We start from the raw sequence: 60,948 nt of genomic DNA, 5'->3' as shown, positions 1-60,948 counted from the left end.
AACAGTTATCTCGGAGTACTTGCTCGTGAAAGGATCTCTATCTTAACTAATTCCTGGGATCACATGACCGAGCACGAGAGAAACATGATTTGGCAAGATATTTTGGTATGTAATTGTTTTTACTTTGTTTGATCTGAAGTTCTTTTATACTTTGTTCAATCTGAACTTTGTTTATGAACTAATTATCCCAAATAATGTAGATGCATTACTAGATCCCGAGTGTGGAAACTTTGAGAGCGAAGGTTCTTTCTAATGTGAGTGTCAAGTTTTGTCAGTTTAAATCAAAATTGACAACAAATTATATATTTGGTGAAAGGAAAGGAGAAAATCCTTGTACAAAATATGCATCTCTTGATGAAGAAACTTGGCAGCAGTTTGTGAAGATTCGAAAAACTGAGAAATGGAAGGTTAATATCACTTGTTTTATTTTGATGTAGTCCATATTAACGTTTTATTAATTTTTGACTATTGATGATAGGATGTTCGGAAGAAAGAAAAAGCCAATCAGACACATAATGAGACCCCACATTTATTGTCCCGTGGTGATTATAAGACATTAGAGCAGAAGATGCTTGAAGAAAAGATTAAAGCACGTTCTACTTCTATTGAGGAAGGGAATAATTTAGATTCTTTGAGGCCTCCATCCCCACCAACCCGACATAAGAAATTGAAGGGTGCCTGTTTAAAGCCATCAGGGACATGGACTTTTGAGGAATCACAATGAACAGCTGAAAAAATTGTAAGAAATATGTTCTCTGTGTTATTTTAAATTCAATGTGTTGAAGTTTGACAATTTATTTTCATTTGTTGTAGGATTCTCTCGTTGAGAAATCAACACAGGGGACTTTTAATCCATATGATCGCGAAAATCTTCTTAATGTTGCTATCAGACGACCTGAGCATAGCTGGATATGGGGTTGGGTTTCACATACTTTGGACCCTCATCACATAGTAAGGAACAATCGTCTAGTCAACCTAGCCACGAGTATTTGCTACAGTTACGACAACAGATAAAGGCTGAGGTAACTCAAGAGATTAGAGAAAGCTTAATGGAGGAGTTTAATAAGCAGATGGATAGGGAGTTTGAAAAGCATTGGGAGGGTGTATATGTTGAGTATAGTTATTTTACCCAATTCGTTTCCCTAGGTAAGTGTTATGAAGGGGTCACAATGTTACACAATGTGTCTCTTCCTTCTAATTTAATAAAGGTCACGGTGGAGAAGGTCCTTTGTGATGATGTTGCAGTTCCTGTGCTGACATTAGAGATGACAATTGTAGCAGAGACATTACATACTTTCATTGCCTGGCCTAGACATTTCGTTAGACCTATATCAGACTCTACGTATATCGTTGCACTAATATGATTATATATTAAATATATTGCATTCTAACTAATTTAATTATTTGTTTGTTTGTTGATGAGTGAGTAGTAGGAACCAAAGACAAAACTACATCAACAAAAGAAGAAAAAAATTCTCCATTAATGATCCTGTGGCAGCATTAGTGGAAGTTGCTACAACTTTAGATACAACTATCGTAGCAGTTCCATGGGATGCCAATGTTTTTGGAAGGCATAGTGATGTACCGTTGTACTTTCACATGTCTGATTTGTTGGACCTTGCATTCGAAAATCAAGAGATTAACATAACATTTTTGCAATTATGGATGATGTAAGTTCAATTATTAAAATCTTTATACTTTTGATTTTATATATTAGTACTAACTTATTGAAATTTAAGTATATTTGAGGATTATGCTTCAATGACGGGAAACAAGATATATATGAGTTTTTAGACCCTCAGTTCATTCAATCACTTGAAAACAAGAAGTTAGAAACACAAACATACATCATCGCTGCCTTAAAGAATGGAGAAAAACAAATTTATTTTTCTCCGTATATCCATGATAAGTTCATATTAATTTAATAAGTTATACTAAATTATTGAAATAAGATAAACTAACTGGTTTGTTATATAGACGTCATTAACAACTATTGATCATACCGTTGCATGGTTTTCCTCCTTGCATAAGAAACCCCCTAACTATTTTAAACACATGATAGATAGGTATAACAATTTCATTTAATTATTATTACTTATACATTATATAATGTTATGTATTCTAACATGAAATCTTATTATTTCAGTGCTTACTCTGGATATAACATGTTGAGTGGGAGGGAAACTACAAACACAAAAAGACTCACTTGGATGCACCTTAAGGTATTTAAAATATATTTATTCACTTACTTTAATGTGTCTCATTTGTTCATTTAATAAAATTTATTTTCACATGCAATGCAACAGACAATGTGGAAGTTATGAGTGTGATTATTATGTTATGTAGTGGATGTCAACTATTGTGCGTGCTGGAATTGATAGAGGTTGGGACCAGGTAATACCTCAATACAAAAAACACTTTAAAATTCAGAGTTTATTATTAATGCACTAATTAAAAAAAAAATTCAAATGTCACAGTTTTTCGATGACCCATAACCGCTACATTCGAAAGTATTGGAGTAAGTGATGACAACATGGTCAAAATATTTTGTAACAATGTATAACACCTTAGGATATATAAGTTATTAGAATGACAAAGAACTTTTTCATATATTAGCAAAACTTTTTGTAGAATGTTATATATACTTAATTTGTTGTATGTACTTTTCATATTTAAATTATGATATTAAATGCTTTTATTTTCTGGAAATTGGATATTTTATGCAAGTTTGAGGTATGGTATATATATATATATATATATATATATATATATATATATAAAATAAAACATTTATTTTTAAAAAAGAAAAATATAACGACGGTTCCATGGAACTGTCTTTACAAATCTTGTTTTTTTTTTTAAATTGAAACACCAACACACATTTATAACGACGGTTCCAAGAGGAACTGTCTTTAAATTTTTTTTTTAAATTTCGTTATTTACTAGTCAAAGTAACGACAGTTGGTTACACTTGTCATTATAATTCATTTATAACAAAGGTTGCAGAACCATCGTTATAAATGACTTATTTATAACGATACCAGAATAACGATGGTTCAAGAATTGTCTTTATATGTCCTTTTTAACCATCGTTAATGTACCTTTTTGTATTAGTGATTATTTACTTTAGGAGTTATGAGATTAATAGAATTATTTATTTCCAACTTTGTGTTATTTTCAGTAATTTAAGAAGAGATAAAAGAAAGGAATATATTATGAATAAAGATGTAATTTACCCCAAACCCAATTAGGTTAAATAAGGGCGTAAAGAAGAGAGAACAAAAATGAAACCCTAGGAGGCAACCATCAAGGAGAAACGCCCTGGATCTTCTTCCATTGCTTTCAATCATCTTTTGGTGCATGTAGTGGCTACTATGAGTGGTTATTTCCTTTACTTTGGAATTGAATGTTATCGTTTTAAACTCCTATATATTGAGATGATATTTATCTATAACATTATGCATTGTTATTTTGATATTATGCTTAAAGCTTCAATTCTTATTCTTGATTTAAATTTTTGAAATTTATTGGGAAGTACTTCTGATGATCTGATTTAAATGAAAATACTTGATGTGTTTTAATCCTAAGAATATATTATTATATATCAAATGCTTTATAACATCTTTTCTTAATTATAAGAACTTTTGGTAAATAGTTGGGGAATCAATGTTTAGGAGACGATCTTTATAATTTCATATGTGAGGAATCAATATGAATGAATCATTTTGTTGCATCAATATCAATTAAGTAAGAATATTGTATGTTTTTATTTACCAAAATACAAATAAGTGAGAAAGATTAATTAGTATTGTATACCTGTGTATTAGGGTTGGAACACCCCTTTTAGCTCATTTTGTTTTATATAACTTTTTTGCTAATAAAACAAATTGAACTGAATGAACATAAGAAAGGTACTTCCCTTTAGAGAGGTATATATCTTTTCATGTTACCCAAATAAGTACATACACAACCAAACTAATATAGAATATCATGTAGACAGGTGACCAATAGTTTATTTAAAAGTACACGCTTCCATGAAAATATGTTGGTCTTACAAACACATATATCAACTAACTTGAGTGTCTTAGGGCCTTTAACATTTGGTAATATCATACTATCAGATAACAAGTTAACATGAACCAAACTTATAGCCTATAACTTGAGATATTGATTTATGGATACTCTCTAATTGATAGAGTGGCCTTTCATCTCATCTGAAAAAGGTTAGCACATATAATCAATAAAAACAAATAGTGAGAAATAAATTCTCAAGAACAGAGTTATCCAACTATAATAACTATAATGTAATCATTCATATCCTTTTGAAAACATAAAGCAATTCATTCACAGAAAAACTAATCATAGGAACCTTCATCACACCAACATAATTTCATGGCACTTTGTTATAACAACTTGTTGTTAACTTATTAAATTCTTCTATTTGAATTTGAATGAAGGAATCTCATATTCATTTGTGAAACTCATTAAATCATTAAACTCATTATATGAAAAAAAAAAAATAAGCATGCTACTAGTATCCTTTTTATAGAACAAGAAGAATCAATATTCTTGCAACAAAGATAAAAGTATAAGAATATAGGGACTAACAAAGCAGAAAAATCCTTTTACTTGGTAAAAAATTTACATCGTCACCATACAAGATTTAATATTTATTAATATTTAGTCACATTATTGTTTATTTCTATTCTAAAGATGTATATACATACAAAATTCCTTTTTAGAGAGTAGTTGTATGACATACTTGATTATAAAACATTGATAAAAGACTGTACAACTCATAAAGCCAAATGGTTTTGAACATGAAAATGATGAGTAGTAGCATGTAGTTATCTAAGATGCAACACTCCCATTAAGATGCACATGAAAACAAAGTTCAATCTCCATATAAAAAAGGATAAGGAAGGAAATAAATCCACAAAGATGCAGGGACTTTAGTATAGTGTATCCAAAATTACCTACCTTCAGTTGAATCTTTTTCCAATAACCATGTGATAAACTGGAAAGGATAGAAAGAAATGTTCCGCATTATTATGTTGCTTGATTCTAAGGGGAACCAGTGAAAAGTGTACAGTAACAAAGGCAGGAGAACGAAGATCACACACAAAATCATAATAGTAGTGGCCAACCAACTGAGGTCGCTTATAACAAGGTGGACACCAGCCAAGAATGCCACTGATAAGGTTGTAAGAGTGACTCCTAAAAGGGGTACTGCCACCTTAAGGGCCAAAAGAGCCAAAGTTGTATCTCCCAATTGAGCCCAAATGAGTATAATAGTAACACTAATGCCACCATACATGGATGTTGTGATGCAGAAAATAAATGGTTTAAACAACATGTGATTCAGCATAACAGCCATGCCTTGTTGTCTTGGATTAGAACTATTATTTCCAGCAGGCAAAGTAAAACTTGCAGCAAATGCTAGCGTAGTTATAAGGGCTGAAACCACCATAAGGGTGTCAATTCTATTTTTATAAAAATCCGTCTTTTTGGCTTCTGGTTTGCGAGGACAGGGGATCTCGATAGAGTGTGACCCTCTTTTAGCATTTTGTACACCAACAGATTTTAGTTGACACCATGTTAGTCGCTGTAGATACAAGTTTTTGTTACAAATTTAATAACACGATAATACAAAAATAAGTAAAGCATAATATTTTATGTATACTTGCCTGTGGAAAGGGCGGATTATTTTCTTGTTTAAATTGCTCAAAAGCATCGAGAGCTGTTTGGTTGTTGTTGTTAAGGCAATGGAGATCCACTCTTGTGTCCCATGTCAAAGCTTGCACAATTTTTGGACGAGAGTGTGAGGCAGCCAAATGCAATGGAGTATTTCCATCGTAATCCTTATCATTTATCATATCTTTAACTTCATCATTTGCATCTTGCAAGACGTACCTTACCACATTAAACTCTCCCATTATAGCTGCAATGTGTACAATATTTCGACCTTTGTTATCAACTATTTCTCTGGGATTTGGATAATTTTCAAGCAATATTTTTAACACTTCTATATGTCCAAATGCAGAAGCTAGATGAAGAGGAAAAAATCCATCTTCGTCTCTTTCCATACTACAGGTATGACAATTTTGAAGTAAGCACTCAACACCATGTAGGTAACCTATAGATGCTGCATAGTGAAGAGCATTTCTTCCTATGTTATCCTTAAAATGAATCCATTCTTTCTTTTTCTGTACTATTTTCTCTAGAATACCTGTCACATTTTATGAATAATCAATTACCAGTAGAATATTACATGCAAATATCAAATCCATATTATTCAGAGAAAGGAAGGAATATTGAAAATAAAAACATGTCCAATAAATAAATATTTCTAATAAAACAAATTAACCAATTACGTTATATCTTATCCTGAGCTCATCGCATTTGATATCTCTTAATTGAGAAAGGAAATTTTGAAAAAATTAAATATTTAAAAGGGAAAAAAAAGTAGCATATAGCATACAAAATCTTCTCTCTTTTCTTTCATCGTATTTTTGAAACTTCTATAATTAAGATTGTCTTTATGATAAATAAATCTATCACTTGATGTAAGTACAAAATTTTGAAAATGAAAGATTTTTTTTTTCATTTTAAAATTAAAACAAATTTCAATTAAGCTACGGAATTTTTTAATCAGTTCTGTATAATATTTTTCTAATTGAATCTTTAAACTTGTTTTTTTAATTAAGTATTTCTGTCTAATTTTCGCTTCAGAAAACTAACTACAAATATCTAAATATTTTTAATTAAGTTCTATAAATATGTTATTGACATTTGTTAATGCATATATATATGTAATAAGGATTCTCACTATTTAGGGTCATCGTTTTGAACTTGTTAATAATTCTCAATCTAAAGTAGATGATTACAACCATAACAACGTTTAAACAAAATGTCCAATTAATAGACAAATATAAGTTGAGTCATCTAATTAAAAATTATTAAATAATTAAGCTTTATTAAATTTTGATTACTCGATCTACACAGAAAGAAAGTGGAGAGATAGTGTTCAGTTCTCCAATAGTTAGTATTTGTTAATAAACTGATTACTGCATGATAAGAGAAAATTTACTATTACAGAACAAAAATTACCTTTATTCTGTTTTAAAATTGTCGAAATTAGTGGTGATCGAGCTCCGTCCTTTTGTAAGAAAGTCCAGAAGCTTGAAGGTTTTTTTGCTATTCGATGGTTAACTGTAGCTGAAGCTGTAATTAACAAAAGATAAGGGGTAATGACTATATATTATTTAGTCTAAGATTCAAAGACCAAACAAAATTATCTTTGTACAATTCTCATGACACAAGTCCAAAAATATTCCACAATAAATATTTTTTGTCTCTAAATGCATATACCCTCCAAAATGTGTGAATAAGAAGGTCTTCCTCCTCCGATGTCCTCGGTTACAGACTCTGTAATACAACGATCAAGTCAATAAGATATTTTAGAAAATAATATATAAATAAGACAATAAATATAAGTTTAGATTTGGATAAAAAACTGGAAAGTGAGATTTTTCCAACATCTTTCTAAAAGAAACTAAATTAACTTTTCTACAAACTAATAAATTAACTTAGTTAAAATTAAAATAATTTTATTTTTTCCAAAAGGCATATTAAAAAGTTCCTTAAATTAGAGAAAATAAGAAAATAAGTACTAGGAGGAAGTTTAAAGGAATGTAGTAACTTTGTACCTAGAGTTGGAACTACTCTGGTCAATAAATCATCAACAATGTCCTCGTAGCCTTTCTCAAATGCTAAGTGCAAAACTGATTTGCCTTGTCTGTTTCTTATAATAAATACATTTTTCACAGCCCAGTTCCTGAAGGTTGGTGTAGAATCTAGAATCACCATTACATCTTTGTGACCATTCAACAAGGCCTCATGAAACAAAGTGTTTCCTAGGTTGTTGGTTTCAGGGATTGCCCATGTGGCTTTTTTAGTAATTGGATAACGAAGAAGTGTAGCCACCAACTGGTGAAGAGAAGGGATCTTGCCAGCTCTTGCAGCAACATGCAGTGGGGTGTCACCATTTCTATTTTTTGCTCTCAAAAGCTCTGCTCCACCAATTTCAACTATTCTTTCCACACACCTATCATTTCCATAGAGAGCTGCTACATGCAGCACCGTGTTTCCCTTAGGGCTCTCTTGCTTTAAACTCTGATCATCTATTTCTCTCCATGATTCAGCCTTATTTTGTTTTATTGCATCGTATGTTCTCTTTGGCAACAAACGCCAACCATGTGCCAGAACTTCATCACTGTCTTCTGAGCTTTCTTTTCTGTTTTCTCCTTCCTTGTAGTTATTTTCCAAATCATAATTCTTCATACTTATCTCCTCTCCACCATGAAAATCCATCATGCTTCCACCTACCTCTTTTTCTGTCTCTAAAAATACCAAAACTACACACATATCAATCTATCCATTTTAAAGAATAATTAAAACAAATAAATCAAAATATGCACAAGACATAAAATTCTCAACTTCTAAATTACCTTCTTATTCCACTACACTAGAACCTTCCCTCTCTTCAAAGCTCAAAGGTTTTTAGCAGTAACTGTAATGTAGCATACACACAGAGCTTTTATAGAATCCTATGAGAGAAGTGCAAATTTATGAAACAGGAATAATCATTAGCTGTCTCGCAATTAGCTAGATCACTGACCTGTCAGTTAAATGTTCTTCAATGGCATCTAGGGTGACCCACCGGTCAAACAAAGATACTTTGATAGTGTTTTGACAACGTGTGCCATTATACAATTCTCTAAAAGTATTAATATGTTAATAATTTGTGGACTTACGGTAATATGTTGATTTTTTTTCTAACTTTTTTAGTAGTTTTCATTTTTTTTAGCTTTTTTCTGTATTTGTAAATTTTTCTTCCTGCAGTGTAAAGTTTATTTTTTCTACTATGTTGTTTTGTATTTGATTCCGGTTTTAGTTTTTTTTATTAATTTTTCTGGTTTGTGCCAATTGGAATGAAGCATCTAATGCACTCAAGTTGTTTAAATGATTCTCTAAAGATGGTGTTGTGTGGTGCCTAGGAGCTCTTGCTAGGTAGGTTTTGTCCTTTTGAATGGGTGGAAGCTAATAAAGGGGAATCATGATGATTTAAGTTTATATCATTTGGATTTTGCTTCCTTTCCTTTCTCTTGTTTTTTTTTATCAGCAATAAATAAATAAAATTAAAGGGGATACTTCAGGGGTATCCCAACCCATATACAGTAACCACAAGTGGACTTCCTATATCATCCACAAAAGAAACTCTCCTTTATGGTTGGAGCAGAACAACCATAAAGTGAGAAAAAACATACCCAAAAATATAACCAACAAGTTACCTCAAAGCAACATTTAACTTTACCGAAACGCCCAGAACCGAGGCCACCTACATTCACCTCGCCATGCGACAAGTTACCCATGCAGGGAATAACTCGCCATGTAGCTTACTCTGGTGAGCACTAAGTGCCACGAGGAGCACAATCTCCTGCCGCCAATGCTACTCGCCATGTATGCTCTGACCTAAGGAAACCCCGCTCTCGACGAGGATCCACTCGGGAAATCCCCTCGTCGACGAGCGAGTTGTTCCCTTCATCTCATTGCTCCTGTTGAGGTTTAACAAACATCTTTATCGAACCAACACATCTGGACTTACTCACCTAAATCTCCAACAGCTTCAAATAAGCTTTCTGGAGAACCCGGCGATGTGTCTACCTCGGCGATTTCCAGTTATCTGATCTTCTGTTCTTCGGATACGGCAGTGATGCACAACTTCAGCGACCACCGACTACGCACGCATGGAGATCGCCGCTTCATCGACCGACGATCATGTTGACCTTTGCATAACTTCGGCGACCACCGGCTACACACATATGGAGAACGCCGCTTCATCGACCGGCGATCATGTTGACCTTTGCATAACTTCGACGACCACCGACTACACACGCATGGAGAACGCCACTTCTTCGACCGGCGATCATGTTGGCATTTGCATAACTTCGGCAACCATCGACTAGGCACGCATGGAGAACGCCGCTTCAATCGACCGGCGATCATGTTGGCTTTTGCAACTTCACGCATGGAGAACGCCGCTTCATCGACCGAAGATCATGTTGGCCTTTGCATAACTTCGGCGAGCACCGACTACGCACGCATGAAGAGCGCCGCTTCATCGACCGACGATCATGTTGGCCTTTGCATACCTGCTGATATGACTTTACCACTGTAATGTCACCTTCCATCCCAACAAAAGTTATCTCTTCCGTCTGCAGACCTTACTTATAACTATTAATGCATATCAAAGGGTTTAGAATCCAGTCTACAAAGGAGTAATTGAAAGAATGCACCTTATGCTTCATCCAAAGCCAAGATTTGAGTTGAGCCCTTTGTAGAATCTCTTATGCGTCAACTACACCTTGCTTGAAGACAATTAAATTTCTTTGATCCCAGATGCCTCTTATAATATTAACCCAGACTCCTTTCCAAACCAGGTTTTGCTTAGAACTAGCTTGGTTCAAAACAAAACTTTCGAAGTGCACCTTTATATCATTGTGTTGGACAGAAGATATTCCTATCCATCTGAAGCACAAGGTCCAAATGCGTTGTGCATGTTTACACTCCAGGAACAGGTGTTGGCATGTCTCATCATCTACCTGACAAAGGGGGCATAGCATTGTACTTATCAAAACCCCTCTTCTATTCAAACTTTGCCTTGTTGGGATTCTGCCCAACAATACTCTCCAGGCAGTTGTCGTTGCATTCGGGAATGCCTTTGCCTTCCAAAGATGTTTAAACACCTCCTGTTGAGAGTCTATGTCTGGCTTTACCAGACATTCATAAGCAGATTTCACAGTGTACGTCCCGGACTCCTCCTTCCCCCATACCTGAACATCCATGCTGTTCTTCTTCAAAACAGCCCTGGATAACACCAAGGTGAGCCCTGCCTCCATCAGAGATTCCCATTCAAACCTGGTTCTCCTCCACCTAAGACACCATCTCCACTCTGATTCCACCCAATCACCAACCTCTCCCACAGTATGCCCCTGGTTTAAAGACAGAGAGAACAATCTTGGGAATAGAGTTTTGAGATCTGAGTTTCCTACCCAAACATCTTCCCAAAATTTTGCTTTATCTCCACCTTCTAGTTCCCACCTTATTTCTTCTTGGAACCATCCTCCTCTTGCTTAAAAGTTAAGAGTTGTGTTTATTTTTATGTCTAGGTGGTTGTATACGTGGAATTGAGTCATATATATATAAGGGTTGGAACATCTTTGAAATTATTTTTTATTTAATTTATTCATTGTCGATAAAAAAAGTTTTTTAATAATAATAATAATGTTATTCTTATTGATATTATTATCAAAATTAATAATAAAAATAAAAATGTTTTAGAAAGTGGTGATTGCACACATACCTTATGCACCACCCTACCAATAAGCTTAAAATGTTAAAATTTGTTCAGTGTGCAGAAAGTTGATAGCAGTTCACCATTTATTTCTACATAAGTCACCACTTACAGTAACTAACTACATTGATATTGAGATTACAAAACCTTTCCTATGTGTTATCCACTGAGGTCACTTTACAAACACCTCATGCACCATCTCACCCAAGAACAACACAAAACTCAAAATTTTTAAAATTACTTTATTATGCATAAACTTGGTAGTAGGTCACCATTTATTCCTACCTAAGTCACCACTTAGTGTGTCTATCATTAAATACATTATCACTCAGATTATAGAACTTGACCTTGATGTACTTTATTGAGGTCACTTTACACACACTTCATGCATCACCCCACCCAAGAACAACAGTAAGCTCAGATTTTAAAAAAATTAATTAGTGTGCAGAAACATGATAGCAGGTTACTACATACTATGACTAACTACATTCACATCGAGATTAGAGAACTTGAGCTTGGTGTCCTCCACTGAAGTCACTTTACTCATATCCCATGCACCACCCCACCCAAGAACAAAACAAAGCTCAAAATTACATCAATGTGCACAAAAAATGGTAATAGGTCATCATTTAATCCTATACATGTCACCACTTATTATGACTACCTACATTGACATTGAGATTAATGAACTTGACCTTGGTGTCCTCCACCAAGGTCACTTTACACACATTTCAAGCACTACCCAAGAATAAAACAAAATTTAAAATTTCAAGCACTTGGTACTAGGTCACAACTTATACCTACACAGGTCACCATTTAATGTGATTATGACTAACGACATTAATAGTGACATTAGAGAACTTTACCATCATGTTCTCCACTATGGTGACTTTACACACATCTCATGCACTGCATTGCCCCACCCAAGAACAATACAAAGCTCAAAATTTCTAAAATTACTTCGTTGTGCAGAAAGTTGGTAGCCAATCACCACTTATTCGTACAAAGGTCACCACTCACTCTGATACTGGATTAGATCATTATACCTGGGTGTCTTTCATTGAGGTCATTTTACACACACCTCATGCACCACCTCACACAAAAACAACACAAAGCTTAAAATTTATAAAGTTACTTAACTGTGCAGAAACTTGGTAGTAGGTCACCACTTATTCATACAGAGGTCACCACTTAGATTAGAGAATTTGACCTTTGTGTCCTCCACTAGGGTTACTTTAAACATACCCTAGGCACTGTACCACCCTATACAAGAACAACACTGATGAAAACCCATTCAGCCTCGAAACATTCAGTTAAGATGATTGGAAGCAGGAAAAGGATCTCAGAAGACTTTAATCTCAGGGAGAATTAATTGTTGTCTGCCCTTCCATTTTTATATAGTTTTATAAACATTGTACAGAGTAGTGTAGACTTTATTTTGGGCTTGTATTTGGGCCATTTTCTTGGGCCAATTTTCATGGGCCATGTATTGGACCAATTAGAGTAGGGTGTAAACAGAAAAACAAAGAGTCTAGCTAGAGTTACAATTAGGCCTCCTTGGACCCAATGAAACTCTAGACCATCTAGGATGCACAAATAATTTACTAGAGAGCAAATAGAAAGCATGGAGTGGCAAGGAAGGCATGAAGGTTCACATGTCATCTCCTTAATGGAGAGGATTCCCACCAATGCCAAAAGAAAATTTGTCTTCATGGGAATGGAGAGAATTCTCTCCAATTAGAGGAGGACACTTGACAACCTCTAATTTGAGAGGATTTGCTCCAATTAGAGAGAGTCACTTGTCCTTCTATGAGTCGAGAGTTTTTAGGGTTAAAGCTTGCACCTTGGCTGCCCATAACACTATAAATATAAGTGCTAGCCCCCTTGTAAATTAGCTTTGAATAGATTATTGAATTGCTGCCAAAATTTCAGCCTAAACTAGTCTCTTAGCTCACTCTTTGCTAGCCTTATTTCTAAGTGTTTTAGCAAGGAACTTTTAGGAGTTGGCCTAACTTCTCTTAAGCTTCACTATCATTCTCCATACACCAATACTTCACATTTTCTTTCACTCATTTTAGCCACCCAATCCCATCAAATTCCACACCCCAAAATACAAAACAAAAGAATCATAACAATGCAAGCTAGGATTGCATCAAACACAAAGCTTAAAATTTATAAAGTTACCTAACTATGCAGAAATTTGGTAGTAGGCCACCACTTATTCCTACACAGGTCACCAATTAATATGACTATATCTAACTACATTAATAGTCAGATTAGAGAACTTGACCTTCGTGTTCTCCATTAAGGTTACTTTACACATACCTCTTGCACTGCACCACCCTACACTAGAAAAACACAAACCTCAAAATTTATAAAATTAATTAACTATGTAGAAAGTTGGTAGGAGGGGTCACCACTTATCCCTAACAAGTCACCATTTATTTTGACTAACTACATTAACATTGAGATTATATAATTGTACCTTGATTTCCTCCATTGAGGTCACTTTACACACACCTCATGCACCACCTCGCAATAGAACAACACAAAGCTCAGACATTTACATAAGTGGTACCCTTCTATAGAGTTTTACCTTGTTGATGAGATCAAGGAACACCATAAAATATGGCTGGTTAAATTTTCTTGGAGTAGAATTGACTATATATAACTTATATTTAGTCAATAGGGGTTTGTGGTGGTGCTGACAAAGAATGTAAACTCTGCAAAAGGGTTGTCAAATACAAATGAATGCACACAAAACCTCTTGAATAAATGATTGTGAAATTCGTAATCCATATCATCATTTTGTTCTTTTTTAATACTTCTTTTATTTTTTAATTAAGCCTGTGAATTTGAGAGTTTTTGGTGAAATGGTTCTTGTGAGGGCTTGAGAAGAAAGGTGAAAGTGGATAGTGTTAGTGTAATCAACATAGGAGGGAATACCATCCGTGGGTTTAGTTGTGGTTTTGGGGTCATCCAATAGCAATAAAAAATTAGATGTAGTGCATTTCGGTGCCAGAATAAATAAGTATAATCCCGGGGCCCTTCTTTCTTTCATTTGAGATGTGGATGAACGTTTGATGGGTATAGTAACTGTTGGTGGGGGAACGGGATGGGGTTTAGATGTGTTTGTTGTGAAAGGGCTATTGGAAGGATGTGTGTGGTAAGGTAAGGGAAAACAATTATGTTTAGGTTTTGAATCCCTAATTTTGTCTTCAATTAGCTTTGCTAGCCCAATGACTTGCGATATAGAATATGGGTTAAAAAAGGCTAGCTCTCTGCGTATCTCAATATGAAAACCGAAAATGAAGCAGTTAAGTATAGTTCTGGAGTGAGACCCACAATACAATTGCTAGTCGTTCAAAACGACATTGATATTCAGTAACTGAAGTTGTTTGTTGGAGTTTAGACAACTTTATTTTGGTGGTTTGTGTATGCTGATGGGGTAAAATGAAGCTCCAAGAACCGTGTGAATGATTGCCAATCTGTTAACAAGTTGTTATTGTGCAACCATTTGAACCAGGAAAGAGCTTCTTCCTGCATGTGAAACGCAACCATGGGTACACGCTGGTGTCGCAATATCTGATAGAAGGAGAAATATTGGTCTGCTTGAAAAAGCCAATCCAATGGGTTATTGCCATCAAAGAAGGGTAGGTTGACTGTCGGTGGTTTGAGTGTAGGGGGTGGAGGGTGTTGATGTTGGAAGTGGGATTGATTTGAATGAGGGTTGGTTTGGTGGTTGACGGGTGATAGCTTATTCTTGGAATGAGAAAGGGACGCTACCTGGTAAAGGAGGGATGGGAAATTAGAATGAAGATGATCATTCCTTGCCTCTAGTGTAGATTGCTGATTGTTGTTTTCGTCTAGTTGGATTTGAATCACTGCGAGGCGTTCTTGGATGTTGTGTAAGACCTCTTCCAGATCTTTGGATGGTGGTTTGGGAGGCATGGGAAAACAATGAAAGCACCAAATCTGTTAGACTTTTGCTACAACTAATATTAAGACTAGGCTTTACCCAAATTCTTCTCTGCCTTTCTCATATATGATAATACCCTTTGAAAGGGTATAAGTGGGCTCTGAGCCTTACAAAATTAAAAGATAAAGCATCACATAACAATAAACATTAATAAAAGGAAAACAAAACATGACAGAACATTAAAATGTCTTTGGGCCTATCCCACTACAAAGTCCTTCATCCATTTAGGTTGTATTTTGGGTCTTGTGCCAATGTTGGGCTTGGGTGTAATAGTACACGATACTAAATAACATCCATGGCTCGCAAATATAAAGTACATCTTTAATCCTTATTCTTATTTACTCTTCCAAAAATGGTACGATTTTGGGAAAGTTGAATTTGATATTCAAACATAAGCTATTAATGAGAATCGAGAGAAGAGAGTATTTGAAGAAGATTTTTTTGAAAATTTAAAATCTATTGAAAATGTCAGATATATGAGTATTAATTGAATGAACGAATTATTTGAATACTTCGAGTAGAATTAATATGTATTATGGGTTTTGGGGTCGTTTTATAAAGACTTAGATAACCGAAATATATATAATTTATTATTTAGTATTTGCAATTTTACTCATTTAGATATATTTGAATGTTGTTATTATAGATATATTTCAGTTGTTTGAATTTCAGATATATATTTAATTATGATTATATTTCAAAGTATCTTGAAGGTGGGATGGTACATAAGTAAGCTATCGAAATCAATAAATTAGGTGTATGTGGACCAATTTGTTGAATGAGTAAGTTTTATAGTGTTTGTCAAGCATAGATCGATCTTGAGTAGTTAATTATGAGGTTTTTACAACAATCATTTTGGAGGTTGATGTTGAATCAAGTGTGTTCAAGCTTTGAAGAATCCAAATCATTTGTGTTTGATGGAAGGCTGGAGGTGCTTGTTGTTGCTGGTGTGCTTTAGAATAGGATTTGGGATAGATTATATTTGTAATCCACTCTTTGTTGAATCTAAAGCTTAAGTGATGGAAGAGGCCCAAGCACAAGCCCACATGCAAGCCCACCAAAGGGTAGATTTGGGCCAACCATAGAGTTATGGCCAAGAGGATCCAAGAAGACGTTCTTTTACATGTTCAAATGCCATAAACTCTAGTGTAGAGTAGACTTTAATTTCTTGTCAAAATTAGCATAGGAACTTTATTTGTAAATTTTCTTAGAATTAATTTTGGCACCTAAAACACCAACCTAGGTAAACTTAGAGTTTCTAAAAAAAACCTCTAAATTTACCAAGGTCGGTCTAGAAAGCCCATGGAGGGGGTGAGCATAAAAACTAGACACACCCCTCCCCATGTGCTCATTTGTGCACCCATGTGCCATGTGCACCCATGTGCTTCACATTTACATTTCATTTGGCTAGCATTAGGGTTGCATTATGGTCCTCCTTAGCCTATAAAAGGAGGAGCCTACACCTTGTATTTTCAAGTTTATTGTGAGTAAAGTTATGCTGCCATTTTGTGCCAAGCTTTGCTTCTCCCTAGAACTCTAGGCTCTAAACTTCACATCCTTCTCCTTTCCTTGGGCTGGCCGAACCTCCCTATGTTCATATCTATCATGCACCTTCAAGATCAAAATCACTCTTAGGAGGATCTTGCACACACACCTCCATCGCTTCCGCACCATTTTCTTACATGATTCAAGAAGACCTTCATGAAAATGCAATAATTTGGTATCATGAGCTATGGTTCTTCAAGATGAGTGCTTTTGGTCTTTCATTTTTAGTTCTTCTTTACTTTCATGTTGTTCATCTTATTTTCCATAATTGTCTTGCTGTTTTTTACATTTTAATTTGTTTGGTGTGCTTTGTGGAAGATCCAACCGAAGCACTCTTGTTCAATTGATCTTGAACAAAGTTCTTGTGCAATTTGTGATAGGATTCCATACACCTTTGAGTTGCTATTCTCTTTTAGGCTTTTGAGTCTTTATTGCTTTCATTATTTGGTTCATATTATGCTTTGAGTCTTTAATTTTCTGAATCTATACATGTTTTGTCAAGTCATGTTCATCCATATTGTCAACAATTCTTAGTAGTCCTTTTATTTGGCTTGATTGTTTCTTGATTTTGGGTCTCTTTAATTGCTTGAATCTGTTGTTCTTTGCTCTTTTGGTGCCTTTTTAATTTTAGTTTGAGTTCATATTGTGTTTAGATCCTACACAATTCTATTTCACAAATTTCCATTGTGTCTAAACTTTGGTATCTTGCTGTTTTTGTTTCCAGTTTTCAGAATCCCTTGTTTCAGATTTTCTGTGCTGACTGTTTTGATCCAGAAAAATATTTCCACTCATAGGAAAATTTTGATTCTCTGGAATTTGCAAGTTTGAAGTATTATAGAAAGGACAAAAAAAGAATTAGTCCAAAAGAAGCAACAGAAAAAAAATGATAAATCTTTTAAAATCAGTGTGCAAACCTGAGGCGCTACAGCTGGCGTAACTGAACACCAAAATTGCAAAATTTATTAAAACAAATTGGTGCATGCGTTTTGAGTGATTCCAAAGCCAGGATTTAGCTAAGATCTTGAATATCTTGCATATCAAATTTCAGAATCATATCTTAAAAACACAGCTCAGCATAAATTGGGGAAAAACACGTTTCTGGCCCACAACATTTTCCAGTGGTGCTTTTTTTTTTATTTGGTCATCTAAATCTAGTGCCATTCTTAGGATTCTTTTGTGTGCCTACCTTTATTTTGGTACCTTTTATTTGCTTGCTTAATATTTCTTGAACCTCTTTCTAGTTGTCATAATCTAATTCCTTTTGGTGGTACTGTTTTATTCAATTTAATTGTTTCTTGCTTTTGTTCTTTGACCTCTAATTTGGGTGCTGGAATTTATTCTCCTTTGGTGCTTGTGTGAATGGAAACTTGACTTGGTTAAGGTTTAGCCCTTTGATAGGTGCTGGAAATTGGAGAATCAAGACCTTCATTCTAAGGAGAAGACAAAGACAAAGCCGAAGCACACTTTCTCAAAACACTATACACATTTGGAGGGCTAACAAGCAAAGACAACAAGAGGGAGTGTCACTAGCAAAAAGAGGATCAACAAAGGGGGTTTTTCTTAAATTCCTTACAACTTAATTTGTGCTAATTACCTTTTAATTACGCTTTAGACGGTGAGTGTGTCTTCAAGGGCTCAAAGTGTCCAAGAAGCCTCACCTAGGGTCGAATAGTATAGCATTCTTGTTTAGTAATTGTTACTTGTTTGTATTTGCTTTTCTATTGCTTTAGTAGTAACGCTTTGCATGCTTATCTTGTGTTAAACCGACTAGCTTTGTTAAATTAGTTAGCATACATTGTTTCTTGCATTGAAAAACAAGTTTTGTTTTCTCAACTTAATTGTGTTATAAGTAGTTTACTAAGAGAAAGCTTTGTGTGAAGACATTGGGGGATAGTTTTTGGCTAAGGCAAAGGCTTGGTATTTAAGTAGTCCTTTGTGACTCACCTCCCTTACCTGGAAAACTACCTTCTTTGACTTTCCTAAGTTTTCTCAAGGTAAAATACTTGTATACACAAAGCTTTAACCATGTCTTCTTCTTCTCATTCTACAAAGTCTATTGGAAGTGAATTAAAATCTTTAAAAACTCTTTTGAAAGAAGTTTCACAAACTGTGCAATCAATTGCATATAGACAATTGGAGAGTGAGACTAAACTTAATGTTTTGACTAAAGCAAAGGATGAGAAGTCTCACATTCTAAAAAAATTACCTTCTCATGCATATATCTCTAAAGATCATGATTCTTTTGGGGAGGGAAGCATTAGAGTAAATGATTATTATCAAGCACCCCCTAGAAGACATAGAGGAGATAGAAAAGAACAAGAAAACCCAAGAGAGGTTAGGGTAGAACAACCCCATTTCCATGGAAAAGAAAATATAGAAGCTTGCCTAGATTGGGAAATGAGGGTAGAAAAATTGTTTGCTTCCCATAAAGAAAGAAAGGAAAGAAAAATACAAAAGAAGAGAGGGGAAGTCGAAAGGGAAGCTAAAGAAAAAGAAGAAAAAGAAAAGCATGAGAAGACCCTTGAAGAACAAAAGGCGTGGGAGAAGAGTGTTCCTTCCCACAAGGTCATTCAACAAGACCAAAGATTTAAAAATACCTTTGAAAATATGTGTCTTGCTGAACAACCTCAAAGCCTTACCTTTTTTAAAGGAACACTTGCAAGCCTAAGTGAAAAAGAAGAGTCTTTAAAAGAAGCTTGCATAGATAAAAATGAAATAGATTATTTCTCATATGTGCTAGGATATCACCAAGTGAATGTCAAGTTTTTTATAAGCATCTACAAAAACAAATTTTTATGTGAAGTAGGGCCTAAAGAAACTTGTCATGTCTTATTGAGACAACCATTGCAAAGTGTACAAATCCTTATAAACAATGGTTGTCACAACGAGACTATCCTTACACATAAGAGAAAAAGTCTTCATGAAGGAGAACTCATGGGACAAATTAGATTTGATAAAACTCTAGAGCTTTTAAAAGGAAAACTTTTGTCCCCCATGAGAAAAGAAGTTCAAAGACATTACCTTAGGTACAATTCTTGTTTTCAAACTACACCCAAGGCAATGTCTCATGAACTCTATACTCCTTCACCTTTTGCAAATGATCCTTGGGAAGACATAAGCCTAAATTTCATATTAGATCTTCCTAGGACAACAAAAGGTTTTGATTCCATTTTCATGGACATGGATAAACTCTTCCTTAAAGAAGTGACAAGTCTTCATGATTTCTCTTCAAACTTAGTGTTGGATAGAGCTCCAAAATTTGAAAACCATCATTTGAGGATTCTCTTGGAAAAACTTGCAACTAAGTTGTCCTTTTCAAATTCTTATCATCCTCAAAAGAATGGTCAAAATAAAATTGAAAACATAGCTCTTGTTACTATGCCTAGAGAAATCATGAAAGCCAACCACAATTCTTGGGATGAGTATCCTTTTTCTATTGAGCATGCATACAATAGAGTAGTCCACAAGACTACTAATATTTCTACATTTGAAGTTGTATGTGAACATAGTCCTCTTTCTCTTTTTGCGTTGTTACCACTTCCTAAAGGAATTATGCCTAAGGAACAAGTAACCACTATTGAAAATTTTACAAAGCATGAGAGGATTAGAGAACACATGCAACCATCAAAAGAGAAATATTGTAAAAAGTTGCCAAAAACAAAAGAAAAACAAAAATGGCAACTTCATAAAATTGATTTGTATATAACTGCTTCAACTAACTCATTTGCTTTATTTGATAATTCCCCTAGGTGGACGTTTGATCCGGGAGGGCAAGCATAGTTGACGAAGCAAGAGGCTGCTATCCGAGATCAAGTCTGAAGATCTGAGGATAGATCTTCTCAAAGAAGGAGGAGATGATGGAGACCATCCAACCACAACCATCCCCTAGCCATGAAGAAGAAGAAGCAATGAATTTGAGGACAAATCCTTTTCAAGAGGGAGGGGATGATGGAAGAGGCCCAAGCACAAGCCCACATGCAAGCCCACCAAAGGGTAGATTTGGGCCAACCATAGAGTTATGGCCAAGAGGATCCAAGAAGACGTTCTTTTACATGTTCAAATGCCATAAACTCTAGTGTAGAGTAAACTTTAATTTCTTGTCAAAATTAGCATAGGAACTTTATTTGTAAATTTTCTTAGAATTAATTTTGGCACCTAAAACACCAACCTAGGTATACTTAGAGTTTCTAAAAAAAACCTCTAAATTTACCAAGGTCGGTCTAGAAAGCCCATGGAGGGGGTGAGCATAAAAACTAGACACACCCCTCCCCATGTGCTCATTTGTGCACCCATGTGCCATGTGCACCCGTGTGCTTCACATTTACATTTCATTTGGCTAGCATTAGGGTTGCATTATGGTCCTCCTTAGCCTATAAAAGGAGGAGCCTACACCTTGTATTTTCAAGTTTATTGTGAGTAAAGTTATGCTGCCATTTTGTGCCAAGCTCTGATTTTCCCTAGAACTCTAGGCTCTAAACTTCACATCCTTCACCTTTCCTTGGGCTGGCCGAACCTCCCTATGTTCATACCTATCATGCACCTTCAAGATCAACATCACTCTTAGGAGGATCTTGCACACACACCTCCATAGCTTCCGCACCATTTTCTTACATGATTCAAGAAGACCTTCATGAAAATGCCATCATTAAGTGTTTTCAAATCTTTTAAGTTTAAAGTGTTTTTTCAAACTAAGTGAAAAACAACCTGTTGTTTTGTCGAAACAACCGATTGTTTTATACGTAGGTGTTTTTGAAAATGTTTGAAAACTATTTTGGATGGTTGACTTGCTGTCAAACCCAAACAATCGATTGATTTGCTATTTCAACTGATTGTTTGTTTGGAATCCTAACAAAAACAATTTTGTTTGTGAAAAGAGCTTTAATTGATTTCATAACTGAATACACTCCTGTTGTAAATGCTTTGACCAAGATTTGAATACAATAAATAGTTTGTTAATGTTTTATAACAAACAACAAGAACAAGAAAAGAAAAACTGATTTGAGTTTTTCAAAGAGTTTTTGAATCATTTTGAGTTTGAACTTGAGCTTTGGTTATTCAAGAGAGAAGTGGAATAGGATTACTCTGTATTGATTTCAGTTGATTCTGTAACAATGTAATTCGTTATGTGATTTGTGTACATTCTGGTGTTGTAAAGCCAAGAAGGGTTGTGTGCTCTTGAGGTTGTCAAGATCAACATTCTTGGTGGTGTATGTGCTAAGCCAAAGGAAGTGTGTGTCTTGAGGGGATCAAGGTCACTTCTTTGGTGGTGTGTGTATGTAATATAGATTTGATTACCTAGTGGATTCCCTAGTGGTTTCTGGGAAACTGGATGTAACTCTTGGGTTAAGAGTGAACCAGCATAAACTGTTTATGCATTTCTCTCTTCCTTAAACTCTTTAATTTCAGTTGCTGTTATATTACTGGTATAAACAACCGATTGTTTCTGCAAAACAACCGATTGTTTTTCTATTGCTTTTCTGTTTTGAGCTTTGTTCTTGGCAAACTGAATTTCTAAATCTGGTTTCTTGCAAAGAATTTCATTCTATCTTAAAAAGTTTGCGAAAACCCCCTTTAAACCATTCACCCCCCTTTTGTTTAAAGGCATACATTCTAACAGTTGAGGCTTCACACTTTTATGGGGTTGAGTTAATTCGGCTTTTCAATTAGACTTTATGATAGATGTCACATATGGGTGATTTCTAATGTGCATTAATGAGGAGGGGTCTTAGTGATAAGTTATTCCTTTTTCTAGAGGTTACATTGTTCAGGCGTCTGAAGTTTCACTTTTTGTGACACATTGTCCTAGAATGTGGCTTTTGAAGATCCTCGTCGTTTCATGTGAAGTGTGAAATGTTTTAAACTTGCTTGTCTTATATTTAAGTGTCGTTCTTATTTGTTTTATTAAGACCTTCTTATGTCTTTTAAGAGTGTGAGAGTGTTTAGCTTTTTTCACGATCATTCTTTTCCATTTCCTTTTCTAGGTACATATTATGGCTTTTTCTTCTTCCTTTTTCGATTCTTCCAACAGGAATAACCCTTTGGTAAGAAGATACCTTTTAGATGGTCTAACACTGATTATATGATCTATTAATAAGAGAGTCTATGAGTTTAGATCATAACAAACATTATAAGATCTGATTAGATTTCTAATAAAGCTACTGTATGTGCAAAATGAGACAAAAAAATACATTAGACAATCTATTAAGATTAAACCTGTTAGATGATTTTGTAGTATTAAAACTGTTAGACAGTCTGTTAGAGTAAAGCTCATTAGACATTCTCTGTGTTAAGAAAGGTAAAGTGAAACTATACAACATTGACCTATTAGATATTCCAATTGTGCATAGACTCACTGGATAGTCTCATAGTACAAGGAAGTGCTAGACAGTCTCGTTAAACAACCTCTAAGGTCTCAATGTGCTAGATGTCTCCAAAGCTCAAGACTAATTAGACAAAAAAATATTAATGAACTTGTTACACGGTCACTGCATCTTCCACATACTAAACAGTCACTTTGTCTTCTACATGTTAGAGGCCTAACGTATTAAAAAGTGTCTAAGTTTGATTTATGTGTTCTTAGAATGCTTTATGACATTACTTCATTATTTTCAAACATCATTTGATAACATCTTATCATACAAATCAACGTTTTCATTTAAAATAACTAATTGATTATTTATAGACAATTTCCGCGTTTTGAAATGTAAAACAGAGCAAGACGAAAACTCTATATCTTGTTTGTTTTGATATTTCTTGATTGAAATATATTTTTTATGATGATTACAAGTTGTTTTGTTTATTGATATGCCTGAACGATTAAGATTAAGACAATGATAGAATGCTTTCAAATCTATAATGTTAAATTGAAAAGTTTTCAAAAAAACAAGATACATTCAAATTATTATTAAAATGTTTTCCAAAAATATATTTTGATGAAATAAACCATGATTAAAGTTGGATTGCTTTCATCGTTTAAAACTTGTACATACATAGAAAGATTTTGAAATATATATTTATAGTGCAATTTCTGGAATATAAGGTTTTTATAATTATGAAATTTAAAGTATTATGTTTCAATGACCCATTCATTTAAATGGTGATTATTATTGATTATCACTACAAGAAAAAATGGTTTTAACGGGGGTTTATTTTTATATTACCAAGGATTAAAACCTCCATTAAGCCATTTACCCAGGGTTGCAGTTTTCCCTGCTAAACCATTCATGGGGAACGTGTTACCTAGAGTTTTTTAAACCCTAGGAAATTTTTTTCAAAACCCCTGTTAAATATCATGAGTTTAAGAACCTCTGTAAAATTTCATGTTTCAAAACCTCCGTAAAATACGATAGTTGTTAGGACCTCCGTAAAATACCATAGGTCTCAAAACCTCCATAAAATACCATAGGTCTCAAAACCTCCATAAAATACCATAGGTCTCAAAACCTCTATAAAATACCATAGGTTTCAGAACTCCTGTAAAATGTCATAGGTCTTAAAACCTCCGTAAAATACAATGGGTTTCAAAACCTCGTAAAATATCATAGGTTTCAAAATCTCCGTAAAATACCATAGGTTTCAACCATAGGTTTCAGATCCTCCATAAAATACCATAAGTTTTAACCATAGGTTTCAGAACCTCCGTAAAATACCATAAGTTTCAGAACCTCCGTAAAATACCATAGGTTTAAGAACTATGAACATTTGTTTTGTTATTCATTTATCATTTAAGCATTCATGTGTGTTTTCAACCACAATTATTTACATCTATTGTATTTATTTATCTATGTTTTTTAAAGTATTTTTTTAATAAATAAAACAAATAAATAAATATTACATTCATCAATTGACGAAATATATCAAGATATTGATTAAAATATACCAAAATATATCAAGTAAACACATTGAAATTCAAACTCAAACACTTATGATTTAAAAAAACTATCAGGAAGTAGTATAAGATGAATAGTGCTAAGAAGTACTACAAATGAAAACATAGCACATTGTTTACAAAGCACAAAATAAGACAAAAATCATATCTACATTATACTATATTCTTCAACAATCACATATGCTCCTCTTGATGTCCAGACATCATGTTTGCAGTTTGTCTTTGGGCTAGATTTCAATCCAATCCAAAAGAATCTCACTTCAAATCTGCAAAACGATTTATACCTCAAGGGCACAACCATTGTTGGTTTATGGTATCCCTCTCACTCTCCTATTCATTTGGTTGACTATTTTGATTCTGATTTTGCAGAGTGTAAGCTAGATAGAAAAAGCACAAGTGAGACTTGTCATATTTTTGGTTCAAGTCTCATATCTTGGCATAACAAGAAGCAAGCTTGTGTGACTCTTTCTATTGAGTCTATTAGTGTCTAAGTTCAAGAAGGGGGGGGGGGGTGAATTGAGCTTATAAATTTTTTTGCAAACGTTTTTTGTTTTCCAGTAATCTTGAGAAAAAGAAGAGATTGATTTTAAAAAGAACAAATTCATTTAATGATTACTTTATCAAAACCAAAACCTTAACCGAATTAGTTTTAAATCCAGTGACTGGTTTTCCAAAATAGTGCAGGCACCTTAAAAACAACAAGACTAAGAAAGATATTTCAACAAAAAATCCAACTTTGAATCTTTAACAATCAATCTCGGAAAGAATATGAATCTTGAACAAAGTTATTTTAGATAATTTATTACTTTCTTTAATCAGACAACACACAAATATTCAGATGTCCACAAGTAACCAAGAACTTTTTCAAAATATTCAAGAACAATATGTGACAACCTAGAAATAACATATTCATTTTTTAATCAACAAATTTATTTTGTTCCAGATTATAAAATTTGCAAAAATGAGTGCAAGGATTGAGAAGAATAAGGCACACACAACTTATACTGGTTTAATCATTCAAAGCTACATCCAGTCTCACCTCACACTAAAGTGGAATTCACTAAATCAAACCCAAAACACTTACAAAAACTTTGTGGTTCTTGAACCCTTCAAGAACAAGACATACAGTGTTGAAAAACCCTATTTCAGCAACACTGGCACTTCAAGAAACCCTATCAAGAATTGTCTATACAATCACTTTTATACAAGAAAAAATAAGGAAAGAAAGCACCAGAAAAGAAGATGCAATAAAGCTAAAGCAACAACACTTTTCTGTAGCACAACAATGACAAAACCTTCAACCTTGACCAAGGCACACAATGAACAAGCACACTTGAATTTCTTTAAGAGAACCTTTCTAGAAAACATTCAAAGCTTTTATCTCTCAATGAAAACTATTTTTTCTATGTTAAAAAACGTGATCACTCAGTCATCTTTCATGTGAGATGTGTCTCTCTTCATATAGAAAACAGTTTATAACATTTTTTTAAAAGCTGTTATAAAAAGAACAGGTTGAAGTTAAAATAAACAAATTGTTTTTTTGAAAAACAAAAGATGATTTTCAAACCATTTCCAACTTATCCTAACAGTAATAAAGGGCTGCAACAAACTGTTGGTGCCCTAACAGAATTTTGAAAAACTTTAACCAGTTCAAAAATAAATCTATTGTTTCACAAATCAAAAGATTTATTTTTATGCAGTAACCTGAAAAACTTAAGGTAGTTGAGAGAAGAGTTTTGAAAAACTTTTTTTGTTTGATCTTACCAAAAATCAGATTCATCATTCAAGGACAAAGCACATTGGGATTCGTCACCACTTTATAAGAGATCATGTGAGCAATGGGGATTGTAACGTTCAGTTTATTGAAACTGGAAGACAACTTGCAGTATATTCACCATGCCACTGCCTAAGAACAATTTTTTCTTTATAAGAAATGAATTGGGTATTCTTGATTCTAAAAATATTTCTTAATTCTGCTTATAATTTGTTATTCTACTCTATTTGTGAAGACAAATAGGGGGAAAATTATTTGGTTTGAATGTGGTTTGTATGCTGATACATATGGTTTAAATCTGTTTAGTATGCTGCTACAAAAAACTCTGATTGTGCACCTCATTCACCTTGGTTTTTCACACTGATTTTGCTGGTTTTCTTTATGAAAATCATATGGTGAAAACTAGTTTAGTGGTGCAAGAGCAACCTGGATATGATTTCTCTTTGGTACATGCATTTTGTCTGTTTTGCAGGTACTTTCAAATTCAAACAGATCAACACAAGGAAACCAGAGATTTGTCTTCATCAAATAGGGGAAGATTGTTGAAGATAGGCTTTGATGTCTCCAAATCTATGAGGATTTCTTGAAGGCCTAGGTGATGCTTGTGTGTGTTCTAGGTAGTTTGAATTTATAAATCCACTCTTTATTATAATCCAAACTTGTTTTAATCAAGATAATTTTTTTTTTTAAAAAAAGTGTTTTCTAAAGAAATGGAAAAACAACCATTTGTTTTATCGTTTCAATCGGTTGTTTTACACTTAGTGATTTTTGAAAGGATTTGAAAAGGCTTGACTTTGTTTGACTTTGCTGTCAAATCAATTCAACCGGTTGAAAAGGTATTATACGCTCCTAGTTGTTATTGATGAGAACCAAAATGGACAAGGGCCAAAGCATTTAAAGTTCTTCTTAGTAGTCTTTGCAAAAGATGAGGCCCAAGCCCAAGAAGGCCCAAGCCCAAGAAGCCCAAGTCCAAACCATGAGGGGCAAGGCCAAGCATTAAATAAAAGGGCATCATTTGAATGACTCTTGTATAGTTGTAGGAGGTGTGGATATTAAATAAATAGGTGTGCATGTATTAGAGAGAGTCACATTGTCCATGTGACTTAGTAGGGGGGTGTAGGTGTAGTTTTTAGGAGGTGTCATAGTAGAAAAAAGGTCACACCTCCCATGTGACTTGTTTTTGGTGGGAATTTCAAATGAGTTTCATTTAAATTTTCCCACCTATTTTTCAGCACCTCTTAGGCTATAAATAAGGTGCTTGCCTTTGTAAAATTCAGATTTGGAAATTAGAAGTAGAGAGACTATACTAAAATTTAGAGAGAAATTGTGAGTCTTGTTGTCTTCTTCTTCCTTTGCCTTATCTTGTGTGCCAATGATGAGCTTCAAGTGGCGGCAACCTTTCACTTATCTTGGAACAAGGCTCCAAGTGGCGTGACTGCATTTTCCAAGTCTCAAATCCAGCAAGCTTCACTCCATAAGTGTTCTTTCTTTCATTTCTTTCAAATTCATTCGGTAGTTTCCATTGTTTAGTGTTCTTCATCCTTTTGCACCGTTTAAGTTTGTGTTTCCTAGCTTTGTTTCCAATTTCTGTTCGGTACAGTAGCTTTATCTTTCAATTCTGTTCGGTTCTCAATTGTTGTTCTTCATTCCTTGTTGTTTGATTCCATTTGACAATATATGGACTTCCATATGAGCTTTGGTTTGGTGCAAAGTCTTGGTGAGTTCTTGAATTAGGACATTGATCCAATTCTAAATAAAGTGTCATTTCATGACCAACTCAAGTTGCTCCTAAGAATGTCAAAGAATCATGTATTCTTGTTATTGCATTCACATCAGTTATGAAATCAGATTATACCTTTCAAATCAGTTTTCTCCAAGATTGCTTCAAGCTTTGGATTCTTTTAAAGAGTGGAATATGATTGCTTGTGTGTGTTCTGGGTAGTTTGAATTTGTAAATCCACTCTTTGTTATAATCCAAACTTGTTTTAATCAAGATATTTTTTTTAAAAAAAAAAGTGTTTTCTAAACAAATGGAAAAACAACCAGTTGTTTTATCGTTTCAATCAGTTGTTTTACACTTAGTGGTTTTTGAAAGGATTTGAAAAGGCTTGACTTTGTTTGACTTTGTTGTCAAACCAATACAACTGGTTGTTTTGAGAAATCAACCGATTAATTTTTGAAAATCCTTAATAGAATCTGTTAAGTTTGTTAAATTTTTCTTAAATGATTCAAAACTGATTTGACTCTTGCATTAAATGTTTTTAACAACTTTTTAGAGTATAAATAAATTTGTTATACGCTCCTAGTTGTTATGAAATCAGATTATACCTTTCAAATCAGTTTTCTCCAAGATTGCTTCAAGCTTTTGGATTCTTTTAAAGAGTGGAATATGATTGCTTGTGTGTGTGTTCTGGGTAGTTTGAATTTGTAAATCCACTATTTGTTATAATCCAAACTTGGTTTAATCAAGATATTTTTTTTAAAAAAAAAAGTGTTTTCTAAAGAAATGGAAAAACAACCATTTGTTTTACACTTAGTGGTTTTTGAAAGGATTTGAAAAGGCTTGACTTTGTTTGACTTTGCTGTCAAACCAATTCAACCGGTTGTTTCGAGAAATCAACCGATTGATTTTTGAAAATCCTTAATAGAATCTGTTAAGTTTGTTAAATTTTTCTTAAATGATTCAAAACTGATTTGACTCTTGCATTAAATGTTTTTAACAACTTTTTAGAGTATAAATAAATTTGTTATACGCTCCTAGTTGTTATGAAATCAAATTATACCTTTCAAATCAGTTTTCTCCAAGATTGCTTCAAGCTTTGGATTCTTTTAAAGAGTGAAATATTATTTCTTTGTAATTTTTTTCAATTCAATCTTTTGATTGTATCAGGTGTGATCATTCAATTTCTCTCTTGATCTCTGTAATTCTGTAAAGACTGGTGTGTGCAGATCTAGGAGGTGTGTGTTCTTGAAGGATTCAAGATCACCTCTTTGGTGTGTGGTTTGTAATCAAGGTTTTTGATTGCTTAATGGATTGTTTAGAGGTTTTTGGGAACTGGATGTAGCTCTTGGTTAAGAGTGAACCAATATAAATTTGTTGTGTGATATTTCTATCCCTTATCTCCTTTAAATTTGTTTTAGCTTGTTTTTTAGTCACTGCTGGTAAAAACAATCGATTGATTCGCATCAACAATCGGTTGATTTTCTAGAATCAACTTAAAACAGTTTTATTTGTTGGCTGATCTGGTCTTATTCTTTGATTATTCATTGAACTTCACTCTACTTTCAATATTTGCGAAAAATGTTTATAAATAATTCACTCACCCTCTTGTTTAAGGCCTACAATTACAACAATAAATACGTTTCAATCCATTAAAAAACTAACCTAATTCCATCAATTGCTCAGCCAAAACAAAGTGAATAGACAAGAAGATACCTTCATACCATGATTGCAAAGTTCTGCAGCTTATCATATTGAGGAGTAGACATATTCCTATTACAACTCTGGCTTTGCATCTCCACCTGACAGTATCTTTGAAGCATACTCCACTAATCTTTTAGAAAAATGATTTTTTGACACCCCATTTTTCTTTTGCTCCAAATTACACCTTTGGATTACTTATGTGATAGGGGTATTTTGGTAAAATAATAGACATAAAGGAGATGTAATTTGGAGCATTGGGTGTCAAATTATTACTACTCGATCTTTTATCACATTTTCCTCAACCACCACACGAAATCATTCCCCATCAGATATTTTGCATCAAACGCCTGTGATTTCATGAAGAACTGCACCCCGTGCAACTCATTTGTTTTCGAAATCTGGTAGTTGTAGTGTTTGTGCAAGGAATACTCAAGCCCAGAAAACGGCTAGTATGCGAACCTTTTCTCTGCTTTAGCGTTTCAATCTGTTTCTTTTTCTCGCCAAACTTTTCTCTCATCTCCTCTTCCTCGCGAACTCTCTTGCTCTGCTCCTCGTTCTTCCGCACTTCCAGAATACCGATCCTCCGCTCCAGATCGTGCATCTTCATTTCGCATTCTGCGTTTAGCTGCTTCAAAGTCTTCTTCTCCCTCTCCAGAAACATCATTGTTCTCTCTTGATCCTCGAACACGCTACAAAGCGCTGTAGCCTTTGATCCGGCCTCCTCGGTGGCATTCACCTCTGACTCCATCTCCTCCGCCTCTTGCCACAACGACTCGATCTCCATCCTCAGCTCCTAGATATCGTCCTTCTTCGACGCATTATCGCGCTCCAACACCTCCATCTTCGACATGACGCCGTTCGCGATATCCATCGCGGTGGTAGAAAGTAAATTGAGGAGATTCAGATCGGAGTCAAGAGTAATCGTGATTTCTTGGTGGGGAAAGGGGGGAGTGAGGGAACAGTGGAAAGTAGTGCGAGAGAAACGATGACGACACATTTCTTCGATTTGCACCATGACCGTTCTTTGATCAAACTCGTGCACCAATTTCACTTGTCACCGGAGTTGTTCCAGTTTCATGAACCCGCCAATGAATCATAAGATGAATATATCAAAACACATAAAGGGATGACAAGGAAATAGGAAAATGAGAACCTAGAAAAGATGAGAAAAAAATTTAAAATAAAATAAATTTTGAGCAAATTTTTGTGAGGTTTTGAAATCAACTTTAGTAACTTATCGGAGATTAAACAAAAGAGTTAATTTTTTTAATTAAGTTTATTATTGAGGTTATATTAAATTTTGTTAAAAGAATCAAATCTTTGTTAAATTTGTTATTTTTTTAAAATTACACTTTTAAATTTTTTAAATAATTTAGTTATCAAATATATTAAAACTATATTTTTAATTATTTATTTATAAAAAAATGTAATTATATTTATTTATTGAAATTTTAAAAAAATCCAAAATATTTTGTTAAAGTTTTATAATAAATTTTTGAAAATTTAACTAAGGTTAAAAAGCTCAATTTTTTTTAAGGTTTTAGGATAAACCTTTGGAAATTAACTAAGGTTAAAAAAATTCATTATTTTGCAGAGGTTTTAAAATAAACCTTTAGAAATTAACGAAGGTTAAAAGATTTGCGTTATTTTGCGGAGGTTTTAAAATAAACCTTTGAAAATTAACGAAGGTTAAAAAAACCTCCGTTAGTTTGCTGAGATTTTAGAATAAACCTTTGAAATTTAACTAAGGTTAAAAAAACCTCCGTTATTTTGTTGAGATTTTAGAAAAAACCTCCATTAATTAAATAAATTCCTAGGGTTATATTAACCTCCGCTAAATAACTTCTATTAAAAAAAAATTTCTTGTAGTTTATGATATTCAAAATTGTTTTTAGAAATTGCTTACAACAATTGGGATGCGCAAAGACTTCAAAGTCAAAGTTTCCTTTGAAAACGAAGGTGTCACAACATGTGATTTGTGTGGTTAGTGAGAAGAGCGATATTAAGCCTTAATGATTGAAGATTTACAAACATAAAAGTATGTCAAAGATTAACGAGCGATCAAGATGCATTGAAACTTTCAAATCGAAAGATTCCTTTTTGAAGCATTTAATCTGAGAAAGATGAAGAACAATTCAAAATTATAGAAAGGTAAAATATATATGTGTTAAAGCTTCAACGTTCAAATTTCTACAATTAAAGAAACATTGCAAAAGTTAAAATGTGTGATTAAGATGCACAAATTGCATCAAAGTTGAAGTTTCCTTATAAAGCATTGAACGCACAATAGAAGAACAACAATGCAAATTTGAGCAAATATTAAAGTTAAATGGATTTAAAGCATCAACATTCACATTTAAACAAAGAAAGAAACTTTTCAAATTGTTTCATGTGTTTAAGATGCACAAGAAATGGTTTAGTACAAAAGTTTCCAAATGAAACGTCTAACGACTATATTGTACAATGTAGAAAAAAATTCAAATGTACATATTCTAAGTCTTATATAATGACCTAGAGAACAAAGACAAAGGCAAAAAAAATAAAATGGAAATGATTGGAATTGATTATTATAATTGAAAAATGAAATAAAAATTTGTTAAGTGATTCATCTTTATGAAGAATATGGAAAATAAGAAAGAAGTGAATCACAAGAAAGAAAAGAAACTGGGTGAATTATTAAATTCAAAGAATTGGTGATTGAATAGAACAATAAAATTGTACTTAAATTTTAGATATGTTTTCATTCTATTGAAGTGTGCATTTTGTTATCTGAAAAAAAAAATCTATTCTTTTTTGGAACCCAACCTCATTACAGCCCTGTAGAAAGACCTTAAGATTCATGTTTATGATATGAAAGGAAACTTTGATTTGTTAAAACTTAGTGGAAATTGATAATAAACACACTTGTGAGAATATGAGAAGAAATTCCTTAATAAAATTGTCATTTCATTGTTACAGTTGTTTATCCTGAAAATTGATTGCATTTATATCTTGTTATATTTGGATTTGGAAGCATTATAGGTTTCTAATTTAATCTATTTTCAAGTGAATGGAGTTGTTTTGATAACTGAATCATGGTTTGGTTTATCTAGATTTATTTATTTTATTTGAGGATAAGCAAGATTATAGGTTTGGGGAAGTTGATAAGTGTCATTATTTAGTGAAATTCCATGCAAAAAGGCATACATTTATTGATTTAATTGTTTATTAAACTATAACTCAACCCTAATTTGAAAACTTAAAAAATAATAATATATTTAGAAGTTATGAGATTAATAAAGATTTTTATTCCCAATTTTGTGTTATTTTCAGGAATTTAAAAAGAGATAAAACAAATGGATATATTATGAATAGAGATGTCATTTAACTTAATCCCAATTAGGTTAAATAAGGGTGTAAAGCATAGAAAAGAGAAATGAAACCCTAAGAGGCAACCGTCAAGGTGAAACACCTTAGATTTTCTTCCTTTGCTTTCAATCATCTGTTGGCGCGTGTAATGACTATTATGAGTAGTTAATTCCTTTCCTTTGGAATTGAATGTAATCGTTTCGAACTCCTATTTGTTGGGGGTGATATTTATCTACAACCTTATGCTCTTATTTGATATTGTTATTTTCATTTTATGCTTAAAGCTTGAATTCTTATTCTTGATTTAGATTTTTGGAATTGACTGAGAAGTACTTATGATGATCTGACTTAAATGAAAATACTTTGTGTTTTAATCCTAGGAATATATTATTATATATCAAATTCTTTATAACATCTTTTATTAATTATAAGAACTTTTGCTAAATAGTTGAGGAATCAAAGTTTAGGAGATGATCTTAATAATCTCATATGTGAGGAATCAATATGAATGGTTCTTTGTGTTGCATCAATATCAATTAAGTAAGAATGTTGTATGTTTTTATTTACCAAAATACAAATGAGTAAGAAAGATTAACTTCAGTCCCAATTCTATCAATCAAATTTTCATAATCATTTGCTCTTATTTTTATTTAAATTACAAGCAAATTTTATTTAAACAATACTTATATACCTTGAATCAATTTACTGCACACATTTTAATATATAGTGAATGCTACACATTAAGATTTTAATAAATATTGTTCCCAATGGGTTCAATATCTGTCTTTTGAAGACACATTATTACTTTTGACTCGGTACACTTGCTGAATTATGTCAACACTTACTACCATGAATATGACTCGTAGCCAACTCCATCCTAAAAAACTAATTGAAGGCTTTTTAAATACTTTGTCACTATCTCTAAATCAGTTTATGTATTTTTAGCAATTAAAATATAATTCTAAAGTCGGTTGGCTATCTTTGAATTGTGCTCAATATGGTTCGCTTTTCACAATTCATACTTCTTTATTCAAAAAAATTATAAACAAATTTTTGAACACTTGTTGATTGACGGACATGGTACAACTGGGATGCAAACCCTATGCATACTTTAAAATACAATGCAAAATACTTTTAATGTTGTTTTTGTGGATAACAATTTTTTGATGTCCAATTTTATAATTAGACTTGGTGAAATGAATGTTAATTGTCACCAAAATGGAGCTACAAGGGTTTTTATAGGAAAATATGACCATAATATACTATAATTATTATTGTATATTTGTGTATTAGGGTTGGAACACCTTTTTAACTTATTTTGTTTTATATAACTTTTTTGTTGATAAAACAAATCAAACTAAATGAACATAAGAAATGTACATCCCTTTAGAGAGGTATATATTTTCTCATGTTAAATACATACAAACCAAAGACAAGTGACCAATAGTTTATATAAAAGTACACGTTTCCATGAAAATATGTTGGCCTTACAAACACATATAGCCATAGTTAGATGACATCAACTAACATGAGTGTCAATTAGGTCCTTTAACATTTGGTAATATCATACTATCGGATAACAAGTTAACATGCACAAAACTTATAGCCAATAGCTTGAGATATTGATCTATGGATACTTTTTAATCGATAGAGGAACCTTCCATCTCATCTGAAAAAAGTTAGAACATATAATCAATAAAAACAAATAGTGAAGAATAAATTCTCAACAACAAAGTAACTATAATGTAATCATTCATGTATTTCCTTTTGAAAACATAAACCAAATCATTCACAGAAAAATCAATCATAGGAGTAACCTTCATCGCACGAACATAATTTCATGGCACCTTGTTATAACAATTCATTGTAAAATTATTAAATTCTTCCATTTGAATTTGAATTAAGGAATCTCATATTCATTTGTGAAGCTCAATAAATCATTAAACTCATTATATGAAAAAAAATAAAATAAACATGATACTAGTATACATTTTATAGAACAACAAAAATCAACATTCTTGCTACAAGGATAAAAGTATAGAAATATAGGGACTAACAAAACAAAAAAATATTTTTAATTGGTAAAAAGATTACATCGTCACCATACAAAGACATAAAATTTATTAATATTTAGTCACATTTATTATTTTTTTTTCTATTCTAAAGATCAATATACATACAAAATTCTTTTCATAGAGTACTTTTATCACATATAAAACATTGATAAAGGATTTTACAACTCATAAAGTCAAATGGTTTTGCACATGAAAATGATGAGTAGTAGCATGTAATTATATATGATGCAACACTCTAATTAAGATGCACATGAAAACAAAGTTCAATCTCCATCTCAAAAAGGATAAAGAAGGAAATAAATCCGCAAAGATGCAGAAACTTTAGTATAGTGTATCCGAAATTACCTACCTTCAGTTGAATCTTTTTCAAATAACCATGTGAGAAACTGAAAAGGATAGAAAGAAATGTTCCGCATTATTATGTTGCTTGATTCTATAGGAAACCAGAGAAGAGTGTACAGTAACAAAAGCAGGAGAATGAAGATCACACACAAAATCAGAATAGTAGTTGCCAACCAACTGAGATCGCTTATAACAAGGTGGACACCAGCCAAGAATGCCACTGATAAGGTTGCAAGAGTGACTCCTAAAAGGGGTATTGCCACCTTAAGGGCCAAAAGAGCCAAAGTTATATCTCCCAATTGAGCCCAAATGAGTATAATAGTAACACTAATGCCACCATACATGGATGTTGTGATGCAGAAAATATATGGTTTAAACAACATGTGATTCAGCATAACAGCCATGCCTTGTTGTTTTGGATTAGAACTATTATTTCCACCAGGCAAAGTAAAACCTGCAGCAAATGCTATTGTAGTTATAAGGGTTGAAACCACCATAAGGGTGTCGATTCTGTCTTTATAAAAGTCTGTGCTTTTGGCTTCTGGTTTGTGAGGACAAGGGATCTCGATGGAGTGTGACCCTCTTCTAGCATTTTGTACGCCAGCAGATTTTAGTTGACACCATGTTAGCCGCTGCATATACATGTTTTTTATACAAATTCAACATCACGAAAATACAAAAATAAGTAAAGAACAATATTTTATATACACTTGCCTGTAGGAAGGGCGGATTATTTTCTTGTTTAAATTGCTCAAAAGCATCGAGAGCTGTTTGGTTGTTGTTGTTAAGGCAATGGAGATCCACTCTTGTGTCCCATGTCAAGGCTTGCACAATTTTTGGACGAGAGTGTGAAGCAGCCAAATGCAACGGAGTATTTCCATCGTAATCCTTACCATTTATCATATCTTTAACTTCATCATTTGCATCTTGCAAGATGTACCTTATCACATTAAACTCTCCCATTATAGCTGCAATGTGTACAATATTTCGACCTTTGTTATCAACTATTTCTCTGGGATCTGGACAGTTTTCAAGCAATTTCTTTAGCACTTCTATATGTCCAAATGCAGAAGCGAGATGAAGAGGAAAAAAGCCATCATTGTCTCTTTCCATACTGCAGGTATGACAATTTTGAAGCAAATACTCCACACCATGTAGGTAACCTATAGATGTTGCATAGTGAAGAGCATTTCTTCCTATGTTATCCTTAAAATGAATCCATTCTTTCTTTTCCTTTACTATTTTCTCTAGAATACCTGTCACATTTTATGCATAACCAATTACAAGTAGAATCTCACCGACAAATATCAAATCCATATTATTCAGAATTAAAATTAAAATAAATTTCAATTAGGCTTCAGAATTTTTAATCAGTTATGTAAAATATTTTTCAAAACTTGTATTTATTTTTCATTTAATAATTTCTGTCTAATATTCGCTATAGAAAACTATCTATAAACATCTAAATAGTCTATAAATATGTTAATGACATTTTTTTAAATTATTAAATAATTAAGCTATATTAAATTTTGATTACTCCATCTACAGAGAAAGAAAGTGTTCAGATCTCCAATAGTTAGTATCTGTTAATAAACAGATTAGTGAATGATAAGACAAACTTTATAATTATAGAACAAAAATTACCTTTATTTTGTTTTAAGATTGTCGAAATGAGTGGTGATCGAGCTCCGTCCTTTTGTAAAGTGGTCCAGAAGCTGTTAGGTTTTTTTGGCTTTCGACGGTTCAGAACCACGCTAGCTGAAGTTGTAATTAACAAAAAAATAAGGGGTCTAAGATTATTTAGTGACTATATATTATTTAGTCTAAGATTCAAAGAGAAAACAAAATTATCTTTGTATAATTCTCATGACACAATTCCAAAAATATTCCACAATAATTTTATTTGTCTGTAAAAATGCATATACACCATCCAAAAGGTGTGGCCAAATTTGAACTACCGTTTCCAAACTGTTATTATTTCCGTTGTGTTCTTACCTATCATAGGTCCTCCAAATGGGTCGTCCGTTACAAACTCTGTAATGCAACGATCAAGCCAATAAGATATTAATTGTAGAAAATAATATATAAATAGGACAATAAATATAAGTTTAGGTTTGGATAAAAAAAATGGAAAGTGAGATTTTTACAACATCTTTCTAAAAAAAAGTTATTTATAAATTAAAATAATTTTATTTTTCGAAAAGGCTTATTAAAAAGCTCCTTAAATTAGAGAAAATAAGTTGTAGGAGGAAGTTGAAAGGAATGTAGCAACTTTGTACCTAGAACTGGAACTACTCTTGTCAATACATCATCAACAATGTCCTCGTACCCTTTCTCAAATGCTAAGTGTAAAACTGATTTGCCTTGTCCGTTTTTCATAATAAACACATTTTCCTCAACCCAGTTCCTGAAGTCTGGTGAAGAATCTAGAATCTCCATTACATCTTTGTGACCATTCAACAAGGCCTCATGAAACAAAGTGTTTCTTAGGTTGTTGGTTGTAAGGATTGCCAATTCGGCTTGTTTTGGATTACGAAGAAGTGGAGCCACCAACTTGTGAAGAGTAGAGATCTTGCCAGCTCTTGCAGCAACATGCAGTGGGGTGTCACCATTTCCATTTCTTACTCTCAAAAGCTCTGCTGCTGGACAAATTTCAAGTATTCTTTCCACACACCTATCATTTCCATACAGAGCTGCTACATGCAGCACCGTGTTTTCCTTAGGGCTCTCTTGCTGTAAACTCTGATAATCTATTTCTCTCCATGACTCACCCTTATTTTGTTTTATTGCATCGTATGTTCTCTTTGGCAACAAACACCAACCATGTGCCTCAACTTCATCACTGTCTTCTGACCTTTCAATTCTTTTTTCTTCAATCGCATTCCTTGAAGCCTGTTCTCCTTCCTTGTAGTTATTCTCCAAGTCATCATTCTTCATACTTGTCTCCTCTCCACCACGAAAATCCTTCATGCTTCCACCTACTTCTTTTTCTGTGTTCAAAAATACCAAAACAACACACATATCAATCTATCCATTTTAAAGAATAACTAAAATAAATAAATCAAAATATACACAAGACACAAAATTCTCAACTTCTAAAGTACCTTCTTATTCCACTACACTAGATACTTCCCTCTCTTCAGAGCTCTAAGGTTTTAGCAGTAACTGTAATGTAACATACACAAATAGCTTTTCTAGAATCCTCATGAGAGAAGTGCATATTTATGAAACAGGAATAACCATTAGCTGTCTCGCAATTAGCTAGGTCACCGACCTGTCGGTTAAAGTCAAGTGTCCTCAATGCCATCTAGGGTGACCCACCTGTCAGATAAAGATATACTTTGATAATGTTTTAAGAAACTAGTTTCTGAGAACGAGTTTAATATTTATTAATAAAAATAAATTTTATATCATATTAAAGAAAAACTAATTTTATATATCAAATTCAAATTAAAATAATAATAAAAATATTATAAAGTAGTGTGTGATATTTCTTACACATTTATTTACCTACATATTGGAATTACAAGTAAAGTTGATAATGTAATGTCTTGCCAATTGAATTGAAGATGTTCAGACAATATTTAATAGCCTTACTTAATAAACCTTAAATGCCAAAGAATAGAACTCTTTTATGTTCAGAATGTAAATAGATAATAACTATGTGTATTGTATATTCGTAACAAAATTTTGTATAATAATGAAAACAATATATTGTACAAAATACTGTACAATAACAAAATGGGTTTGACCTTTATACAATCAATACAATTTTAAAAGTATCTTCTTATCTAAATAAAAAAAAACATAAGAATAACAGAATAAAATAGTACATATATATAATTAATATATCTTGAAAAACTTTGATCTTAACAAATTGTATACTTAATAACAACATTATGAATTTTTCCAAATGAAAGAAAGGAATTGAGTTTATCAACATAGTTAAAAAAAAAAAGTGCCATTCCATACGGAAATTAGTGGGAAAATAACATTGGTTATTCAAATTCAAAAAGCAATTAATATTTTGAAAAGTTTAAGTCAAACTTTAAAAATTACTCATTAGTTTCTATGTAACATTCAACTTTGTCTTTTTTTTTTTTAACTCTCTTTGAGTTCCAACGTCTATCAATACTCGCATAATATCTGCATAAAACAACAACTTCCTTAAATATAAAAATTATATTTAACTTCATTGCAAAGTTAACTTCAAATTTCAAGTTACCAACTAAGTAGTTTGCATCATGAGAAAAAAAATCATAGAAAGAGGTATATAGTGTGTCTTTATTTTTTTACAAGCTTACTATCAAGTAAAACTACATTTGTTTCAAAATTAATTTAATAAGGGTGGTGTGTTGAGACAACACTAGAAAATTTGATAGAATAAATCTTACTATCAACAATTTCAATTTGGAATTTGTAGATTAAGGTTATCTTCTAATTGAAGCATGAATTGTAAATCCCTGGAAGCAAACACAAAACACCATTGTTTAGTACAAAAATTACAATGAACCTCAAGATACGTATTTTAATAAAATACTATATTATCTCTTTGTCTTGTAGAACCAACTCCAATGAAAATAAGAACTTTTGTTTAGTGAAATCTGCAATGAACCAAAGTCATATAACCCTCAGGATGGCATTCCAATTTTCCTTTTCCATAATAACTTCATTTATGGAGGGGATTTTCTTTTGCATTTGTATTTGCAGTCTAGACATATTGTAGTCATAGTACTCAAGTAGTAAATAATCATGAAAATAACATAATGAGAGAAGACATTAGTGAACACTTATAAATATTGCAATTTTGAAAATCAATTCCTAGAAAAAGCAAACTTCAACACATTGAAAGGATAATATTTTTTGTTAAACCAAAAATAGATTAACTTTAACCCAAATATTTGCTTTTCCCCAATGTAATCACAGTTTAAGTCGTCCATTTCATAATGAAATAAATATTTGTAAACCTAATCTTGAACATGAAACCTGAACACATTAAAAGGAAAAAATTGTGTTCATATGTTTAAAGTTCAACACTTTACCCAAAATAGACTATTTTTAACCCATAAACCATGTATTTGAAACCTGAAATTTGTTTTCAAAGTTGAAATTTTAAATTTTGGAATCAGAATGAGTGTGTGCCTAAAATATATATAAACTTTAACTTATAAACCTTGGATCTTGAAAGCTGAAATCTGTTTTCAAAACTGAAATTTCAAATTTTGAAATCAAATTGAACATGAGGTACAAATCTTACCGATTCTCTTCCTCAATGTCCGGATCTTACCTCTTATGGTGACTATTGAAGTCAAATAACAGTCAAAATACCAAATACAATGCATGCCTTTGGCAACATATCACAATGGCTAGAACAAGTAGTATGCAAAGCAACGTTTCACACAAAGGAAAATGTTGTGTACATATCACAATGTTTGAAGAGATGGAAGAAAAATTTAAACCGCAATTTAACACGAAATGGAAAACCTTTAAACACATTAGCATACAATATAGAGGTAATATGTTTAGGTATGATAACACAATTTTGTAAAACATTGAAAAGCTTTGTGCGTGTCGAAAGCTTGGTGAATGAACAAAGGAAGAGGAGGACGAAGGTAATTCTGAAAGAGATGCATGTGGTGTACGATATGACTGAAAGATAGGAAGACGAAGATAATTAAGAGTGAGAAGAGCCAAAGAGGAAAGTATGAGTGAGAGAGAGGAATAGGAACATGAATGTTAGAGATGAGAGATAAAAATGATATTTTTCGTTTTGAAAGTAGGGACACACAACAGATGGTGGATGATAGAACAGTGGTGTGTTTTACCGTGATTAACTAATTCTAAGTCCTAAAGAGTGCTACTACTAAAACTAGGGTTTACTAACAACTTTTCTTCCCTTCTTCTATTTTCAAAATATCTCCTTATATAGGTAAGATTTAGGTTAACATAGTTGTTGATCCTATATGTTATTGGGCCTACTAAAATTACTATCTGCTCCAGAAAACACTTTGTCCTCAAAGTGTAGTCTTAAATGCAATTGAGCCGAAACTGGGTCGTGGGGGTGCAGCACGAACTGGACCGTGGGGTGCAGCAGGAAACTGGGTGGTGTGCAACAGGAAACTGGGCCACGGGGTGCATCAGGAAATTGGGTCAGAGGCGTTTTTGGTTTCCTCTTATGCATTAGGGTTTGCTGCATCGCTAGAATTTGGTGTTGTGCTGTTCTGCTTTGCTTCTTTTTTTTTCTTTTTTTTTTTTGAAAAACAAACAATCTTTGGTGCTTTAATGGATATGATGGAGGAAGGTGTTGGAGGTGGCAAGGAGCGGCGCGGCGGCGGCGATTTGGACAATGTAGTTTCAGGTGGGCGACACGGCTAGGGTGCTTGTCGTTGAACGGAGTGGAGCTCGGTGAGAGACATTTGGGGCGCGGACGTTGTTGCTGCATGTGTCTTCGTGCGCGCGGATGCTGGTGGCACTGGGCGGTGCGATGGGCGCGGAGGCTGGCGGTGGTGGGTGGCGCGGCGGTTTGGGCGCGGGCGCTGTTGCGGCGTGCGCAGAGGCTGACGGTGGTGGGCGGCAGAGTGGTTGGAGCGTAGACGCTGTTGAGGCGAGCGACCTAGTGTGCGCTGTTCATCGTGGACGTAGGATTGAGTGGAGTGGGGACTGTTTTGGTGGTTCAGGGGTGGGAGTTTATTCTCAAAATGAAAACGGGTAATTAACTGATCCAGGAGAGACGTGAAGGTAGAATGAAGGTGATCATGCTTTGCTTCTAGGATGGATTGTCTTCTTGAGTGGTCCTTTAGCTGGCTTTGGATCCTCGCGAGTTGTGTTTGAATGTTGATGATGACCTCTTCTAGGTTTTTAGAGGCTGGTGTGGGAGGCATGGAGAACGTGAATGAAAGCACCATTGATAGAACAATGGTGTTTTTTACCATGATTAACTAATTCTAAGTCCTAAAGAGTGCTACTACTAAAACTAGGGTTTACTAACAAGTTTTCTTCCCTTCTTCTATTTTCAAAATATCTCCTTATATAGGTAAGATTTAGGTTAACATAGATGTTGGGCGTATATGTTATTGGACCTACTAACAGTGGATGTGTCACAAATAGATCACCGAGAAAGTCACATTTGATGCATAAAAGGTTTCACATTTTTGTTTGTAGATTTTGGCAAAGTTTTATTTTGATATTGTTTTCAAATTTTCTTTGAATACCACATGACAAAAGTTTCTTTTTTGTACTCTCTCAATGGTTATATACATAGATTACATTTTTACATCTTTAAAATTGAAAATTTTAACCAAAAGATATTTTGTTACAATTTTTAAATTAAGAGTTTTGATTAAATTTTTTATTAATAAATAAATTAAATTGAACCAAATTAAATAAATAATAAAATAAAAAGGTAATTAAGATTTAAAAGATAAATAAGTATAACACAATTACTCTTTAAAACAATTATAAATTTAAGAAGCAATAGTACAAAGAAAACATATGATGAGCTTAAGTAAGAATTAGTTGTTTGTTCATGTTAAGAGTTATATTTATTGACATCTTGAGTTATATTTATTGACATCTTGAATAAAATTGTTTAAAGTTGTGTTCACATCTTTTGCTATTATGTCAAAACCTGGGCAAGGATTGATAGTCTTTTAGCTACCATCATACTATGTTGCATCCAACTTGCTATGTATAAGTACTTTTTATGACCAACATGACTTTCTTGTATTGAACACCAATTTTAGCATAAATTTTCAAACAATGTTTTGTTTGTTGTGTTAAAATCTTCATAAAGATTCATTATATTGACTTTTGTGCTTACTAAATGGTCTAAAAAATAAAAATAAATTTACTTCTTGTAAAGAGGGTTGTGACTAAAAATTAAAAATGAATTTTCTTATGTAGTGTTGTCATAAGATTACTTAAATTATAAACATTTTGAAGTTTGTTAGTATAATTATTATATGATGATCAAATGATTTATTTATCACACTTAAATCCAAACATTAGTTCACCAAAAGTTAATGTTATCTATGTTAACACAAAGAAAAGTTAAGTTCTTATCAGATAAAAGTATCTAGATCACTTAAGTCGTGCTTTTTGGAATCTTGATTTGATCGTAACAAATAAAATGGTTTTAGTTTTTTTTAATATGATACTTGGTGAAAAACAGGTATTGAATGAAACAAAAGATGTTGATTGATCTTAACCAAAGAAGCATGAGCAATCATGCTTTATGTGCAAGAAACACAAGAAGACTATTCAAACTCCCATTTTTATAGATAACAACCAATTTTCAGTTGGTATAAGATCTTACGACTTTAAGGTAAGTTTTTTTAAGGACCAGAGGAGTAGATTATTAAGCAATATGAAAAATAAAGAACTAGCTATGAACAAACTGTATTTGCTCAAAGGAGAAGACTACAACCAATGGAGGCGAAAATGATAACTTTCTTTGAATTCTGTCATATAAATATGATGGATACCATCGAAAATGGGAACTATGTTCTTCTAGATGACGATGTTGAATTAACTCCAAAGTACTTATAGATTAAATAACAACAGTAGAGATATATATTAAACTTAAAAGCATGTAATGATCAGATATCCTCCCTATTTAAAACAAAATATGTACCTGTATTGGCAAAGAGAGCCTAGATAGTACCTGTGACTGGTTGTACAATTGCTGACGTGTTGGTGATCCTCTGATTCCTACCTTCGAGTCTCCTTCCACAAATATTGGTACTTGATCGGGGTTGACCTGAAAAAAGGTACTTCGACGATCAAGTAAGTGTTGAACCTTGTGATGTTCAAGTTTTGAAGAATCCAAATCCGTTGAAGGATGTTGAAGCCTCTGCTTTGCTTGGTGTTGCTGTGCTGGTTTTAGCTTTGTTCTGGGGTAGTTTATATGTTGTAATCCACCCTTTGATTAAATCTCAAGCAATTAGCATTCTCAATCTTTATGAAAGTAAAATGTTTTTCAAACTAAGTTAAAACAATTGATTGTTTTGTCGAAACAACCGATTGTTTATACTTAGAGGTTTTGAGAAAAAGATTGAAAACTGTTTTTGAATGGTTGAACTGTTAAGTACCAAAACAACCGATTGATTCGAGGAAACAACCGATCGTTTGTTTTGAAACCATAACAGAAAAACTGTTTTCTATTTGACTGAGCTTTAATTGTTTTAACTGATTACGCTCCAGTCATTAAATGCTTTGACCAATCTTTTAATGCAATTTAACAGTTTGTTAAGATTTGATAACAAACTACACCTTTGAATAAGTTCAGAAAAACAGATTTGTGAATTAAGAATCTTTGACAAAGTTTTTCTAAAAGAGTTTTTAAAAGTGCTGAGATTGCTAAGAGTTTGTGGTTGATCAAAGTGTTGGAATAGGATTCTACTTGTATTGATTTCAGATTATCATCTGTAACAAGTGTAATCTTTGTACTCTGTTGAACAATTCGTTTTCTGTGTTTGCTGAGATTGGTTGTGTGTTCTTGAGGTGTTCAAGATCAGCAATCTTTGTGTTGGCCAAGGAGAGTGTGTTTCTTGAGGTGTTCAAGGTCATTCTCTTGGTTGTGGTGTAAGTGATCAAGTGGTGATTGCTAAGTGGATTTCCTCAGGGTTTCTGAGAAGACTGGATGTAGCTTTGGTTTGGAGTGAGCCAGTATAAACAACTGTGTACAATCTCTCTATCTCTAACTCTTTAAATTCACTTTATTTGTTGTTTGCTGGTATAAACAACCGATTGTTTCTACGAAACAACCGATTGTTTTTCTGGTACTACAACTTTTGCTTGCTGTTTTGGCTAACTGAAATGCTGAATCAATTGATTCCTAAGATAAATTCATTCTAGTTTTGAAAAGTTTGCGAAAACTCTTTTAAACAATTCACCCCCCACCCCCCTCTCGTTTAAAGCCATCTTTTCTAACAGTAAGTACTATGTGTTAAGTGTGTATATTGGTAATTGATAAAAGTGTACCTTACCCTTCTGCATAGGGTTTATTTGTAGTGTTTATTATGGACCCTTATTGTGATGGGCTAATCATCGATTATTCACTGATATGCATCGTGATCCTTGATTTGTAGGGAGGTATGTTGGTATATAAATGTGTTGGGATATCTAGAATATATTTATACCATATTTCAATTAATCAATATTTGGCTGATTTGTCAGAGATATTTTCCGTATATTTCGGGATATGAATGTGACTCATTAAGTCCTATTGTAACTGTCGTTACTGTCATCCATTGCGTGACTTGAGATGTTCTTTGACTCGGACGGTCGGTCACCATGACCGAGACTGGCTCTTCCAGTGCCGATCGGTACAAAATACTTAAGGGGTACATGTTCTAAAAATCATAAATGATATAAAAATTGTTTCTATATTAATTATCCTTAACAACCATAAAAAATTTCACTTTTGGAACAATTTTTTAAATTATTTTGCTCCCTTATATTCTTTTAATTCATAGTTATATTGTGTAATATTCATCATCAAACAAGTCACATAATTTCACCATCAATTAATTTCAAAAGTGAATTATAAAGTTTGGTAAAGTTCATTAACTAACTTTGTTATATTGATTTTCTTTGATTCCTAATGTTCTATAATGACAACATTTTATGCAAAAAAAAAAAAAAAACTTAAAAGGGTTAAAAATATGTTTCAAGTTTGAATTGCTATGTTGCAAGGTAAATGAGAATAACCAAGAAAATAATGAGGATATGATAAAGGATGGTTTCCTTGTGTTGAGTATCTTCAAATGACTTTGGGTGTTAAATGTTTGTTTGTAAATTCAAGTGATACTAAATTCTTTAGATGACATGCATATGAGTGGAAATACGATGGATTTTGACCAATAACTCAATCAAGGTCTTCAAATATGTCTTATCCATATAACACACTAACAATAAATCAAAGGCAATAATATGAAATAAAAATGGACAAGGTAATGAAGGAAGAGTATGCCACCTTAAATTGTTCAAGGATATGTGCAACATTAATTTTCCACTTGAAAGAGCTCTCCATAATAAGAATCTAGAGAGTGTGAAACTTTTAAGATACTTCAAATTTTATAAACCTTTATGATAGAGTAAATTCCAATAGCCTTAGTTTTTAATTTAGCTATTTTCAAAACAAAGTGTAATAATGAGCATACTTCGTTTGTAAGATGATGAGTTTTATACAAACAAAAAATTATGTAAGAAGCAAGTTTCATCTGACAAATTGATAATAGTATATTTAAGTAATATTTCATGCAAAAAGATAGACACTTATGGACTTTATTTGTTAATAAAGTTATAATTCAACCTTTAAATTAGGAATTTGGACCATTTTACATATTTTTAGATTATGAGATGAATAAAAACGATTTATTCCCAATTTTTTGTTGATTTCAGGAATTTAAGGAAAGATGCAGAGAAAGGGCTAAAGGAGAAAGGACAAATTGAAGAGAAAAAGAAAAGACAAATTGTAGCATTGAAAACTCACTCACGGTCTCGCTTAAGTGAGTTCATTCTAGTGAAGTTAAGGCCTTTTCTCATTAAACCCGCTTAAGCAATATGTCACTTAGCCCAAACCCAATTAAGTTGAGTAGAAGGCGTAAGGCAGAGAAAAGTGTGACCCAGAGGGGGAACCAAAGGAAGGAAACCCTAAAGGAGATAACCGTCAAGAAGAAACATTCTGGATTGCTTTTCATGCTTGTAATGGGCACCATGTGTGGCTAATTCTTTCCTTTGGAATTGGGAGTAATCTGTTCAAACTTTCATGTATTGAGGTGATATTTATTTATAATATTTAGTTCTTAATTGATGATTGGTATTATCATTTTATTCTTAAAGCTTGAAACTTTATTCATGATTTTGATCCGTAGACTTGACTGGAAAGTACTTTTGAGTATCTGACCTAAATGATAATGTTTAACATATTTGAATGCTAGGAATAGATTTGAATGTTAATTTCTTTATAACATCTATTTGTAATGATAAGAAGTCTTTATAAATATGCGAGGAATCGATATTTAGAAGACAATCTTAATAATTTTGTATGCAAGGAATTAATATGAATGATTTTTATGTGCATAAGTGTCAATCAAGATAGAATGTTATATGTTTTTATGCATTGATACTACATAGGAGTGAGAAGGATTAACCTCAATCCCAATTTTCTCAATTGAAATCTTTTACTCATTTATTTTGTTTTCATTTAATTTTCACGCAAAATTTTGTCAATATCTTTCAAATCAAATTATTGTAAATATTCTTATGCTCAGTGAATGCCACAATTAGGATTCTAAATAACTGTGCCTTGTGAGTTCGGTATCTATTCTTAGGGACAAATTATTACTTTTGACTCGGTACATTTGTGGTAAAATAGTCAACACAAATTATATAACATCTCATAGTCTTTGCTTCATCAGATTAGTGGAGTCTCGATTAAACAATAAGAGTTTTAATATTACATTGTACTCAACAACAAAAATTCCTTAAGCTTATTCTATGTTGTTGGGAATATTTTTGCCTTCAACCTACCAATATGATCAGCTAAAGCATATGTCAACTTTATGATCTCTTGGGATACTAGCTAAAATTTCTTTGCATGAATAACTATCTTGAGACAAACATATGTCAACTTTGGTCCACCTATCTATCGTATATGGTCTTGACTTTTAGTCGGATTTGAGTAAAAACTATCTATCCTAGGGTTGATAAGTATTGCTAGCTATTAAGATGTTTCTTGAATAGGAGATTAGCATTTAATGTATCTTTATGCTCTCGCTTTTCGGACGCATGAAGATGGTTATCTAAGTTTGAAGCTCTCAATACACTGCTAGAAAATTTACTATTATCTAGTTCAAAAATTCGTAGCTAATAGAAGAAATTTGTAGGTAAAACAAAGTTACCTACGGATTAGGTACAAAAATAAATTCGTAGGTAAATCGGGCATAGGTAATTGTTACCAAAGGATTGTAAAAATCTGTTTGTAAATTCATACACCAATATCCGTAGGTAAAATTCATATGTAATTATATATGGATAAAATTCGTAGGTAAATTACACACAGATAAAATTCATTTACACACAAATAAAATCCATAAGTAATTTCACACGGTTAAAATCTGTAGGTGAATATACATGAATAACATCTTTAGGTAATTACACTCGGTTAAAATTTGTAGGTAATTAGACATGGATAAATTCTGTATGTAACTCGATTTTACGTACTTATAATAATATGTATGTAAAATCTATAAGTCCTAATTTATCTACGGATTCAAATTTGTATGTAATTATCAATAAGAAACATTCAAATTTCTTACAGTGATAGTTAAAAAAAGGATTTGAAATGACTCTTTCTTTAATGATCTATATTAAGATACCTTTGAAGAAGAAGACAAGAGAAGTGAACAAACTTGAAGTGTTAAAAAAAAGGCTACTCAAATCTAAGCTCAAACCTTTTTGTGGTATAAAAGGTTTGTAAAAATATTGTTGTGTTTATTAGCAACCCAGAAGAGTGTTAATCCTTTGTATACATTGAAAGATGTTAATCCTTTGTGTTTATTAGCACACTTGTGATCATTTTGTTAGAAAAGAAAGTGTGGTTTGGTTAAACCAAGAATGGATGAGTAGTTTTCAAACTTTTTCAAATATTTTTTCTTTTCTTCAAGTTCTTTTAAAACACTTTCAATTTGAAAATCAAAATTCAATTAATTTTGGAACCATGATTGGTAAAAGATTGGTTAACAATAATTTAAGAAAGATAAATAAAAAGAAAGATTGCACAAGAAATTTACACTAGTTTAGATCACAAATAATCTTACATCCAATCTTTGTTATTCAACCTTAAAATAATTGACTTTTACTGTCTTCAAAGGTTTGTACAAACACTTATACACAAACAACTTAAAATCTCAAGACAACAAAGAAAAACTATATCAACTCTTGAACACTCGGAAGGATATCAGCCTAATCAACTCTTGATTACACAAGAAGATATACGCTGAAACACTACACCAAAATTTTTTTAAAAAATGTACCAAAGTTCGTTTAGAAGCTAGACATGATGGAAAGATCATAGTTGACTATAACCCTCTTTTGTTTTGATTTTCTAAAGAAAAAACTACATTTTTCTTATAGTTTTTCTCTATTAAACTTTGTAATTTTGTTTGATTTCTTTTAATTAGTATCACTTGTGGACTAAAATTGATTGCTTTTACAAACGGTCAAAATCCTTCGATAAATTTACTGAAGAAATTAGATACCTTGGTGACAAACACAAATCTATCAAATTTATCAATAATAAATCTTTTCTTTAGGAGAAAATCGAGTCCAAAGTCCCTAAATACATAGGAGGACATGTAACACCAGATCAAGACAATTTAATATTTTTATTATTATTTTTTTTTTCTTCTTCTTCTTATTATTATTAATAAGAATATTACTATTAATATTACTATTACTGTTGTAATTACTAATATTATTATTAATATTTACATTATTATTTAATAATAATAATATTATTATTATATTATTAATATTTATAATAAATATTAATATTAATACTATTATAAATATAAAAATGTACAAGCTCTACTTTTGCATAGATACTTTTTAACACAGTGTAATAACAATTACTGAACCACATCACATGAGTTGTACTTAAGAAATTAACCTTGCACTTGTATTTCCAAGTCTCCTCGTTACTTTGGCTTCAAAATCAACCATGAATATGTCTATTAACAATAATATAAACAAACTTTCAAAAAATAGTATATTATCGGCCACCTTTTAAAAATGAATGGAAACGTCTATCTTCAAATAAAATGTAAAATCCATTAATATGAATATTGTAAAAAAAAATCTGACATTATATATATTGTAAAACGTAAAAAAGTCTCAAAGAAAAAGAACTAGATGCCTTGCGTCATTAAATGTTTATATAGCGTCAATGCCATAGCAATGAATATTTATGGTAACTTTTTTCCTCCTGGAATATTTATGTTGTAATTACTTTCATGTTTGAAAAATCATAACTTTTAACTTGAAAGTGTAATTTGTCAATTATTTTAAATAAAAAAATTAAAATATCACGCGACTTAAATGATAACGTAAACATAGTTTAGAGACTAAAAAAATAATTAAATTTAGGAAATAAACACTAATTTTAACTTGTGTTATTTTCAGATTCGAACATGACCATGAGAGAAACTAAATAATGATTTGTCCTCTAAAATATTCCAAGCATTAAATCAGTCGCTGGAAAAAATGCAAAACATAATTTGCTTAACTTTCAAATTTTCATTCATCACTAAACCTTTTAATTATCTTTTATGTGAATACGTTATTTCTTTTAAATACAATGAAATTTTAAATTTTTATAAACATAATTCATTAACTCATTGATATGAGCTACAGTTATATTTTAGTTGAATGAGTTTGGATATATTAAGAGAGGGTAAAGCTCTTGTGGTGACGTTAGTGAAGAATCTTCCACCTCTTCCTTTATCGTGGCTTGAACTATGAGTGCCATCCTTTTTATTTTTTCCAAAGAGGTTGCCCATGGCATCTTAAACTAGGTTTCTCCAAAACTGAATTAGAGCTCTATATATGTAACAAAAATATATCTTAGTAATAAGATAAGAGGAAAATATTGTATTTAATGTAAAAGGAAACAAGTAAGAAGGTTCAAGAGTGTGGTTCTTTCAAAAAAATTACATACTAAAAATAAAGGTTATGGAATTGAAGGGGAATAAAGAAAAAATGAATAGGGAATAGGATTCTTGTCCCTTTATTTTTTGCTTGTGAGATTTGCACAAGTTGTACTCCTCTTGTGCCTCAATTAAAGAATTGAAAAAGTGCCAAAATCAGGTGGGCTTTCAATCACCTTGTGTGTTAAAGGGTGCGTATAAAATCACTGAATGAAGTACAAAACTTGCATTTTTCTTTTTTGGTAGGAGATGTAAAAAGAAGGAAATATTCGTTTTTCACCTATGTATCCTTTCTTATTCTTACTTATTCTCATTTACTTTGAAAGGAGTAAAATTCTTATAAAATCGAATTTCCTTTGAGACGTTGATTTGTTTTACGTTTAAGTAAATAAAAACTATTGAAAATATAAAGTATGTGAGTATTGAGTGAGAGAACTAAGTGACTACTCCTATGTATTTATAGGTTTTGGAACCTTGAATAAAGGCTTAAATAACAAAAAGATATAATTTATTATTTAGAACTTGCAATTTGGTAGTCATTATATATATATATATATATATATATATAAAAGTAAATGTTGTTATCCGATATATTCGATTTTTTAGGATATGAGGTAAATATATTATTAAATATATTTAATTATGATTATATCTTCTAGTATTTTGGAGGTGGGAGGGTACATAAGTCCTGCAAATTTGGAATCCGTAAATAAAGTGTAGGTGGATAAGTAGAGATTAATATTGAATAGTTAATTATGAGGTTGGATTTTCACAATCATCCTTTTGAAGGTTGATGCTTCGCAATACATGTTGTCGTAGGATGTGACATTAAAGAGTCTCATCATTTTGAATAAAATGTGAAATGCTTTAAACTCTTCCTTGGCTTATATTCAAACGTTACTCCTAATTCTTTTACTCAAACCATTTTCTTCTTTTTAAGAGTGTGAGAGCATGTAGGTTTTTCCACAACCATTCATTCCCATTTCCTTTTTTAGGTATATTCATTATGGTTTTTTTCCCTCCATTTTTGGTTCTTCTAACAGGAATAATCCTTTGGTAATTAGAGATGTTATCACGATTGAAGAAGAAATGTCTTTAAGTCGCTCTAACGCTTTCTCTTTAGAGAATGACAATATAGAGGAACTTTCTTCTCTTGCTACCTTTGTCGTGGACATGGTCATTCCCACCACACCACCAACTAGAATGGTTATGTATGGTTCTTCTAGAATGACCAAATCAAAGACTCATTCTCTTGAGATGTTAGAAACAAATGAGCCAGGTATGGTCAAAACAAAAAAAGGAAAGACAAATTTCCTTCTATGTAGTTCTATGTACTTAGGGCTCTGTTTTGTATTGCTGTTTGTTTAAACTATGAAGGTCTTGTGTATAAGGGTTGAGACACCCCTTAAGTGTCTCTTTTTATTCTATTAATTTATTGCTGATAAAAAAAAAATGTACTTAGGGAAGTTACGACTATTATTCCAATTTTAGCTGTAGTGAATCTATAGAAGAGTTTCTTTCATTTTTTAATTTATGTTCTAATAACATGGCTTAGTTTATTAGGTCGAGGCCTGTGATGTCGAGGATAGGATTTATGTGAAACCAAATACTAATGGTAATGATTTTATCTTTATGTACCAGTTCTTCTTTAAGGAGCTCAACATGCTTATCCACCTTTCTCCCTTTGAATGTAGGATGCTTACTACCATGAATGTGGCTCATAGTCAACTTCATCCTAATAACTAAGATTTTTTAAAGGATTTTTAAATACTTTGTCACTATCTCTAAATTATGCTAACCATAAATAAATTTATCTATTTTTATCAGTTGAAACACGACTCTGAAGTCGATTACGTATCTTTGAATTGTGATCTACATGGTTCTATTTTAATGATTTATATTTCTTTGTTAAAAAACTTCATAAACAAGTTTTTAAAAAACTAAAATGCTCCCCTCAAGATTATGCAAAAAAGATACCTTTTTATCTTGATCATAGGCATAGACTCAAAAAATTTAAGTAAAAGGTCAAGTACCTACTTAATGTAGAGGATATGGTAAATATGAGATTACAAAAACAAAGGTCTCCTTAGCATGCCCTTTGTTGAGGATCCTATATTCCTCTTTTTTGGGTAAGACTTCCCTAATCTCTTTTATTCCTTTGCATCTTGCTTTTGTCAACTTATAAATACTTGCTTGTCGATTTCAAAAGACCTTTACAAATAGAAGGACAATGCTAAGAAAAGGGATTATGGGTCTTCAGCCTTAGTAGCTGCTCCTAAGTCACAACAGTCGCAAATCAACTTGTTCAAATAATACCCCAAAACTCTCGCCAAGCAACACTATCATATAACATTCCTTAACTACCTCCTCCTCTTTAAAGCTCCCATCAAGTTCTGACAACTTTGATTTGGTATAAGGAGTAAGGAAGGCCTCTAACCCGAGTTTATCATGTCTCTACGACTACTCCAAACTCCAACTCTATATGAATATCAACATGAAAACCAACCAAGTCAAATTCAGGGGTAGGATCTTATGATTCTGAGCTTTTAAATGTGGTGGGACCAACTAGGTATTTTGACTTTTGTGAAATAATGCTAGTGAGGCACATGACGATCACCCACTACTAGAAAGAAGTCGTGATTGGTAATGTTGATACCTGATGAACATAATTTTACACACACTTTAAAGCTTTAATCATAGATTTTGGACTGTAATTGTGAATAAATCCATTACTTTAATTGAGATTCATCTAATTGCACTTATTTTTTACCTTAACTATTATTTTTGTTAATCTTATGTTTAAGACCCAATAGAAAATCTAATATTTCTCGGAGTAAATGATGTGACTAGAAGATATTTCTACAGTTCTTCCTTTTTATCAAGCTTGACAAGGGAGTTCTTCTTTTTCCACTTTTATCTTACATTGAGGACAATGTGTCATTTAAGTGTGTGTTTCTTGGGGGGGGGGGGGGGGGGGGGGGGGGGGGGGGATGATTTGTTTTTTGTTTGATTTGTTTGAATTTGTATTTTCTTACTTTAAAACAAAAGTAAAAATAAATAAGTTTTTTGGGATCATCTGTAATGGCTTGCATTGTTCAAAATTCTTGTAAATTTTTGGTTTCTTGATCTTTGTTGTGTGAGTTTAGTTAAAAACTGATAAATAAGTTGGTTATGAGAAATTCTTGGTTGAATCTTTTGTGATAGACTATCCTTAGTGAGTTTTTTATTCTTGTTGATGATACATCTGATAGACCGTCTAATGCTTCTTTTTATTGTGTTTTCACATATGTTTGTTTATACTCTAGAACTTACATGAATTGATATCATTAAGGTATTCTTTGTTTAATTTAAGCCACTATCCAAATTAGTTCACCCTTCATTATAATCCACTTTTTAGACCTTTTAAGCCTATATATTTTTTCTTGTTTTTAACCCTCATTATAAGCCTTGAAACAAAGAAACCATGTTTGTCCCTACCAAAAAAAAATAAAGGAACTTTAAAATTAGTTTGGGAATAGATTCTTAAATAAGTGTGGGGGTGTACCTAATTGTCATAAGTTTACCTCCTCAGCATTAAAAAAAAAGGAATAAAACAATAAAAATAAAATAAAATAAAAATCATAAGAGTGGTTATCTTATACATTAGTTACTGCATGAGAAAACTAATAAAAAAAATTATATCTTGAAATAAAGAATGAAGTGGAATTGTCATGATACTTACACTTGTTTTCATACCTATCCTTCATTGATCCTTTGTTTTTCTATGGTTTTTAGGCATCTTTTGTCCATTTTACTTACCTTTACCTTGTTCTTATTACATTCCTTATGAAGTCCGCTTGATTTCTGATTGCACTTTTTTCACTTGTTGTGAATAGTAGAGTTTTGCTAAGCATATGATATTATTTGTCTGCATGAGTGTTGGGTGTAAATATAAACCTAAACACTTGAGAGTTGGAGAGCGTTTAGTGAAAGTTCTGTCATTGTTGATTCATCCTTTGATTTCACTTTCTTGCTTGTGTATTAAAATATATGAATATCCATTCACATTTGTCTTGCTTCTTTGATTTCTTGAAATTATATCATGCTAGCTATTATGCGTTCTTAGAATTTAATGTGATTTTTTTGTCATTTAAGTGCATTGTATTCCTTTGGTTTATTGTGAATCCATATAATGTTTGGCTCAAAAGAGTAAAATGATAAGTATGGGGGTATTTGATGAGCATAATTTTACTCACACTTTAAAGCTTTAATCATAGATTCTTGGATGTAATCATGAATAAATTCATTGTTTTGGTTGAAATTCATCTAATTGGATTTAATTTTACCTTAACTATTATTTCTATTAATCTTGTGTTTTAGAGATAGTAGATGGTCTAATATTTCTCAAAGTAGACGGTCAGACTAGACAGTCTAGTGGTTTAGATGGATAGGCAGTATGAAAGAAGTGTCTACGATTATAAGTGGGTCAAATCACGAAAAGTCTAAGTTGTTTCTCTCAATCAAAACAAGAAACAAAATATAAGTAAAAAAAAAATAAGATAATAAAATCTACAATATCTCAGAAACAGAATTGAAAGAAAATCATTCGTGAATATATGAAGAATTAGATTCCACGATTAAATAGGAAACAAAATCCAAAATTTTTTGAAAGATGAAAATTGAGAAACTATGAACAATATTTGAACCAAAATACAATTTGGAGATCCTTGGAGCAAAGAAACCTATAAAAATATGCAAGCTTCAGGGAGAAAGGATAAATCTTTACAACGTGTTTGAGAAAAAGAGTTTTCTTTATTTTCTTCTTTGTAATTCCTTCATTTTGCCACCACATGGAAGACTAAACTCATTTGAATTGATTATCTTATAATTTCACAATGAATTACGAGCTTCTGTGAAATTAAAATTTTATTCTTCAATATTTGACTGTGCTAAAACCTGATTTTAATTGTTGTTTGGGAAATTATTTTTGACACATATTGATAATTAAATTTTGCCTTTAATTAAAATCTTGCTTATTTATTTGAACAATCTCTTAGGTGCATGATTCAAGATGTAGAATATTAAAAACCTTATGAGTATACGCATGAAAACGTCTATGGTATTGAATAAATTAGTGAACATATGTTTCCTTAATTAGATTCAATTTTATTAGGGTGATGCATCTTTGGTCAATTCAATTCTGTTTAGATAACTGGATGAATGATATATTTATCAACTAATGAAACATTTATTGCTAAAAAAGCTTGAGAGTCAACATGCTTTCTTTCACTATTTTTTATCATCTACTTTGTTTTTTGCAAAACAAACTCAATCCCCCTTTACTTTATTGTTATTTCTAATCATTTTGATTGCGGAAAAGTTTTGAATACTCTCTTAAATGGATTTATTATTGGATTCATTAGGAAATTACTTAGGGTTATGTTGACCACATCCATACTATCATCTCTTTGGTATGAAACAATTTAGCACTATGCTAGACGGTCTCTGCTGAATATAATTTTAATTTGATTACCAAAACGACAATTATCAATACCCATTCACACCTTCACAAATTTTACCCTTTCATAGTTTGTACATGGTTCCTACCCCTAAAACTAGTACCCTTTCACACCTTCTACATAGCCTATAAAGATACATCTCTCAGCCAGTGTCGGTAGTTTTCCTTTCTTGACGTGTGAAAGAACCAAACAACCTCAGATTCTCATAATCTGCATGTCTCACACTCCATACTTTCATAGGAGTCTTACAATTTAGAGCAAATGGTGGACTCATGTTTATCAAGTAGACGATTGTGTTTGCAACTTCCCCTTAGAAGGTCGTAGGTAATCCAACCCTTAGCAGCATACATCTAACCCTTTCCAAAATGCTTTTGTTCATCCTCTCAATCAACCCATTTTGTTGTGGTGTATATGCAACCATCTTATGTCTCTTTATACCTTCTTTTTTTCAAAACTCATTGAATTCCTCTTAAGCAAACTCCCTCCAATTATTTGTCCTCAACACCTTCAAGTTGCTTACTAACTGTTTGCCTTATTCACACACACACGCATTAACATTCTTGGTTCGTAAGCAATCTAACTTCGAGGAAGATGCTTAGGATTTTCTATTTCGAAATTAGGGGGCAATTTTGGTATTAGGTTTTGGAATCAATTTTTTAGGTTTCAGAATTAGAGAATAAGTTCATGGAGTGTTTGAGGTGTTCAAATTAGTGAATTTAGTGACAAGGTGTTCAACTTAGTTAAATAAAATGTTATTTAACACACCCACACGATAAAAAAAATGTTATCTAAAATGTTAGTTAAAGCACTCGTGTTTTGAAAAACATTTCCTAAAATGTTATTTAAAGCACCCACAGTTTTACAAACGTTGTCTAAAGTACTCACATTTTAATAACTCTGTTTGTGTTTTATAAAATGTTTCTTAAAATAAATAGGGAACATTTGTTTCATATATTTTTAGTCAAAGGCAAATAAATCTGACTATATAGGCAACATTAAAAAAATCGTTGCTTATACCTATTCTAGGAAACACTTTTTTTACTGTTGACATGACAGTGTGGCTTAAAGTGACAAATGGTGTAGTGTTGGTCCCCTACTAATTACTCACCATGGTGTGCCACTCCTTAAAGAATTGAAAAGTTTTAGTCTTACTTTTTAAGATATAGATCCACATCTTCCTTAACTAATTGTCTATGATGGTGAGGAAATAAGACCCTCCACAATGAGTTTTTTCATTAATTGGGAACCACAAACTTGCATGAGCATACTCGAAAAGTGTACTGGACACATGCTTACTAGTCTCAAATTTCAATTTATGAGACTTTCCTAGTACATGGAGATCATAAAACTCCAGCCCCTCCATCTTATCACCTCCTAGTAGGTTCTGCTTCTACAACCATAGCCTTCTCACTTACGTGTCCCATCCTCATATGTCACAACTTTGTTTTATCATCGCCTCACTTAAAATAGACGCATGCACGATCACTATTGAATCGTCTAGGATGTACATGCCATTCTTCTTCTCCCTAGCAATTGTAGACGCTCCCCTTATAATCTTTACCATCCATTTTTCAATCTTGGTTGTGAAACCAATTTGATCAAACATGTTGATGGACAAAACATTCTTCTTCAACTTAGGAACATACCTAATCTCTTACAGCAAAATCTCCTAGTCCTTAAACATCTTTAATATGATAGACCTCATACCTTGCATTCTACAACCTTTATTGTTCTCAAGAAGAACCACTACTATCTTTTAATTCCAATGTCTTAAAGAATTTCATTACTAGACATGTGTGAAATGTGCAGCCTGAGTCCATGACCCAACTCCTTTATGTATCAGAGGCATGCACCATCAACACTCAAACATAATCATAGCTATCAGACACTACAACAACATCAATAAACTACTTCTCGAAATGGGGTTTCTTTTCTTTCCCATTTCTCTTATTGTTTGAACAACTTGCTTTGAACTGACTCTTCTTGTGACAATTGTAAAAATCAACTTATGTCTTATTGTTTGAAGAGAATTGTCTCATTTTCTTCCCCTCAAACTTCTTCTCTTTCTTCCCCTTCAACTTGGACACGTTCAAACTAGCCCATTCCCCCCTTAGACTCCTAAAACTTCAGAAGCTTATTCTTCCTTATAGAGGTTTGAACCTCCTCTAGAGTAATGGTCTGCTCCTTCCTGAAAAGAGTACATATTTAAAGTATTCATACGTCTTAGGTAAGACATTAATGAAAAGTAAAACCTTATCCTCATCATCCATCTTCACATCAATATAATTCAGGTTGTCCAAGATCTTGTTGACATTTGCTAGCTATTCCACCACATTCTTGATTTGGTCATCCTAAACGAATATATATAGACCTCATACTAAGGAATAATAGAAAATCGTTTAAAACAAAATTGTAAAAACAATTATAACAAACACGTAAGATTTATAATAGTTGATCTTCTTCTCCTTCACATCAGAAGGTTTAACCATCTGATTAAACTTTTTAGCAGATGATTTGTTGTACATAATTTAGATTCAAGCATTACATCACAGTTACGAATACAAAAGGGACGAGAAGGATACTAAACTTATACCGAGCAAAGATACTAAACTCTAAACGTTGTACCAAAAACGCCTAACGAAAATATTATAGTTATAAGTATTATGATATATTTTATTATTTATTTTATGAAACTGTAATATTTTAAAGAATTAAAATTAAAATTATTAAAAAAATAAAATTTAAGTTATTAAAAGTTGGAATGTACCAACACTCACCAAAGCTCGCCCAAACTCGCCTAAGCTAGATGTCCCAGGCGAGATTACTCTAGTGATGGTGGACCTTTTTTCGTGTAACTCGCTCGGATGAGTCCAATAACGCCCAAGAAAGAACTGACATCAGAAGGACCTCAGCAGAAGAAGAATTGCACATAGGCAAGAGCATGAGATGGTTTTTCTTTTGGTCTTTTTACAAGACAAGTTTATGTAAATAATTTTGGCTCACTTTGGGGGTTCTAAATAGAATAATAAACTAGCGTAGGGTGTACTTAGTAAATTGGGTTTGTGCCAAACCCACCTTTCATGACATGTGCACCTAGGTTTAGGGTTTATTTGACCTACCTTCTAGAAGGTTTCTCACAAATGGCATCCCTACCCCTCTCACTCTTACTCCCCAAGTCACTCTCTCCTATATAAAGGGTGCCTTGCCTCATATATTTTTATACATTGAATTTTGAAAGTAAAGAAAATTTGTTAGAGTGTTTAGTGAGCTGAGTCTCATATTATCTTTGGGTCTTATCTTGAGTGCAGAACACCTCAAAGTGGTGGCTCTTCACTACTCATCATGGAGTATCCCCTCCTCCAAGTGGCGTGACAACTTCTCACCATCCATAAGCTTTCTCTTATCTCTTCATCTTTTCTTTTCTTCACATGAACCATTTCCATTCCCTCTTATGAATCTATGTTCTTCTTTTTCCCTTTTCGGTTTCTATATTGTTTTCCTTTCCATTTATGCTCTTTAATTCTTGCACCTTATCATCATTATCAGCCTATATTGTATTTTTTCTCTTTGCCCTCTGGAATTGAACCTTCACACTTACTTAACCACATGGTTAAGTTCGTGTCCGGTGGGAATCTTCTTTGGGTTTCTCACCATAATTTCTAATTGAAAAAAATCCTAAACAAAGTGCAACCTATAAAATGTGCAATCCTAAAATGAGCTCACATCAGTATTCGTGTTATAGCTTCCAAAGCAAGCTCAAAATTCTCCTTCGTTTTCTAACATTGTACCTCAAATACGTAACTAATTTGTTTCTCTTGTATGAAATCTCAAATAAAGAGGCACTACAAAAAAACATGTATAATGCGGCGGTTATTTTCGTAAAAACTGACGTTTTTAACCGCCGCATTATACGTCTGTGGTGGTACCGCATACCGCCAGAATTCTTGCC

General features: G+C 32.6%; 2 protein-coding genes across 7 annotated transcripts; both read right to left on the bottom strand.

Moving 5' to 3' along the window:
- Window positions 1–3,993: 3,993 nt before the first annotated feature.
- Window positions 3,994–8,661, bottom strand: LOC137834965 (protein ACCELERATED CELL DEATH 6). Of its 5 annotated transcripts, none has more exons than XM_090302064.1 (7): window positions 8,511–8,661; window positions 7,710–8,417; window positions 7,372–7,428; window positions 7,111–7,224; window positions 5,688–6,229; window positions 4,981–5,605; window positions 3,994–4,214 (listed from the first exon to the last, which is right to left on the bottom strand). In XM_090302064.1, exons 2-7 carry the CDS (start codon window positions 8,374–8,376, stop codon window positions 4,186–4,188), a joined length of 2,034 nt encoding a protein of 677 aa, XP_090158190.1. In that variant the 5' UTR covers window positions 8,377–8,417; window positions 8,511–8,661; the 3' UTR covers window positions 3,994–4,185. The 5 variants fall into 5 exon arrangements, with proteins under 5 accessions (XP_090158190.1, XP_090158189.1, XP_090158191.1 ...); XM_090302063.1 differs by having other exon boundaries at window positions 7,710–8,402; window positions 8,511–8,659; XM_090302065.1 differs by having other exon boundaries at window positions 5,688–5,941; window positions 7,710–8,402; window positions 8,511–8,659.
- A 26,102-nt stretch (window positions 8,662–34,763) lies between these two features.
- Window positions 34,764–39,031, bottom strand: LOC137834963 (protein ACCELERATED CELL DEATH 6). 2 transcript variants are annotated; one of them, XM_068643235.2, is made up of 8 exons: window positions 38,896–39,031; window positions 38,071–38,781; window positions 37,787–37,825; window positions 37,436–37,549; window positions 36,506–37,047; window positions 35,942–36,423; window positions 35,799–35,835; window positions 34,764–35,043 (listed from the first exon to the last, which is right to left on the bottom strand). In XM_068643235.2, the coding sequence occupies exons 2-8, from the start codon at window positions 38,759–38,761 to the stop codon at window positions 35,002–35,004; spliced, it is 1,947 nt and encodes a 648-aa protein (XP_068499336.2). In that variant the 5' UTR covers window positions 38,762–38,781; window positions 38,896–39,031; the 3' UTR covers window positions 34,764–35,001. The 2 variants fall into 2 exon arrangements, with proteins under 2 accessions (XP_068499336.2, XP_068499334.2); XM_068643233.2 differs by having other exon boundaries at window positions 35,799–36,423.
- Window positions 39,032–60,948: the final 21,917 nt, after the last annotated feature.

The sequence above is a fragment of the Phaseolus vulgaris genome, chromosome 5 (genome assembly GCF_051622355.1).
Source record: "Phaseolus vulgaris cultivar YP4 chromosome 5, ASM5162235v1, whole genome shotgun sequence".
Taxonomy (NCBI): Eukaryota; Viridiplantae; Streptophyta; class Magnoliopsida; order Fabales; family Fabaceae; genus Phaseolus; species Phaseolus vulgaris.
The sequence above is the reverse complement of the archived record's forward strand: the minus strand, read 5'-3'. Positions and strand labels throughout refer to the sequence as shown.

Excerpts from the sequence above, each read along its gene's own strand:
- LOC137834963 (XM_068643233.2), bottom strand. The coding sequence starts at position 38,761 with ATGAAGGATTTTCGTGGTGGAGAGGAGACAAGTATGAAGAATGATGAC. Across the intron at positions 37,550-37,786 it reads ATTTGGAGGACCTATGATAG|CTAGCGTGGTTCTGAACCGT; the intron begins GTAAGAACACAA and ends TTACAACTTCAG. Across the intron at positions 36,424-36,505 it reads ATAATCCGCCCTTCCTACAG|CGGCTAACATGGTGTCAACT; the intron begins GCAAGTGTATAT and ends ATGTATATGCAG.
- LOC137834965 (XM_090302064.1), bottom strand. The coding sequence starts at position 8,376 with ATGATGGATTTTCATGGTGGAGAGGAGATAAGTATGAAGAATTATGAT. Across the intron at positions 7,429-7,709 it reads CAGAGTAGTTCCAACTCTAG|AGTCTGTAACCGAGGACATC; the intron begins GTACAAAGTTAC and ends GTTGTATTACAG. Across the intron at positions 7,225-7,371 it reads TTATTCACACATTTTGGAGG|CTTCAGCTACAGTTAACCAT; the intron begins GTATATGCATTT and ends TGTTAATTACAG.